General features: G+C 40.1%; 1 protein-coding gene across 1 annotated transcript; it reads right to left on the bottom strand.

Moving 5' to 3' along the window:
- Positions 1-26837: 26837 nt before the first annotated feature.
- LOC144250718 (uncharacterized) lies at positions 26838-47781 on the bottom strand. Its single transcript, XM_077793669.1, has 7 exons — positions 47715-47781; positions 47483-47626; positions 39217-39275; positions 35445-35530; positions 33878-33916; positions 30951-31002; positions 26838-27059 (listed from the first exon to the last, which is right to left on the bottom strand). The coding sequence occupies exons 1-6, from the start codon at positions 47779-47781 to the stop codon at positions 30984-30986; spliced, it is 414 nt and encodes a 137-aa protein (XP_077649795.1). The 3' UTR covers positions 26838-27059; positions 30951-30983.
- Positions 47782-55472: the final 7691 nt, after the last annotated feature.

Raw genomic sequence — 55472 nt, 5'->3', positions numbered from 1 at the left:
TTCTGCAGCCGCCTGGTTAAGTGCACAGTGGAAGGAAGGGAGTCCTCAATGGAGGTTTTCCTTGGCATGAACTTTCCACCTTGTCAGGGCTAAACTACCTGGTTCACAGATAGGCTCTTTGAATTTGGGAAGCAAATATCACTCCTTTCTATCTCTGGGGAACAAAGGATGCACTTCCCTGAGTGTCCTCTTCTGACTCTTACCTTGGCAGGTAAACATCCCAGGACAGCTTCCTGGGATGGTTTTGTTTGGCCCTAGGGTTTGGCCATTATTGAAAATCCAAGTTAGTGATATGGAGCGGTGCTGCCCAATGGACCATTCTGCTTCTTTGTTTTGTTTCTGTGACACTGGAGATGGAACCCAGGCTTTCCACATGCTAGCTAAGCGCTCTACCACTGAGCTGCATCCTAGCCCTAAATGAAATACCATTTGATGATGGAAATGCGCTGTGCTTGTGCTACCCAGTATGTAGCCCCTGGACATAGGTGGCTGTAGAGCAGTTGAAATGGGGCTGGTGCTGCTGAGAAGCTGAACTTTTTGTTTAGTAGCATTTAATATAGTTTAGCCACAGTAGCTAGTGACTGCATTGGTCACAGCTACACAACTGTGACCTACAGCTACCTACCATGAACTAGGCTCACTGGATTATTCTGCTAAGCCTCAAAACAACACCTCAGTTATTATAATCACCTGACCTGTGAGAGAACCAAGGATCTGGTGTCCAAATTGGCAGCAATGCCTTGAGTGGAACAGGTTTAGTGCCTAGGCTGACTACAATGGAACCCAGGTCCACCACACAGAGTGTCTCGTCCCCATAAATCCAAACGGAAATTGCAACAAAACCTCATTGGAATTTTACTGAACCATGAAGAATGAAATTATAGCATTCGCTGGTAAACTGATGGAACTAGAGAACATCACGCTAAGTGAAATAAGCCAGACTTAGAAAGCAAGGGTCAAATGTTTTCTCTCATATGCAGAAGGTAGACCAAAATAAGATAAGTGGGGGGGGGGGGAGTGAGGGAAATTCTATGAAAATAGAAGGGAGATCAGTGGAGCAAAGAGGACTGAGGGGGAAGCAAAAGGGATGGGAAAGGAGAACTGTGGGAAGAAACTGGCCAAACTATGCTATGTACATACAGAAAGTTAATTTCACCTTTATGTATATCTATAACACACGAATTAAAAACTTTTGAAAATTCCTTAGGCATCTTACTGACACCAATAGAAGTCCCCAGGCCCATGTCAGAGCTTTCCTCTCCCAAGTTGCCTCTTCATGAATTCAGTCCCCAGATTCCACCTCTTTCCTCAAAAATCATGAATGGAAAGTTTAGATTGGGTGCCCTTATGTTAAAGAGGAAATCAAGATTTTAAAAGCAACAATGAGGAAAAGATCAAAAATGGCACTTCTGCAGCATTTTAGAGACACATTGTTTCCCTTTCCTAGGAGGGGTGAAATTTTGTTGGAGATGACTCCTTTCTCTTAGTGTAATTCACCTGAAGGAGCTCTTTCTCACCCCCTTTGCTTTGGCTGCAAGGACAGAGTCAGAAAAGCTGTACCACAGGGAGGGGCTGCCCAGAGTTGGCCCAGCCAGTGTGGCAATTTCACTGTGACCTGTAGTGGAAATTTCCTAGAAGAGCTCACTTAACTATTCCCGGGGGAAAAAAAGGCAGAATAAATGAAGTTATCTGGGGGAGGAAAAGTCAATACACATAGAGTTAGAGATTATAACAAAGTATTTTATTTGTAGAGTGCTTGCCTACCATGGGTGGGGTAGGTCTTTAGTTCCACCCCAATTCTGGAAAAAAGGAAAGAAAAAACAAGATATATCATGTAATAAAGGTATCCTTTTATTTATAATTATCAAAAATTATTTTAATCAGTTATTTATATTCCATTTATCAATTAGCTTTTCATTATCTATAATTATTTTTGTAGTGTTTTTGCCATTTGTACATTATATTGATACATTTCTTTACATTTATTCAATTTATTTTTAGCATGTTGGTCAAATTAATTGATAGATTTCCCCTTACAATTTAAAACCTTGGGCTGGGGGTAGCACTCAGTTGGTAGAGTGCTTACCTCAGACACACAGGCCCTGGTTCAATTCCTAGCACCACCACCAAAAAAAAAAAAAAAAAAAAAAAAAAAAAACACTTTTAAACTTATTTTCTTAAGAGAATATCATGTAGCTTCAAGTGCTGATTTTTGAAGTGCTCCCCCTTCTAGGTCCTTACACTATCTCCTTGAAAATGAAGTAGAAATATTTCTAATATTGTCCATTTTTAGAAATATTTACAATGTATAAGAATGAAGAATTTGGACCATGCATATTATAGAAGAAGAGTTCTTTAAAATTTTTCATTTCTTACATGATAATTTATTTCAGCGATTTTTGGTTTGGTTTTGTTTTCTTCCTGGAGGTGCTAGAGATTATATCTAAGGCCTCATGCTTGCTAGGCAAACACTCTACCACTGAGCTACATTCCTTAGCCCTGGCTGTTTACAATTTCTAAGAAATTATTTATTTTCATATAAGGTATTCCAATATTCTCATGGACTTTCTGAAATATTTCCTATAAAATGTGTACATTTGTTGCTATGTTCTCTTTGTTTTCTAGTGTATATATTAATTTTTCTCATTTTCCATTAAACTTGCCAGAGGTTTATCTATGTTGCAATTTAATCAAAGAACAATATTATGGATCTAATTTTCAATTCTTTTCTGTTTTCTAATTCATCATCTTATACAAATTTCTTAAGTCCTTCTGTGGTCATTTCATTTCTTATTTTTCTAACTCTTGAGTTAGTAGGTTCATTTATCTTTCACTCCTTCTCAGTTAATAATTGCAATATGTAAGATTATAAATTTTCTTTGGTCTACTATTCTGGCCATATGACATAAGGCACATAGATGTAAAGTGATCTCATTCTTATTTTCTAAATAGTTTATAGTTACAAGTTTGATTTTTTTTCTATATCTCAGTAATTTCCTAGAAAAGTGTTTCCTACTGGAAAAAAAAAAAAAAAACTAGCAACAACAAAAATCCCTGCAGCCCATTCATAATATAGACTTTTGTAGGTCCTGCCACATGAATGGAAAGACAAAAGCTCAAATGACAAATATGTGCTACCAATTACCTAATTTTGAATATGAAGATGCCATAAGTTACTTGTGACATGGAAAGAAGTAAAAATAAATTCATTGTTAAGTAACTTAAGGAGATTTCAATAAATAGATGGAAAACAGAACTTCCATCGGTGTTTTCTTGCTTCTCAACACACTATCTTAATTCTCTTTCTTTTTACAAAGCCCACATTTAGTGTCTGTTTTGATGTAGAATTTGTTTTTTCAGTACTGGGGACTGAACTCTGGGCCTCATGAATGCTAGGTAGGGGGGCTCTACCACTGAGCTACATCCCCAGACCTTTTTAATTTTTAAAAAATATTTTTTGTAGTTGTAGATGGATACAATACTTTTATTTTATTTATTTATCTTTATGTGGTGCTGAAGATCAAACCCTGGGCCTCACATGTGCTAGGCTAGGGCTCTACCACTGAGCTATAACCCCAGCCCCAGTCCTTTTGAATTTTGAGACAGGGTTTCACTGAATTGCCCAGGCTGACCTTGAACTTGTGATCCTTCTGTCTCAGCCTCCAGAGTTGCTGGGATTACAAGAATGCACCTGGGGTGAAGTACAAATTTTAAGTAGTAAATTTCCAGAGGATTTATATTTGTATAATTCACTTCATAAACTGTTTGTTTCAGCAATTTCACATGAGAGCCTAATAACTTATTAGTAACCATGGCAATCTTGACAAATGAGGCAGTTTCATTCTGAATATGCTATATTTACTTCTAAATGTTCTAGACAGCAGAAATTAAAAGTTTAGATTATCGTTGCCATGAACAACACAAAAGGTAACCCAGTATCCAGAGACAGGAAAAAGAAATTGATTTCTTTGTTTTTTATACTCCACAACACTATTGCAAAGCAGTTTCTAGGTACATAACTATTGATCTACAGCTCTGGGGTAAATAAAATATGAGATCACATGAAATAAGAACATTTGTGCTATTCTTTTGACTCACCTTTTAAAGTTCACCAGAGTTAAAAGCATGTGGGGATATGTAGGCTCCATTTACCTGTAATAAAACAAGAGGCAGGGAGGGCCAATGTTGCTTTTAAAGTTGACCCAAATTACTGTGTTTCTTCATCACAAACAGCAATGATTTTAAGCTCTTTAGATCTCCAATTAGTAGTCAGATGCATGGGCTATGAGAAACACACAAATGAACCAAATACAGTCTCTGCCATCTAGACACAATTTTGTAGGAGAAAAAATTAAATCATGTTGACATTAGATGTATGTACAAATATGAAAAAGATATTTTTTGTCTATTGTGTGAAAATATTCTATATAAATGTAGTATTTTTTCAGTCAGGGTGATTTTGTCCTCTGGAAGGCACTGGCAATGCCCAGAGACATTTCTGTCCATCACAAATAGCACTGAAGAGAGAACCAATGGGCATCAGATGAATGGAGACCAGGGATGCTGCTAAATTAACTTCAGAAACATCATTCAAGCCTGTATCTGCTAACTTTTTTTTTCTTGTTATAATTGGGTTAATGGAAATAACACATACAGGAAGGACAGAATATAAAAGAGAACCAAATTTGTGTGTGTGTGTATATGTGTGTGTGTGTGTGTGTGTGTGTGTGTGTAAAATTAAGCATACTATAAGAATGCAACATTATTTGTTATATATGATATAATTAAAAATGAACTCAATTATCTGTTTATTAAGAAGGCTAACAAGAAAGAATGATTTCCTGGTTATTGGAGCCCTGGACACATATGAACTGAGTAAATGCCAGCAAATTGGAAACCCACCATCATAGAAAGAACTTCCTACCTTCCTACATTTCATTGTCCTTCTCCTGGTCATTTACACTGCTACTATTTCCACATTAAAATCTTCATTAGCACTCCAGTGTCAATGTAAGAGAATTCAAACTCCATGCTCTTAAGTTCTGAACCAACTTGGCTTTTCAGGTGCATGAACACTTAAGTACCCTCCCTCATACCCCTGAGCTGTTCTCCCAGCTAGTCACTGCAGGTTGATCATGTTCTACTTCTGTCTTTGCTTGTGTTTGTTTCACAGGATTGATTTCTTCAGTTTGAATCCTGTGAGTTTCATTTATCTTTAAGCATATTATCCATTATTTCAAGTCTATCTTATTATCATCTCCTTTGAGAAGCTTTTCTTTTGCCTTTCTTGTACAGTTTTATAACTGACTTGTCCAATCCACAAAATTTTTATTCTTCCAAATTCCCAGAGCATTTTGTTCACATTTGTATATGCATCTGTTGCCAATATGATTTACTTTTGTGTCCTACAAAAATTTAAGTTTCTAGATGGCAGAGATATTTAGTTCATTTTTGCATTTCTCATAGCCCATGAATGTTTCACAGACTAAGGAAACTGAATTGACTAATATGAACCATAAAGTGGAATTCTAATAAACTTGAGTCTATGAGAGTAAAATACAGTACCTTGAAATACTTTGGCCTTTATTTTTTTTCATTCCTAGCCAGAGAAAAACAGTTTCTAGTATTTTTGATCTAAATAAGGAGTCCTGGGCTTTGGAATATTTTCATCTCTATCCCCCTACCTCATGCCATTTTTAAGATGAGAAAATCAGCTACGATATTTGAAAAGCTCATCAAATTTTGTAGGTTAATCAACAGCCATATCCATTATGAACTTTGTCTTATTTTCCACAGGTTAACATTTTGTTTGTCAGAGAAAGTTAATCACTACTGCCTGCAAATAAAAATTAATTCAGACAAACTAGGTGAATGTAATTCTGCAAACTTCATATACCTAAAATAGTAACTTAAAGGACAGTTGTTTAAACTGAATGTGTGAGTGTCTGTGTGACTAATCTTGACATGGAGACCAATATTTTATAATGAATCTCATGTAGTAAAAGCAAAATTTCACGAGCATTTTTCCTATGTTTCTGTTTCCACTGTTGCTCAGGTATGTTAAACAAAAATTATGTGACCTATTCTTTTGACTCAGCTCCTGCACTAGTCCCAAGAGCCCACAGCAAACCAAAATGGAGTCAGTCATGTTAAATGCTGCATGATCAAACTGAGACTTTAAGGAGGAAGATACATTGCCAAAACAGACCAGTTTTTCTTGAAAACAGGAAACCCCATCTACTTAGGTCAACATATGTAAGAAGGAAGTCCTTCTGCTTTAACCTTATAAAAAAGTAAGCCAAAGGAATTTAATATTAATCAATCAGTATTTCTTCTCTTGTTATGTTTCCTTGTTTCTGACTTACAAAACATACTGTTCTCCTAATGCACACTGGGAGCTTTCATGATATTTTCTAGAAAAGAGGATGCCATGATTCATGAATCACTAATAAATGCAAATTAGATCTGTAACTAAATCTGTAGTAATTTTGTCTTGGGACAGTTCTGAGTTTTCTCCTGGTTTGGGCAAGTCATAATTTCTTTCTAGGCTAAAATTATTGCAGACATGCTCTATGGTATAGTAAAATCCATCCTTAATATTCTTTTTTACTGCCACCTGGAGGTCACGCAGTCACATTTAATACTGTCTACATGTACTTCCCTTGCCAATCTCTACAGAGGTGGAGGAAGGTCATCTGGCCATGTAACTTTTAGGCTGTATGTTCTTATTTTCATAACAGAATTTTAAACTGCTCTAATTCTGGGGCTGGGGCTGTAGCTCAGTGGCAGAGTGCTTGCCTAGCATGCGTGAGGCACTGGGTTCCATCCTCAGCACCAAATAAAAATAAATAAATAAAATAAAGGCATTCTGTCCATCTAAACTACAAAAAAAAAAAAATTAAACTGCTCTAATTCTGATTGATACAAAAGATACAGGAATTAATCTCTCAGAGTTTCCACTCCAGGGTTTTAGTGAGCAAAAATGACCTGATTTTCATTAAAAGCCTCATCATGAGAAATGTAGACTGCATAAAAGATGTGCACACAAAAACGCCATTACTGAAATCAGAGATGCTAGATATGCTGTTGCTTACAGACACTTACCCATCCTGTGCCCACAAAGACCTTATTAATCTGTTACAAGACTTTATCCTTCTGAGCATGGACTCAGCTACAAAACTTCCCAACTCACTTATTCAGCCAGCCAATATGAATGGAAAAGATTTGACATGTGAGTGGAACCTGATTTGCCATCCAAAGGAAAAATGATCTAAATATCATCTAAATATCACCCTGAATTAAACCAGAACATTGAGGATTTGAGTACTTAGTTAAACTGGAAAGTTTACATGTTCATAAAATTAATTTAATGTACTATGTTTTGTGATCGTGACAACAGTTTACATACAGAGGATCTTTGGGTAACTCCATAGGATACATATTTCTCACTTAACTAACAGCATGATAATAGTGAGGAATTGGCATGTCCCTCAGGACTAAAAAGCTTAAGAAAAATTGTGTTTCTCAAAAACAAAATCCCAACTGTTTTTTATGAACACCATAAAACCTTAAAATTTTTATTGTACCCACCTTCTGTATCCGAGTGTATGTAATTGACTGCTTTATTTATTCTTCCTCAATGAGTTACCCCTCTGGTTCTTTGAACTATTTCTCTATACAATGTTGTTTAAATTTTGGTAAATTGCTTCAAATAATTTGTAGTAAAAGGTGAATATAACTATGTTATAAAAATCAAGGCAGTAACAGAGTGTACTTGGTCCTATTTCATGTGAGTTTATTTTTTCAGGCAATAAATGATTGGCATTTGAAACATTTTCTATAAATGGGAGTTCTCAGGGTCAAGGTATACACAAGAAAAATATTTTGTTGAAAACTGCTGTTTACTCTGGGCTACTTTTAGCTCAGCATTGTTAATCCCCTCCCTACTATCTTCACAGCAGAAGTGGAAGGAAGGTGAACAGAGAAAGGAACTCATACTTCATATCTGATCATAAAATGTTGACTGCTCGATGTCAAAATAGGAAACAAGATCTTGACTGCTGCCATATGTTGAATTATATGTAGCCAATCTTACTATGACAGAGGGAAAAACTACAGCCCTCTACACAAGTTAAAAAGGGCACATTTTCAGTGAGGATTTATTGAGAAGTTGTGTAAGGGGTTGTCATAAGTACTTTGAAAGTGGTTTCCTTTGTTTTCTGCCCCCAAATACTGCTGCTAGTTCAATCAACAGACCAGCACTTACCAGATCCTTTACTACCAATCAATCCCCTTACTACACCATTTTTAACTTTCTCCTTATTTCCTGCCCTATCCAAATCCAAGTTGGGGGAACTTTTGCCTGTAAGCTCCTTGGGATATATCTTATTTGTACTGGAATATAATACTGGATGAATCTTCTTGAATGAATGCATGAAAGGTGAATAGAAAATGTCCTTCCTGCAGGAACTTCTTCAGAAATTTCTGGGCAGGAAAAAAAAAATTAAAGCTGATAGTGACCTCCTCGCTTTTTTCTTGTAGACCCCAGAATAGTAAACAGAGGAAATACAAGAGTAATCTCTGAGAGGACAGCAAGCAGAACTTTAAGTGTGGTGGTGTCTCAACAAGCCCTAAACACCATGAAGGAACAAGGAGCAGAGGGAGTGTGTGCTCATGCCACACACACACACACACACATCTGCCTAGTATTTCAAGGGTGCTCAGGGGTGGAAAGGACACAGTTTCAGATGGCTCCCTAGGGGGGGCTAGAGGACATGAAACCTAGTTGGAAGGAACAGGGTTTTACCACTGGTTTAACAGTTCTGCTTCCTACCTGGTTTCTGTTCATTAAGAGGTGGTATTTAAAATGCTGAGAGAAACGTGAACAAAGTCGATTTTTAGAGGAAGATCAGAGAATCGTGGGCTCATTTCACGCTATAAATGCCACCGGTGTCCAACCCTGGGCAGGACAATTTTCTAAGGAGACCTGCCTTCCTTCTTGTAGCGGGACCTAGTCCTGGCGGGAGAGGTGTCACCACAATGGAACTGAAAGTGAGTGGCCTGGGAACACAGTGACAAGCGAGAATTAAGGCATGCAAATGCGCATGCGCGGGATGGGAGCGACTACTGTGAGTCCAAGATTGTGGCGAGTAGCCTGGGAAGACTGCTAGGATTGGCCAGGACGGAGGAGTGTAGCAAGAGGGAAGGGATAAGACAGGAAACCGGGGCCCTAGCCTGGTCAACGACGAAGGTAGGGGCCTGGGCACTGAGGAGCACAGGCCCCAATGCCCAGCGGAAGAGCCGAAGCCCGGGCGAATCGCCGCGGCGAGACCTGAACGAGAATATGGCCTGTGGGGGCAAGGGAGGGGCTTCGGGTGGGCAAGATGGACGTGACGGGCGGTCAGGAGGATGTAAAAGGCCTTATGCTCAGTGACGTGGGCTGGACGGAGCGTGGGGGCGTGGCCACGGATGGAGGTGGGCTATGGAGTAGCGCGAGGGAGGGTCGGGCACAGGGCCGGAAGGAGGGGCCTGAGTAGGGGCCTGAAGTAGGCGGGGCGCACGTAGGTGCCCTGAGCTTGGGCAGAGTCTGGCCGTGGCCTTCCTGCTCTTGCACGTAATAAGAACAGTGACACCTGTGGAAGACGGTGGCGTGGTCGCGGCGAGAGTCCGGTGGTTGGTATAGACGGGACCCACCCGTCTACACTAACAAGGAAAGGAGTCTAGAGCGGAGAGCATAGTATTCATAGAGGCGGTGGTTGGAAGGACCGGGGCGTGGCTTGGCGAATGTCGTTTCCGGCGTGAGGGGCGTGGTGAGGTGCGAGAGAGCGTTGCCAAGATGGCGGCGCCCATGAGCCTCGGCCTCTTAGTGCGAACGACAAAGTTCCGGTCCTTTAGGGTACTGTGACAGTTCGTAGCGTGACCCACAGTGGGGGCAAGGTATGCCACAGAGTACAGGGAATACACGGTGTCTCCACATTCATTATCACCCTCCACGAATGGGCCCGGAGCCTAGGAACATGTTGGTCCAACGTGTACAGGTTCTTGGAGGGGCTTCTCTTAAGAAGGGCGGGAGAGTGGCAGCGGGGATAGCTCCCTTTCCGTGTTAGCTCAGTTTCTCCATTGTGAGGATCACAGACACTCTTTCAGGAAGCCGCTCATTTAAACGTAGAGAAGTTGTTCCCAGAGACTGGCAAATAAAGAAATTGCAGTTCCAGAAACCGCGGTACACGAGTTGGGACTCTCTTGGATCTGCATTATTGAGTTTGTCCCCGATTGTGCCAGGGGCAAAGGACAGACTCACAGCTATCGCCAGTGTAGAGGATCACCAGCACAGTTGTGTCTTGTGGATAAATCTGAGCTTTCTGCACTCTTCAGTTCCTCCTCCTGCCCTTTTTCTCTCGAGTGGTACCCCAGAGCTGGAGGAGAATAATCTCCAAAATACAAATATTGGTGTCTGGGATTCTCCTTCAGCGTTAAGTGCTCCTATCTGAGGCTGCTGCTAACTGGTTAGTGTCAATATCAGTGTAATTACCCCCCATTTATTTTTGCTGGAAAAGCTTGAGAAATAGGTGAAGTTAATAAAGATGTGTAAATCTTACTTTGGATAGCATTTGGTGTCAGGCACCAAAAATCATTGTTCTCTGCCTTTTCTGATTCCTTTACAGGAATTCTGCCCATTTCCACTCTGCTTTTTAAAATCTTGCTATCTATAGTTTGGAGAACAGTCAGGAATCTCTGCTGAGAAAAGCACTCTTATCCATCTCTTAGAGAAGTTATATTGCAGCATATATGGGAAATTCATAGGGCTGGAGTTCACCAAAAGGCCAAAAGCAACAAGGGTACACAGTTCTCTGTACCAATACACACCTTTATCTTCCCTGAATTCAGGCAGAAGGCTACTGCTGTTTACAGTTGGAATGCAGTGAAGACTGAGTAAATTGTGAGTGAAAATGAATATTAGGGAAATGATGAAGAGAGGGAAGTGGTGCATTGCATTGACAACACTAGAACAATTACTTTCAACACACAAATTAAATATAATAAATGTATTTTGAAACCTTTGGCAACTCCAGATTGAGTTTTGCCCTCAGGGAAGAAGTGGGCAAAAGGAAGAAGTTAAGCTTTCTTCAGTGACAACAAAATCTTTAAGTTAGGTTTGGGGGAATTGCAAAAGATGGCTTCCTTCCAAAATCAGGAGGTGAGAAAATAAAGGGTCAGTTTGATGACAAGGAATTTTTTGATGTAACTGTAACCATTAACCAGTACTTTTTTGCATGAGTGTAAATGGTTTAATCAGACAGTTCAGTCTGTGTGGCAGTTAATCAATACCCAATTTATGAATGGTTTTAAATACTTAGAATATTTTTTCCACATGTTTCAAAATCTGCGAAACAATCAGTAAGGAGTGTGTTAGAAAAATACAAGGCATGCATAAACACTGGTAGCAAATGACATGTAGCACATTAAGGCTAGCTCCCATAAGGCTCATCAAGCCAAAGTCAATCACTTTTGAAATAGAGCATTGGATATATAAGTAATTTATTACATTATTTCCACTGTATTTGTATAATTTGACATTACTCTTACAAAGTTGGGAAAAGGCAGAAACGAATTCTATATTCAGATAATTTTTGGCCTATTGCTTTTTAAATCTGCTCAATGAATTCAGGTGATGAACACACTCAAATACCCAGTTCTTGCTATGCATAGTGGCACACACCTATAATCCCGGCAACCTGGGAGGCAGAGGCAGGAGGATTGCAAGTTGAAGCCAGCCTCAACAACTTATTGAGGCCCTAAGCAATTTATTGAGACCCTTAGAGACTCTGTCTCAAAATTTAAAAAGTGCTGGGGATGTGATTCAGTGGCGAAGCAGTTCTGGGTTCAATCTCCAGTACCAAAAAAAGTAAAATAAATAAAGGTGCTCTTACCTGGTTTAAGGTATTGCCATGATAATGTATTGAAAGTTTATATACAGTCTGTTTTTTAAATCCTAAGCCATACTTGTGTGTGTGTGTGTGTGTGTGTGTGTGTGTGTGTGGCAAGCACTCTACCAACTGAGGTATACCCCAGCCCCCTATACTTTTTTTTATTGGTACGTTGTAATCACATATAATAGTGGGATTCATTATACCATATTTCTACATGCACATAATAATTTGATCCATTGCATTTCCCAATGCCTTCCCATCCCCTCTCATCTTTGTTCCCCAAATCCACTTGCTCTTCTCCCTTCTTTTAATTTTTTTGTGCAGTATAATTATATACATATAGAATTCATTATGATTTGTTTTTGCATTGACAAGCCTGATGCAACTTTTACATGGCTTAAATAAGGTGAGTTATATCTCAGCCATTTTGACAATTCTCACTCTTAAAACTATGTATGCAAACACACATGCAAAACTCAACAAAAGTGAATAAAGCCATCTAGTTAAATTGAGCCTAATTGTTCCCTTAAAAAAATGTAGACGTGAGATCCTAACCATAGGGAATAAATTTAATAATGCTCATTCTTTTTCCTGGGGTAGGGGCCAGGGATTGAACCTAGTGGCACTTAATCAGTGAGCCACATCCCAAGCCCTTTTTATATTTTATTTTGCAAAAGTGTCTCAATGAGTTCCTTAGGGCCTTGCTAAATTGCTGAGATTGGCTTTGAACTTCCCATACTCCTGCCTCAGCCTCTCCAGCTGCTGGGATTACAGGCATCTGCCATTAAGCCTGGCATTTACTTTACTTTTTTAGATTAACTAAGGCAACTGCAGAGACACAGTGTAAATTAATCCAAGTGAGAGATGGTAAGATCCTAAATGAAGGCTCTGGCAGTAAAATCAGAAAGTTTTACAATAAATGCAATAGGATTTGGGAGTGGGGTTCTTTTCAAAAAAGCAGAAGGTAAAATTAGTCATGACCTTGAGGTGTCTAACTGAGATAGTTCAGGATAGTGAAGCCAGAAAGGAAGTTAACAAGTGATGGACAAGGAATAATTTACCAAGGATTAGTGAGTGCATAAAGAAATAGATATTCTTACAACTTTTTCTGTAATTTAGTTTTAACTGTTACATCCAAAAGAGAATATTTTATGGGATCATCCCTAAAAAAAGAATTGTGTCTTCATGTCTTCACTTCCTGTCTAATTCTTACAGGGAGAATGTATTTCTCTGAAGCATCTTCTGTGCTTTAGATGCAAATAGATTGGGGCTATTAGTATATCATGCCCATCAGGGGGTGGGAATGAACAAATGCTGATCCCTCACTGATACTCATTATATGAATTTTATTTTTTCCCAAAATATCGATTGTTGTTTTTGCCCAAAATTTCCCTGTTTTTATAATCTCATTTTATACCTGTCATGCTTTTCTCATTAGCTTTATTTGGGATTAAGAAATATCCAGAGTATACAAAGAACTCAAAAAATTAGACAATAAGAAAACAAATAACCCAATCAACAAATGGGCCAAGGACCTGAACAGACACTTCTCAGAGGAGGACATACAATCAATCAACAAGTACATGAAAAAATGCTCAACATCGCTAGCAGTCAGAGAAATGCAAATCAAAACCACCCTAAGATACCATCTCACTCCAGTAAGATTGGCAGCCATTAGGAAGTCAAACAACAATAAGTGTTGGTGAGGATGCGGGGAAAAGAGTACACTTGTACATTGTTGGTGGGACTGCAAATTGGTGCAGCCAATTTGGAAAGCAGTATGGAGATTTCTTGGAAAGCTGGGAATGGAACCACCATTTGACCCAGCTATTCCCCTTCTCGGTCTATTCCCTAAAGACCTAAAAAGAGCATGCTACAGGGACACTGCTACATCGATGTTCATAGCAGCACAATTCACAATAGCAAGACTGTGGAACCAACCTAGATGCCCTTCAATAGATGAATGGATAAAAAAAATGTGGCATTTATACACAGTGGAGTATTACTCTGCATTAAAAAATGACAAAATCATAGAATTTGGAGGGAAATGGATGGCATTAGAGCAGATTATGCTAAGTGAAGCCAGCCAATCCCTAAAAAACAAATGCCAAATGTCTTCTTTGATATAAGGAGAGTAACTAAGAACAGGGTAGGGACGAAGTGTCGGAGACCAGCTCCAACAGGGGGTCTCAGGAGACGAACGGATGGTGAGGAGTCGGCGAAAGAGGGGGTGGAGAAACAACACAGACACCAAAGTGAAGGTGTTGATCCCAATCTTTACTTGTGAAGTTGATCATATATACTTTTCATTTTGGCAGGCTTACAGTACTTTGTGGTTACAAAACAGTAATCATTATTCAAAGAAACAAAATATTACGTAGTTACAATTAGAATAGAAGAATGTATTTTGGCTTATGCATAAGCAAGCATTTGTACTTTCAGTTCGAGTTTTGTTTTGAGCTATTTCTGCTTAGTTAACTTTTAATAATAGTTACAAATGTCCCAAAGTATTGGCCTATACCTTGACTATTGTTTCTTGACTTACTGACTGGAACCGGTGCCATGGTTACGGCAAGTGGTTGATTTGTTATTACTTTTAATCAAACAAAAGTAAGAGCACAAACCATTGTGCACAGGAACAAGAACAAGTTGCCCAGTACTAAGCACTAATCTATCTTCTTAACATTAATTTTTCTTCTCTAGATTTTAATTTAATTTCTCAAAAACTTCCTTGACAGGAATACAGGGAGTTTTTCATTAGACATTAACAATTTACACTCCACAGCTGAATCATTGCATTTAGAGCAAACAGATCTGTGCTTTAGAAGTAGTTGCATTAATTGGGAAAGTCATGATTTTTCCTTCATACTTAATGGTCATATGAGAAATCACAACTATACTTATTAAAGGAATACAAAAACAAATCAGCCCATTCCCAGAAACATACTGTGCTCCTCCAGAGGATGAACGCCTTGCGCCATCCACCTCAGTAGGGCCTTGCCATTACCTGAGTCAGGGGAGGGGCGCAGCAACGAAGAGCATGAGAAGAAGATTAACATTAAACGGGGATGAGAGCTGGGAGGGAAAGCGAGAGAGAAGGGAAATTGCATGGAAATGGAAGGAGACCCTCAGGGTTATACAAAATTACATACAAGAGGAAGTGAGGGGAAAGGGAAAAATAATACAAGGGGAAGAAATAAATTACAGTAGAGGGGGTAGAGAGAGAAGAGGGGAGGGGAGGGGATGGGAGGGGGGATAGTAGAGGATAGGAAAGGCAGTAGATTACAACAGACACTAGTATGGCAATATGTAAATCAATGGAAGTGTAACTGATGTGATGCTGCAATTTGTATACCGGGTAAAAATGGGAGTTCATAACCCACTTGAATCAAAGTGTGAAATATGATATGTCAAGAACTATGTAATGTTTTGAACAACCAACAATAAAAAAAAAAAGAAAAAAAAGAAATACCATTAAATGTAACATATTGACTGAGGTTGTTAGTTTATTTGGAAGCAAACTTGTAGGGTCATGTGTTAAACCCACTTTTAACCCCGTGTCAGCTGCACTGGGTATGTTGGAGTGAAGTCAAATTTGAAAGCTGCGAAGATGCAGTATTGGAAGAAAATGGCCAAGCCATTTTTAAAACTTTTTAAAAAAACAACCTTCATCAACTTTAAATGAAGAGTTGTAACAGAGTGAACAGATAATGTTGCAATATTGTCATTTACTTCAGGAACACTGGGATCAGTTAATTGGTATTATAGATAATGCTTGATATACGACATTGTAAATACATTTTAAATAGCATAAAACTGCTGTGACTACTATACTGGGCATTTGAAATGTGGTTAGTGAGACTGAGGAGATGAAGTTTTAATTTCATTTAATTTTAATTCATTTACTTTTCAATCTAAGAACTAATATTCAACTCAGTTATTAGAAAAGTTTTAAGAGTTTGCAACCAGTTCCAGTGTGTTTATGCATGTTTTTAAAAAATATTTTTTAGTTGTAGTTAGACACAATAACTTTATTTTATTTATATGTGGTGCTGATGATTGAACCCTGGGCCCAGCATGTGCTAGGCAAGCACTCTACTGCTGAGCAACAATCCCAACCCTGTATGCATGTTTTTAGATATGAATTTTTTGAAATCTAAACACAGATCAAGTATTTTTATAAACATTTTTTTAAGTTATAGATGGACACATCTTTCTTTTATCTTTTTTTATAGGTGCTAAGGATTGAACCCAGTGCCTCACGCATGTGAGGCAAGCTCTCAACTACTGAGCTACAGCCCTAGCTCCAGATCAAGTATTTGTGATAAAAATGTAGCAAATTGAGATGTGGTATAGTGTAAGAGATATATAACAGGACAGAGAACATGCAAATTGCCACATTAATAATTGTTCATAGTGATTACATGTTGAAGTGATAATACTTTGAGTATATTTGGTAAAATAAAATACTTTATTCAAATGAATTGCACCCGCTTCATTTTACTTTTTGAACGAGCCTACTAGAAATGTGAAATTACCTGTGTCTTGCATCATATTTCTGTGTTTAAGCACTGGAAGAAGAGGATAAAAGCAAATAACTAAGTAAATAATGGCTAAAATGTGCCATGCCTTAAGAGTATATTTATTTATTTATTTATTTAATTTTTTTTATTGGTTGTTCAAAACATTACAAAGCTCATGACATATCATCTTTCATACATTAGATTCAAGTGGGTTATGAACTCCCATTTTTACCCCAAATACAAATTGCAGAATCACAAAACATGGATATGTAAGAGTATATTTTAAACAGAATAAAAGCAAACAGCCATGGGAAATGATCACCAAAGGAGCTAATATTTATGAGTGCTGTGTGACTCCATATTTGCCAAGTGCTTAGTGTATCTTCCCAAGAGCTTTCTGTTGACACTAATATTGTCTTCATTTTTCAGATGAAGATAGTGAAGCTCCACAAGGTTAAATGCTGTCCTGCCAGGTCACACAGCTAGCTAATGGAGAAATAAATTGCAGATTCCCAGACCACACTTGGTTTGGGGGGAAGGAGGACTCTGAGCTCCGCAGGCTTCCCATGAGCTCCCTGCTTTGGTCCTACCCTGGAGGCCTAGTGTTTTAAGGGTACCCAGGGTTTGTTGTAATCAGGCCTGGAAAATGTGCAGAATGGAAATGAACTTCATGAAGGAAGAAGATCCCTCCAGGTAGGAGGCCAGGCACACCATGCAGGGCCACATGGAGGAGCAGCAGGGTCAGTCAGGAAGCACCAGGGCAAGGGCAATATGTGGGCAAGAGCTTTATTGGGGTCTCTGTGGCAAGGAACAGGCAAGGCAGGGTAACCTGGATTTAGTACTTGGCTACTTGAATAATTTCAGCTACTGGGGCCCAGGGCCCTTCCCTAGTTTCTGATACCTGACTACTTGGAACAGAGAAATAATCACTTCAGTGTAACAACCTGAAAAGGGGATGGTTGGGGCTAAGTTTGCATGTGAAAGGTGCACTCCCAGTTGTTCTCTCTAGGAATCAGCAACCTTGGGAGAGACAGACCCCTGGTGTCACCAAGGTCCCACAAGTCCAAGCATGAAAGAAGAACTCAAAAACATGGTTATTAGGCCCCTGGAATGGGCCCTTGAGGCCTTGGGGATCTGCACTAAAAGCCCAACTTTCCCATCTTTCCAGAGCCCCTGTGGCCCAAGGCCTGGTGAGGCAAGGGGAAGATAAACAGAGGTGGGGGCACCTTTCGCTGCAAACTGCAGACATGTCTGCAAGTAGGTTGCTCATCTGTTTTGTGTCTAAGCAAATTCAGTGATGCTTGTAGCCTTCTAAATTGCCAGTTTAAGTGTACATTCAGATTATGATTTGATTTGAGATAATCACCAGGTGGTTGATTTCAATTCATGTTCCATTTCAGTCCTACCATGGGATGCCAATTGTTTTTGATATTTTCTCTTTTCTTGTTCCTTAGCTACACAAACATCAAAAAGAGAGGAATTAGTAGATACCTTCATATCAATTAAGCATAAGGTAATTTTTTTTTCTGGCGCACTTGAAATATACTTTATTTTCCAATTTCAGACATTAATAGGCCCTTTGTACCAGGAAGTGTAATTAGGTGACCTGTGTTCAGGTTCTTCTTCAACACTGCCGAGGCAGGGAACTTGACATTTATGATGCTTGTGTTAAGAGCCCCCGGCCCTGGGTCCCACTGCAGGGCACAGACGTGACTACATTGATGAGCACTGAGCTTTCTACTTTTGCTGCCATGCCACTGGGACTCCAGACTCAGGAACATACTACTTTCCCCTCCTTTGTTCCTGACACCAGCTCCTTGCAAGTCCTTGTGAAAACACCCTGAGGAGCAGTCTTCTTTTCTATAGTCACCTCCACAGGGAAGGAGCAAGAAAAGTCCTTTAGAGACTTGATTTGTCTGGCTGTAAAGAACAATGACCCATGTCCCTGTCCAGTCCCCAAGATGAAGGCCTCCACATTTAGATGTTTCTCATGACCAAAGCAGAAAAAATGAGTGGAGGAGACCAAGGAGAAGTAGATGTGGAACCAAAAAAAAAAGGACAGTAGCAAGAGATCAGAAGATCTGTTTAAAGCTTGGTATTGACCCTGTGTTAATTTCTTAGTTAGATGGATGCATCACGGATATATAAGATACCACTGGGGGAAGCTGTGGGAAGGGTATTAACCTCAGCATCACTGATATTTGGGACCAAATCATTCTTTGCTGTGGGAACCATCCTGTGCAGTGCAGGATGTTTAAGAGCATGGCAGGCCTCCACTGGATGCCTGTAGAAACTTACCATCCCCTACCCCCACCCCCACTGCATACTAACAACCAAAATGTCTCTGGATCTCCTTTAATATCTACTGAAAATTCACCCCTGGCTGAACACAACTGATATACACTATTCTCTATCATCCACTAACCAGTGAAATCTTTTCTCTCTTGTTGCATGAGAAGAAGGGTCAGGAGTTTGCAGTGTCTGTGAGAATGTCTCTAATCAACACTGGTTTGTTTACCAGTAGAGAGCACATTTAGGGTGGTTCACATACTACTGTATGTAGTTCACCAGGAGAAGGCTGGGGTTTGTCAAGGCTCTTTACAAGCCAGAATAACACCCACTGGGTTATATTACAAAAAGGATGTGGAGCCCCATGTGCTGGTGCACACCTGTAATCCCAGTGACTCAAGAGGCTGAGGCAAAAGGCTCACAAGTTCTCAGAAAATTAGAGAGACCCGGTCTCGAAAAATAAAAAGGGCTGGGATGTGGTTCAGTGGTTAAGCACCCCTGGGTTAAATCCTCAGTACCAATAAAAAAGATGTGGAAAATTCTAGAGACATGGGAAAGATATACTATAAGAAGCCAAGGCCCCAAAGCATCAGAGTGTCCACTTTGATGCCATTTACTCTCTTAACAGATATATACCTATGAAGTCATTCTGTCATGAAAACTAGCTTCAGAAAAAAAATGATACCATGGGACTCTCTTTTCTAAATCACATAGATGGAGATCACTTCTTAAATAAGGAATTGGCCCCAAAGTGACCTCATAAGGAATCGAGAGTGTTAGGGATCTCGTTCCCTTGCACCCACTGGCTCATCCCACCCTAAGTCCCCTTAGTCCCCTCCACACTCAAAACTTTGGCACTTCCTCATTAAGCCTATTCAGTGTCTTTACCGTTCAGTCTTCCACTTCAAATCTGGACTACATGAATGCCCTAAGTAGAATTTGTTGCCTAATTGCTTGTATTTTTGGCCCCTCCCCCTTCCTTTTTGGCATTTGGGAATTCCCAGTTACACACATGCTTTTGAGGGAAATGTTCTCAAAAAATACTGCTTAACAGACTTCCAAATATAAGTACTATAACCAATTAGTAGCCCTTGAACAATTAAAAGTAAATCTTTGAATTGGTGTGAATATACTGTATATACAACCAGAGATATGAAAAATTGTGCTCTATATGAGTAATAAGAATTATATGCAATCCACTGTCATATATAACTAAAAGATAAATAATAAATAAATAAATAAATAAAAGTAAATTCTCTTAGTTGTACATGGACTCCATACCTTTATTTATTTATTTTTATTTGATGTTCAAAATGGAACCTAGTGAGTCAGGCATGTGAGGCAAATACTCCACCAGCTATAACTACAGCCCTGGAGAAATTTTTGTATTCTCTCCCTGGCGATGTCAGAAATGTAGACACAGATGCGAGGCCCCTCTGCCCAGGGCTGTGTCTGAGAGCACCAATGGGGAGGAGAGAGGCTTGAGCTTTCCTTGCGCTCCAGATAGCATGGGGCGCCCCACGTGCCACTCTGCCTCATGCTGTCCTCGTGTCCGAGGGGCAGGAGCCTGGCAGGTGCCAGATCCCTGCAAACGGCGCCCCACGCGCTTTGTCTGCCCCAACTGTCACTTGTTTCGTGTCTGGCTGCGACCACACACACGTTGCGAAACGATCCCTACTCGAAGACACTGATCTTGCTCCACCGCTCTCATGGGACTCTACCTGAGCAGGTGCCTGCACAGGTACCTGGGCACACGCAAGCCCGCCCTAGCAGCACGGCCTTTGAGGCCCAGGAGAATCACCCAGGAGCACCGACCTCTGAGGCCCAGGCCTGCCCCCCGCCCCCAGGACCCTGGCATCTGTAAACCTGCCCCGGGACACCCAGAGCCCCAGGATCGCTCCCAAGCCCCCCACAAGGTTCTGCACAGTGGGGACCACACCAGGGGCAGGAGGGCGGTGGGCACCCCGCCTGCGAGGTACAATCCGCACAGGCTGCCCCTCTGGCTACTCCTGACACCCCAACTTACCGAGGTCCGCTACGAAGGCATGAAGCGCAGACTTCGCCACGCCCCAGACCCAGGTTGGCCCCACAGCCCTTTCAAAGTCCACAAGAATCCCGAGGGTCCAGGGAGCCTCTACAGGTGCCCACCTTCCCAGCCGGCCCCGGACCCCTGTGCCAAGGAGACAGTGCTAAAGAACCTCAGCCAGTGCAACAAAGGGAAAAGGAAGTTTGATGGAGCCCTGTGGTTTGAGGAACCTGAGCCCAAGAGGAAGCAGCAGAGCCCACAGCGCAGACCATCTGCCTTCAGGCCCGTCATCAGAAACGGAGTGGAGCCATCCTTCCTGCCCAGGCCTGGGCCTCTGAAGAGAAGCATCCGCTCCAGGGCATCTGCCTCTGTGAGGAAGAGACTGAGCTATGGCCTGCCCTCCAGCCTTCCTGGGGCCTCCCCTGGCCCCTGCCCCACCGGCCCCAGCTCCCAGGCCAGCCCAGGACATGGTCTCACAGCCCCTGCTGCAGGCCTGGGAGCAGATGTCCCACTGTCCCAGGAGCCTAGGCCTTCCTCCCCTTCCCAGGGGCCACACCAGGAGGGCCCTGCTGAGCCCCAGCACACTCAGCCCGCTCACCTCCTGGCTCCTAAGAGTCAGAGCCCTGCCACCCTCCTCTGAGACTCAAAGCCACAGTCCCTTTATCCTACAGGCCCCTTTACGTGACAGGAGTCACTGAGCCAACAGCTCACTTCCTACTGCTTCTGCCTGACAGGTCTGCCACCCCCAGACCTCCTCTCTCTACCCTGAGGAGCCCAAACTCTAAAGAGACTACTCAGATCACAACCCTGGACTTTCCCCTGCCAGCCCTCTCCTGCCTTCTCCCTGGGAGGAGGCTCACCAGGAAGGTGGCCTTCTTCCCATGCTCAGTTAGCTTAGTTAAGTGTTTGTTTTCATTTTATATAGTAGTAATAACAAGAGTTTTGTTTTACTAGTGATTATCATAAGCTTTCTTTCAAAATTAAGTGTTTGTTGGTATTTTATATAGTAGAAATAATAATAGTTTTGTTTTAGTAGTGATTGTCCTATGCTTTCTTTCAAAGTTAAATGTTTGTTGGTATTTTATATAGTAGAAATAATAATAGTTTTGTTTTACTAAAATAAAATGGTTTTGTTTTGTGTTTGTGACTGGGCCTGTCCTATGCATTTTGGAGGGTCTGATCAGTATCCTTGGCACACCTACAGCTATGGCTACCTACAGTGTGTCCCAGTAATTTCCAAAGAACCAAATCGCCCTTAGTGGAAGCCACCAATCCGGAGCTAAATTTAAAAAAAAAACGAAAAGGTTAAGTCTCAATAACATGCTTCCAAATGAAAAAGCATAGTGTATATATATATATATATATATATATATATATATATCAATCATAATGTCATTTACACACATTACATGTTACATAATTATTATTCAATGTAATCATGATGTAATTTAATTCATATTCATGCATATATCTCTACTTTTATATAGTATAGGTATATCAGTTAAATATGAATTAAATTAATTACACTGACTAAAATATTTTAATATATCATTAATAAATATAGTGTAGTATTAAATTTAATACAATTAATATTATTCCATTATACGAATTATAGAAAAAGAAATACAAAATTGTATTTCTGACATAATAAAGAAGGCCAGAAACTAGGCACAGGGTCATATGTCACCGATGCTGTTCTCTCCATCTAAAGTCTCTTGATACATTGTTCAAACATGAATTTCAGCTTGTTTTCCGTTGGAGGGCCAGGGAATACAGCTATGAACACAGCAAAGTGCCTTTGCCTGCGGAGCTTGCTTTCTAAGGGTACAGAGGCAGAAGATAAACAAGTAAATACATAAAAACACTTTGGGGTGGGGATAGGAGGGGTGGTGAGCACTCTAAAAACAGCAGGGCTGTAGTAAAACCACAAATCAAGGTTTTTGCTTGAAATTTTCCACTCTCTCATCTGTGGGGTTGACAGGGCACTACATGTAAATGACATAGAAGTAGGGGCTTGGACTCTGATTGCATTAACTGAGATGCTTTTGGCATTTGGGTGTGGGATGTCCCCTCTTGAGTGGGACTGCCCTGAGCCTTGGGCTACATTATTTATCTCCAGTCTCACTTCTAATTGCTACAGTACTCTCCAGTCATGGATGTAGGTCTAATCCCTGACACCCACTCTACCCTGTCCCTGTGACTGCACACACGCAATTTCCTGGGTGGAGTCAATACCATCCATACCCAGGTAAAGACTTTATATTACTTCCTTCTCGTTATTTCACGTTTAGATGTTTTATTCTTTTTTAATTTTTTTTTTAGTTTTATGTGGACACAATAACTTTATTTTTTAATTTTTACGTGGTGCTGAGGATCGAACCCAGGCCCTCACATATGTTAGAGGAGCCTCCACCACTGAGCTACAGCCCCAGCCCAGAAGTTTTATTCGTTAGATAGCTTTAGAGTTTACCAAACAGTGAGTTATTTGAAATGCTGCCCTGATTTATGATGTAGGTTTTTGTAGACATTAATCCCAAGGCTCCTTTCCACAAAACTTCTATTTCAGCTGTCAGTTAAGATCATCCAGTGGTATTAAACTCTAATACTACAGTAACACATATCCACAAATTCCTTCCACTTGTCCCTTCCAGGGTGAGGCCCAATTCCTCTTCCCTGAGTGAGAGATTCCCTTCTAACTGATACAGGTTTGGAAAGGGAAACTTGCAGATGCCACCTAGTCCAAGGGATGAAGGTGAACATAAAGCGAGGTCCTGTGGACATGATTTACCTGACACTGTATGCTCTCTCATTTCCTTCTTCAAAATCCCAATGTCTTGGATAAATGATGAGGAAACAGCGGCCAATATCCAATTGGGGACTTTTACATAATATCTGAGCAGCCCTCTTTAGAAGCATCAAGGTCATGAGAAACAATGAAAGACTAAGACATTGTCACAGAGCGGGGGAGGAAAGTAAATCCCAAGATGAAAGAGGACATTAACAGAAAATCTGGGGAAATACAAATAAAGTACTGAATTTACTTAATATTAATCTGGCAATAATTTCTTTAATTTTGATGACTATGCACTGGTTAGGTGAGATAAGAGCCTTAGGGGGAGCTGGGTGAGGGGTAAAAGAGCAGGCTTTTCTATATGGGTACGACTGACCCTTGGAGGTAACTTATTGCTTTGGGGACTGCCCAGAGCTTGTGGGAAGTTTAGCAGCCTTCCTGGCCTCAACTAACTACGTGTCAGCAGCACTTCTCTTTCACAGTACCCTGCCCAACCAGCCATTACTGAAAGCTAGCAATGTTTCCATGTAGTTCCAAAGTCCTGGGGCAGCACTGAGACACACAACCACCCCAGGAATGAGAACCCTTGTTACACAGGAACTCTGTATCTCTGCAACTCTTTTTTTTTTAATCTAAAATTACTTCAGGGGCTGAAGATGTAGCTCAGTAGTAGATCATGTGCATAGCAAGTGCAAGGTCCTGGGTGCCATCCCCAGCACCACCAAAACATTCTTTTAATCATTTCAAATTGAAACGTGTGTGTGTGTGTGCACGCGTGCACACACGCAACTGCGCAAGTAGATATACAAATGTATTTTAACAAGAGCTAAGCAATTATTCATAAAGTTGCCTGGACATTGTAAAGTGAACTACAGTTATGACAGAAGCCATGAATAAGTAACAATTTCTAATTAGCATCATTGAAAATGATATAACAGATAGAAATGTGCTTTGAATAGAGCAAGATGTATTCAATACCAAGATATAAACACCCTGACCTTATAAGAAAGGTCAAAATAATTAGCCTAAATTTTCAAATACAGGCAAGGGCGAGCTACATCTATGACCCCTGCAGGCCATATCCACCCTCCCACAATATGAAGGTGCAAGAAGAGGAAGAAATGGCTGAGCAGGGACTGTGTTCTTGTATCCTCTGTACCTGTAGTCTTTTCATCCTACAGGACCCTCTACCCCTAAAGGAGTCACTGAGCCAACAGCTCACTTCGCATTCCTTCTGCCAGACAGGTCGGCCACCCCCAGACTTTCTCTCTCTACCCTGAGGAGCACACATTCTAAGGGTAGACTGTTCAGATCACAACCCTAGACTTTCCCTTGCCAGTCCTCTCCTGCCTTCTCCCTGGAAAGATGCTCACCAGGAAGGCTGCCTTGTCCCCATGGTCCCAGTTTGCATAGTTAAATGTCCTCTACTGACAAGAAACAGTCAATCTTGTTTTCTGAAAAAGTGTGATTCTATAATATGTATCAGAGATACATATGTGAACAAAACAAAGTGGTGCATGCTGGACAAAAAATTATTCCACCTTTGGAGGATTTGGAGTGGGAACCAATATCTTCATCAATGTTTTGTAGAATACTTGGGCTACGAATAATTCCTGATATTTAGCCTTACATTTGCAGGAAATGCAAAATTGTTTTTGAAAATGAACTACTTTAAAATTTTCAAACTGGTTAAAATTTAAAAGTCAAATGACACTAAGTTCTGGTACAGATTCATGGAATTGGAATCTCAGGGGGTGCCGTGGGAGCCATTGGTTCCTGCCCCTCTGGAGTGGCATTTGGAAGTGTCTTCTAGAGTAGAGGGTATAGCTACCAGAAACTCTTGCAGACACTAATGAGAATGTTCTCTGCAGCACTTTTCATCATGGCAAAGAACCAGAATGACTAAATAGCCATCAACAGGGGGATGGATAATGTAAATATGGTATATGGTATCCAGGGAACATTATTCCACAGATCACAGGAAGAAGTAGACCAGAGTTTCTCAAGCTCAGCACAATTAGGCCAGATAATTCTAAGTTGTGGGGATGACCTGTGCGCTGTGGGATGTTCAGCAACAAATTCAGCCTCTACTCGCTAGAAATCAGTAGTACTATTGCCAGTTGTGACAATCAAAAATACTTGTCTGTGTTGATCTTTCCATCTACATATTATAACATGAGTTTCATGGTATTCCCTATTGGGGAGAGAATACAGCTGTAAACAAAGCCCCTTTTCCTGTGCACCTTGCTTTCTAAGGGAGGAGAACCAGAAGACCAACCAGTAAACACATGCATTCACTTAGGGGAAGCACAAGAGCTAAAAAGGAAAATTCAGCAGTAGAAGGATATAGACAATTCCATCAATGCACCTCTGACCCCAAATACTCTCCTCTGTCCCCATTACTACACCATCCCACACCATGAATTCAAGTTATTTAAATTTATTCATTGTTCCCACTGGGTGGCAACTCATAGAGTATTATAGTACCTCAGCAAACACAATGAAAATGTTTTATCTATTTAGTCATAAAGATTTCCAAAAGATTTAAATTGTTGCTGAAAACATTAAACCCTCAATTTTCAAGTGAGATAGTAATTGTTAGGTACAAAAAATTCCTGGACTAAAACTCTAAAAATCAAGCATTCATTTTGAAATTTACTACTTAACGATTGCTAGATTTGAGACAAGTCATTTCATTATACATGAAGTATAAGAAGGGCTTAATCTCTTAGTGTGCCAGTGGGGGTGTGCTATTAGGATTTTAGTTGTGAAACTCCTTGTTATGTGGAATTGTCCCAAGTTTTGCATCATGCTGGTCGTTTCTCACCCTGACCATGTAAAAACCACAGTACTCTCCAGCCATAGATATAATCCCTAACATACCCCATGTCCATATGCTCCATGTGTAGAATCACTACCATACCCAAGTAAAAAACACTTCTTGTTTTTAATTCTTTTTTAAAAAATTTATTTATTCCATTTTGTTATACATGACAGCAGAATGTATTACAATTCATATTACACATATAGAACACAAATTTTCATATCTCTGGCTGTATATAAAGTATATTCACACAATTTGTGTGTTCATACATGTACTTAGGGTAATGATGTCCATCTCATTCCACCATCTTTCCTACCCCCATACCCCTCCCTTCCCCTCCCTCCCCTTTACCCTATCTAAAGTTCCTCCATTCCTCCCTGCTCCTCCCCACCATCCCCATTATGGATCAGTATCCTAATATCACAGAAAACATTCAGCATTTGGTTTTGGCTTACTTCACTTAATATTCTTCAACTCCATCCATTTACCTGCAAATGCCATGATTTTATTTGCTTTTATTCTTTATCCATTCATCTACTGAAGGGCATCTTGTTTGGTTCCACAATTTAGCTATAGTGAACTATGCTGCTATAAATATTGATAGGCTGCATCCCTGGAGTATGCTGTTTTTAAGTCCTTTGGGTATAAACCAAGGAGTGGGATAGCTGAGTCTTAACTTCAAAAGTTTCAAGATCATGAAAAGCAAAGGAAAACAGAAACTGTCACAAAGTGGATCAGAATCAGGAGAAGAAGATTTTGTAATTTTTTTAAAAAAAGGACTTAGAAAAATGGAGAAATACTAATAGTGTCCATAGTTGAGTAATAATACTGAAACAATATTAATTTCTCTTTTGATCAATCTACCGTGGTCATTTAAAATACTATTAGGGAAACAGGGTGAGGTCCAGAGAAGGATTTCTCAACCCCAACACTATTAACAATGTGGCTTGGACACTTCCTGGATGTCAGGGACTGTATAGTACAAAGCAATATATACACTAAATACACATTCAATTGTGAAAACCAATAATATCTCCAGACATTTCCAAATATCTTTGGGAGCAGTGGTGGGTTGGAGACAAAATTTCCCAAAACAGACAACACAGGCTTATCTGTATGATCTTTGTGACCTTTTAGAAAATCTAAAAGTTTCCAAATTAAATACACATGGACATGCACAAACACAAATATTAGCAATACGCAGTTATTTAAAAGTTGCCTGGGTCGAAGGAAATTGTTTACAAGAAAACTTGGCCATGCTTTAATAAAAAAGTTCTTGATAGCTTAATAGATCACATACATATGTAGAAAATAACAAAGAGCTTTATTCAAATGCAAGATATTGACACCCATCAGAATAAGGATGCCCTTAATAACGATCTAGTTTTTTAAAGTTAGCTCTGCTATATACTCAAATGTATGAAATATTTATTAGAATGCTTCCTGCTGTCCTAACATCTTAAGAAACAGCATACCTATCCTTCTCCATGATTGACATTAGGAAAATAGGTTGCTATGGTTTAAATATGTTTTGTCCAGTCTAAAACTCACACTGAAGTTTAATCCCCACTTAAGATATTAAGAGGATGGACTCTTAACCAATACTATGGTATTTACAGGTGGGCATTTGGGAGGTGGTTAAGATTATATAAATCATCAGGGTGGAGCTCCGGTCATTGAATACTGATGCCTCTATAAGGACAGGTAGAGAGACCAGAGGCAACACACACACACACACACACACACACACACACACACACAAATGAACAATCTCCATCTCCCTTAGGACACTGCCAGCAAGAAGGCTATCACCAGACATGGGTCCTTGACCTTACACCTTCAGAAATATTAGCCAAAATAAACGGCTTTTCTTTTAAAAAGTAGCCTGCCTTGGGTATTTCATTATAGTAACACAAAACAGACTAATACAAAGTATATAGTTTTAGCCATTTGAAATCTTCTTCAACACAAGGATACTAAGTATCCTCCCAATAAAATTGTTCTGTCCAAAGGTATGATTCTTCTAATGTCTTAATAAATAGAAAACTAACCCAGTGATCAACAAATGTCAACCACAGAAATAAAGTCTAACAGATATGTTTGTATTTTGATTAAACATAAGCAGTTGAACTAGGAATTAATAAGCCTATCTCCTAAAGTTGCAAGGTTGTGGGAAAGGGGCCAGGGAAAGCACCACTCTGAAGACAGAAAGCAAAGGTTGTGTATGAAAATGGAGACACCTTTATCAGCTGGGGCTTCCAACTTGCTGGGATGATACTTTGCAAAACAAACTGATGTCTTGGCTCCCCCAGGATAAGAAATTGAGACCCACTAAGAGGGGAAACCCAGCATACAGAGCTACTTCTACTATGGCCATTGAATGCCATATCAACCATGGACACATTCTCCCAGGGTACTAGGGAAAAAGAAGAAGAAATGAGTGGGTGGGGCACTGTTTTCTTGTGTCTACTCTACACAGGCCCCTGGTTTAGGAGCACAACATAAATAAAGCATGCTTCATTCAATCACCATATTTACTAAGAGCTAACCTGATTAGCCAACATAGAGAGAGTGAACCTTCCCATAGTTTCAGGTACAAGAGTTGACAGATGCATATACCCTTGAATACCAAGGCCAATGTCTTGAGCCCACCAGAACATTAAGAAACAAGGTGAAAGCCAGTAACTCCTAAGATGCCAGAATCTGCACATAACTCCATGCCTTATCTGAGAATGGACCCAGGATATGAGGAAGTCAAAGGGCTTCTAGATTTCATGTGGCCTGAAAAGTCTTTGTCAGGAGGTTAGAATCTCTGCCCTGCTTTGAACTTCACAGTGTTTAAGCAAAGAAAACACTTTTAAATTCTATGAGCTAGAAGATAGCAAAGGAGATTCTCAAATAAATAGTTTGTTGACCTGAAACAAAACAGATTTATCTGGGTCCTGGAACATGAGGACAAAGTCCAAGTGTATCTTGTGCTGTAAGCTCCTCTACTCCTGAAGGGTGGGCCATGTGGAACTTAGTGGTTATAAAAGGAATGGATGGATGAAATAAGGATAACATCTCATTATTTCTGGAAATTTCCCCTGTAAGACCTTGAGAAAGGGCTGGGGTTGTTGGTCAGTGGTTATAAAATGAATGGATGGATGAAATAAGGATAACATCTCATTATTTCTGGAAATTTCCCCTGTAAGACCTTGAGAAAGGGCTGGGGTTGTTGGTCAGTGGCAGAGTGCTTGCCCAGCATGTGTGAAACACTGAATTTGAGGCTCAGCACCAAATTAAAATAAATAAACAAAATAAAGTTATTGTATCCATCTACAAACTATATATATATATATATATATATATATATATATATATATATATATATATAAAACCTTGTGAAAAAATATGTTTAACAGGGGCTGCAGTAAGAAAGGGAGGAAATGAAGGCAAAACTCCCCTACCCAGACTCAAAAATTCAGACACAATGTAACACAAAACTTCAGTAAAAGAAGCATCCTGGATATACTATAGATGCGGTGATCCAAAAGGAAGTGTAAATGTTGGACAGGAATGGTGCTAAAAGGTAGTAACATGAAGAACAATGGTAGAGAGTTCAGTAGTTAATTTATTAAGGAGTAAAATGATACCAGTTCCTTCCCATTATAGATTATGTTCATCTTGTGTGACTTCTCCATGGTCTTTCTTCCAAATGTGAGTACAATGAATGTCCTTCAAGATTTGTACAGAAAGGAAAACCAATCAATCAACAAATACATCTTGAATTAAACACCTTTTTTTTTGTAGTTGTAGATGGACAGAATGCCTTTATTTATTTTCATGCGGTACTGAGGATCAAATCCAGTGCCTCATACATATTATGCAAGTGCTCTGCCACTGAGCTACAGCCCCAGCCCAAATTAAATACCTTTTAAAAGTGTTTTTTGGGACTAGGGAGGTGACTTTGTTATAGAGCACCCACGTAGATTGCACAAACATCTGTGTTCAATCTCCACCAAAAACATAAAATGAAAAGTATGTTTTCATGTATTAAATAAACTGAAATGCCACTAGCACCACTGAATACATATCCTACATTTTCAAGTTTTTAAATATAGAGTTGATGGAATTGAGTTCACTAATATACTCATTTTGATCAACAGTTTTTAATTAATTTATTTTTATATTTTTATTGGTGGTGAGGGTCTAACCCAGTGCCTCCCACGTACAAGGCAAATGCTCTACCACTGAGCTACTTTAGGCCCTGACCAATGGTTTTTTGGTTTTTTGTTTGTTTGTTTTCTTTTTACGAATAAATTATACTAACATACACAAGCAGTTCCTTTAACTAAATCCGTAAAGAGAAAAAAAAATGCTTCCTCCCTCCCCCGAAGTGGGAGAAGCCCTGGTCTGAAGCAATTCTTTAAGAATTGGCTCTGCTGCCATTTCTCATCAATGGGGCCAGACAAAGCCAACGGTATCCAAGGGGTGGTAAGAATCAGGTTCTTGTTTCTGGAAATTAGAAGGACTAAATGGGAGCTGGGCTGCTGTTTTACAAGCACAAGACCGTTAATCCCCTTACCTTAGAGTGGATACAAGAGCATGTTGTTCCTTTTCAGATCACAAGACTTATCCTTGAATAATTAAGCAGAGGAAGAAATCCATTACATACCCTAAACCATTTAACTCAGAGAGAGAAAGCCATGCCTGAGTTACGCTTCTACCTCTATTGCTAAAAGTGATAAATTCCCTAAATGTCAAATTTTGCATAAACTAGAGAAATAAATTTCCCTGTTTACCTGGAAAATAGACCACAAACTTTAAATGTAGACCATAGTTTTCTTGGAAACTCCTTAGAACATTAAAAAATTCCTGTGAAACTGCTTTAGTAAATCTGGCCTAAATCATGTCATAAATGGTGGAAAAAAAAAAAAAAACTGGTTGCCATCATCAACCTACCTCCCAAGCAAAACTCAACCTAATCTAATGAAACATAGACATTACTCTTAAATTCATTTTTTCATCCATCTTCCATTCTGGTTTTCTAAGAAATCCCAGCAAATATCAAGAAACCCATTTGTTAAGAACTGTAAATAATAATGGTTGAAGGAATTGATTGGTTTCTTTCTTTCTTTCTTTCTTTCTTTTTTCTTTTAGTTGCAGTTGGATACAATACCTTTATTTTATTTATTTTTTTTATGTGGTGCTAAGGATGGAACCAAGGGCCTCGCATGTGCTAGTTGAGTGCTCCACAGCTGAGCCACAACCCCAAACCCTTGTTTCTTTCATATTTAATCTATCTTCCTATCTCTACCACAGCCAGGTTCATGGGCACAGGCTGGGGCAGAACAGGAATTGGTATACGCATGCTTTTACCCTCATGTCCAGCACACAGCAGGACTTCAGTGTAGGTTACTCAATTCCACACATCTGACTTCCTAGATGGCAATGAAGGAAGGAATAGACTTCTCACACCACTGCCTTTGGCCCCTCTGTCAGTGCTTTCTTTCTCACCAGATGGCATCTGCAGCAGATGGTGTAGCCTTCCTGTCACTTCCGGCTCCTAATCAAAACTGCACTCCTGCCAGCAACCTGCAGGTGCTCTCCTTCCAGCAGGTCTGGCCCAACCAGGGGCACTGAGTGTGGGCCCAGTCCTTCACCCTCTGGGCTCTACTTCTTCCCTACACACACTCCCCACCCCCAGCTTCATCCTGGCTCATTTAGAAGTAGGGGCAAGAGAGATGAGATCAGACAAGACAAGCAAAGAAAGGCAAAGTGCATTCTCACTGCCCAGGGCCCTCTCTGGCTCCCTCTTGCTGTTGGTGGTCCTTGGTCGTGGTAGGCATCCACAAGCTCTCTATTCAGAGGGCTCCTATGGGGTCTTTGGGGAGCCCTCTGAGATCTTCTGCACTGATGGTGTCCCAGAAAATGATGCTGCACTCTGACTTCTTCCAGTCCCCCCTCCCAACCATGACTTGGCCTCCAGTGGTGCACCTGTGTCCTCACTCCACCATCTTGCCTTGCCCTGCAGTTGATGTTCTGCTCAACAGGCAGTGACTCCATCCAATTCTTCTTGGAAGCTTCCTCCTAGGCACAGGAATGTATTTAGGTACTGACTGTTGAGAGAGCTGCCCTCTCTCACCCCATCTCCAGATGGGTCAAGCCAGCCCTATAACTCTGGACTTCTCCAGCTGAGAGGCTAGTGGTCTTTTCTGTCCCACTGCACACCCAGTGACTTGGGATGCCATCCTATCTCTAGAACCCTAGTTGCTGCTATTCTGGTGGCACCTGGACAGAGTCCTGAGAATGTCTTTGATTGGGGAGCAGCCAACCAGGAGATAATATGCCATCTCCCCTCTCACAGACACCTCCACCCTCTGATTCTATCAGTTCTCTACCTGGCTGGAGGTGGCAGGCAAAAGAGAAGAGACCTCACCCCATACACATGACCTCTGGTGTGCAATGGGCACCATCTAATCCTCATGGACCCAACTGTCCACACCCTGACTGGCTGCATTGGTGTCTGCACAGGAACCCATTCTGCCCTAAGTTCCCTGGGGAAGGGAGTGGCACTCTCACAGCCCTCTCTGCAGGCCCACACCTGCTGGCCCTCTGATCCTCTTAGGGAATCCCAGGATTGTGTTCTACCATCCACCTGCTCCCGGTGCCCTGACCAGATCGGCTCTCCAGCAAGTTCTGATGGATGCAGCCAGGACCTCTTTTCAGAAATCACATTCTGTTTCTGAGTCCACCAAATACTCATGTCTTAAGTATATACCAATTCTAGATCTCGACATATGAACTGGCTTCCTCAGGAGAGAATGAGCTCTGTATCACTGATGGTAATTAAACCTAATGAGAGTTACCATAGTAAGGAGGGGGTCAGAGATGGATGAAAACGAGAGAGGATTCAGCATTCTCTGAGTTACATGAATCTCTACCTTCAGTTCGTCAAATGTGTTTTATTTTCTGTACTGAACAGCATCTTCACCGTCTTTTCCAATATTTATGGATAATCAGAGAGGCAGAAGAGTGAGTTTCAACTCTATCATGCACTATGTACCCCCCTTTCCACAGGAGAAGCCTGGGCATTCAGAATGCAGCTTTCTTTGTGGCAGGGCATGTAGAATACAGTCCAGCACATGGATTACATCTCAAACACATCCTGCTCATCACTCACTTCTCTGTCAACAGTACTGCCAGGACTCCCACTGCCTGAGCCTTCACAGAAAAACTTTTACTGATCCCTGTTCTAGTTCTGTACTTTTTGATATTTACAACTGGCAACACAAGAGTATAGATACCCTAGGTGTAAAAGTCCAAGCAAAACACATTTCGTGCAAACTGATCACATATTCTTAGACTCCTACAATGTCTCAGCTTCTGAAGGAAAATATTCCAAAGGTGAATTCTTCAATACTAATTCGAAATGTCACATATTTAGTTGATTTTTACCAGGAAAGGGAACATTTTGCATAGCCATGCATCAGGTAATTTGAAGGTACTTACAGGAAGTAATAGTGCCATGAACACAGCAATGTATAAAACCTGCAAACAAGAAGGAGTAATAGAGAACACACAGACACCATACGGGTTAGCACTACCAGATAACCAGTGGCTTTGTTTCCTTTTCAATTTCTTATAATATAATCACCTTGTTTTTACTGAAAAAGTTTTGTATAGTTGTGAAAAGAATGCTGCAGTTTTTTTTTATTTTGTAGCCAATTTATTTATAGTATTCTCTTTTTTTTTATTTTATTCATTTAATTTTTTTTTACCAGATTTTTAATTTATTTTTTTAATGTTGGTTGTTCAAAACATTACATAGTTCTTGATATATCATATTTCACATTTATACCATAACAGTAAATACTTTTTCTGTGAAACAAGAAGAGAATTTATCTCAGGGAAAACTTTCTTTTACTATATATATATATATATATATATATATATATATATATATATATATCTCCTTGCAATGTTTTGACTCATGTGGAATATTTTGGTGGCTCAGAGGGACAGCGCTCACCTAGCATGCGTGAGGCACTGGGTTTGATCCTCAACTCCATTTAAAATAGAATGAAGATATTTTGCCACCTATTACTCAAATTATAATATTAAAAAATATATACATGAGATTATTACATCAAATTAAATCCCATATTATATATAACTATAATGCATTAATAAAAACACTAACAAGCCTTATATACCCGTACTGTCTCAGATAGAGCTGAGCTGAGGCTGAAGGATGCACTGAAGGAATATGGAAGATATTTAACACTCCATATGTGACACCTACCAATCTAAATGCTCTTCAGCTGTCAACAAGTATACCCTTACAGGTGTGTATGTCTCCCAATACCAGTGGCGACTGGTTCTGTCCTCAGCTAGCAAGTGACACTAAGAATGACTGGTGGGGGCGCTGGCTGGACAAGCTGGCTCCCAAAGAGAAAGGAACCCACACCCAGGTTCTCCATCCAGCTTAACAATCAGATAAGACATTTCACCTCTCAAAGGGAGGCACCAGAGAGGGAGTAGAGAGAAACCAGGAGTGTTACTCTCATCACAAATAGTGAAGGAAGGAAACATCATGAAGAGAAGATTCCTCCAGAGTAACAGAAAAAAAATGAGAGACTATTCAAAGTTGTACTATGTGCTTTTAAAGAAAACTTCCAAGTTGCTATGACAGATACTAGTTAGGGGAAGAACCTATACATATTTCTGTTATTTTTCAAGGTGAGAATAGAGTTCCTTACTACCTGCCTATTAATCCATCTGTCCACCCTTCTTCAAGAAAAGTTATATGTATACAATAGAAACACAGAAAGCTTAGGAAATATAACTGCAATTTTGGAAGTTAGTTATCTTCATATTGCCTGCTGAATGAAGAGCACCATTGAAACATGATATAAGAATTAAGCTAAGCTACATTACAAAGGTCTTTTAATGTTTAATAAAAATGGAGGACCCTTCCAACTGGCTAAAATTTATGTTCAAGATCAAGGATTAAAATAATCCACTGTCTTACATATTATTGCAAATAATCACTTAAGATTTTGTACTGTTTGCTTACTCCGTTGTTTCTCTGTTGGGAACTTTTCTCATGGAGAAAGCCACCATCGCTCTGAAGAGATATTCTTCATTTGTATCCCAGACATACTGAAAGAGAAGGAAAGAGAGGTATGGGGTTAAAAACGGTCCATTATGGGGCTGAGGCTGTAACTCAGTGGTAAGCACTTGCTTCGCATGTCTGAGGCACTGGGTTCCATCCTCAGCACCACATAAAAATAAGTAAAGATAATATGTGTTTATCTATAACTAAAAAATATTTTAAAAAAACACTCCATTAGATGCTACACTCATTCTCATAGTCTCCACACTCCCATCCCATCTTCTTTGTACACAGAAAACTGGAGAACATGATAAATCATGTACCATAGCATCTGGAGAAGGGCTTTTGAGACATTCCATAATTCCAAGTTTGATGTGTTTCCTGTTGTGCTCTTTCTTAAAAACTGCCATATTAGTAGCCAGTCAGTCAATAAGGCATTTGGACAAATCATCCTGGCCATATACTATAAGAGTTTAAAAATAGTCAAATGGTTCATAGCATAGCCCCTAGCTTTTAATAATGTATTTGGTTCCAAAATTAGTTTTACTCAGAGTAACTATAGTCCAATCTAATAAGATCAAGACATAAAGAAGAAACTAGTCTAGTTATAGACAGCACACAAACACTATTCAAAAAGGGATGCACTGTTTTCAGATTGGGGAGATGGGGAATAAGTCTGTTCAACTATAGGAGAATGATAATCCAGTATAGCAAATAACAATGAAAGATGCTAATCAGACCTTGCCAGGGCATGAATTTAAATTGCTTTTCAGATCTAGGAGATGATCTGACTTGATCTCCAGTCCTTTCATTGGTTCCCCTTAAAAACAAGAATATGATTTGCCTCAGTAGGAGTCCCGTTGGGGTCACAGAGCAAAGCCCCAAATTACATGGAACAGTACAGGATTGACCAGATCCACATCAAGGTGGATATCCTGCAACCCTCACCTGTTGATCTTGAGTAAGGGTGGAAGGATTGAAAGCGAGTGCACTGGAGGTTACATATTTCCACAAAGGCATTCAAAATGTTTCACTGAGTCTCTACATAGAAAAGGAATCAAGCACATGTACCACATAAGAAGAAAATGGACAACTTAAGAGAGGATAAGAAAAGAGGTGCCAATTTAAAGACAGGAATAATTTCTAACCCAAAGTTCTACTCCTGGCTAAACAGTCTTGCAAAAAGAAAGCTTGTGGAAAAGATATATACAAAAATGTTCACAGCAGCTTAAGTACCTGTTGCACATACTACTTGATGCATAACAGGTGCTCAAAAAGTGTGTGAAACTGAAAACATCTTTACATACCACATGTGACTCCAAGACCACATGGAGCATATGAGATGTATTTATTCATCCATCAGTTCAGATTCCTTGGTTCCTCACTTCAATAACATTTATGCCAAGGCCCTAATGTCCCAGCTCACCTTGCTTTCTGCATACATCTCAGGACCCTCAAACCCAGGCCAACCCCAAATTTTAGGTGAGTAATACAACATAATTGGAGAAAATCACAAAACAGGGACTATTGGCTTAACTCTAAATTCATAATGACCTACCCCCAAATTGCCTGGGAATCCCTTAGGTTTCCTCTCTCTCTCTCTCTGATGGCTCACAGGACTATTTTAACCTCCTATAGGTCTGCTGACTTATTATGCTTTCCTTCACACCTCACTTTCACTAGACACTGTTGCTTTATAATTTACAGATACATCTCAAGTCATCAACTTGAACTCCCTCATCCTCTTGACACCAAGATACAAAACTTCGTCCATAGAAGCACACCCTGTCCATCTTCTCTCTTGAAGGGCCAGACATGCGGTGCCTCTCCTATCAATGGCTATTCCCCCTACCTCTTTTAGGAATGGCTTTCCTGGCCCTTCTGATCATATAAACAATATCAGTTTTCCTCCCTCTTCTGTGTATTCAAATCTACCTGCAGCCTGTCCACTGCTCAAACTTTTCCCTTTGAGACAACAGTACAAATAAATCACTTCACTCACTCTTCCTTTCATTCATGCACCATCTCTCTCCTACTCTTCATAGTCAAAAGGCTCAAAGCAGTTGTCCATACTTCTGTTTACACATGTTCACCACCCATTTATATTTCATTCCACCTACTGCACTCCCTCTAATATCTGCCTTCTGGCTGTCAATCCACAAAAGAAGCTCTCTCTAAAGTGACCACTGACCTCCACATTGCTTAACACAACAAGCGTGTGTCAGCGTTCATGTTGCTTAGCCTCCCAACAGTATTTGAGGCTCTCAAGCACTTCTTTCATGTTCAAGCAAAACTCTTTCATGCAGCAGCCTGCATACTCCTGGGCCCAGTCCCTTTCTGAAACTAGAAACGTGATGACATGCCCCTTTGCTTTTTACTGCCCCACTTCCAGACACCTTAGCCTTCCTTCTATCCCCCATGCTTAGCAAGCTCCTTCACATATGCTGTTCCCTGTGTCATTCCTTCTTTTATCCATGGTTCACTTCAACTCATGGACCTTATAGAAGGGCCAGATACTAAGGATCCTGATGAGGCCAAAGCTAGTAATATTGTCAAGATTGCACATTTGCTTTTCTTTACTACATCTTTAATGGATGACTGATTCTCCCACTACCATAATCCCCATAGGGCAGGGACAAGTCTGATTTTAGGGTCAATGCATCTCCACCACCCAGCATGGCACCCACTCTAAGGATCTTAGGATGAGAAATCCTATACACTGGGTTAGGGGAAAGGGTATAGAGTGGATTCTGCTGTCAGTCTGCCTGGATACAGATCTGAACTCTTATCACTTGGTGGCTTAAGGTCCTGAAAGGGTCACTTCATTTCCTTGCATCTCAGTTTTCTTACCCATCCAATGAAAATAAGAGTACCTATACCACTTTCCTTAAAAGGTTGTTGTTAAGGGCTATATGAGCTGATAGCAGTCAAGTGCTTAGAAGGCTCCCTGCTAAAAAGTAAATTAAGTTCGCAGTCAATTCTGGGTGTTATTTGCAATTATAATTCACAAAGTAAATAATACAATGATATGTTGGTGGACTGTCCTGTAATAGAATTCCTGAAAATTCTTTTAGCACATTTTTTTGGGGGGGTTTCTAGTTGGAGGCCTCTTAATGACACCTGTGGGGGGAGTAATTTGCACATCACTCTGGGAAGCTGACACTGAAATTTGATAATAACTGACTTATTAATTCAAGTCTCTTTACTGTTTCTATATCCACAGAGGCCCTATGAGTATTTCTAAGCTTTGGTTTCAAAAGTATATGACATAGTGTCACTTTGGTGGTTCTAAAGAATTTAAACTTTACATTAGAATTTGAATTCTTGTGCTATGAAAGGCTTTCTGTATTTAGTAGCATTCCTTCTTTTCCATGACTAGAAAACAAGCTGCCCAGATTCCAAGGACTACAACAATGAGGGGCAGATCCAACCCAGACCCTCAGTCTCCTTTGCTCCACAATGCTGGATTAAGCGGTTCAAGTTCTCTAAATTGGTGTCATACAAAACTTCAATGTCTTCCTGCATACACTACAGATAAAGAACCTCAGGCAAGCCTATTGTAAACAATTTCTATTTTAGGATACTCTACCTTTATATTTAGAAAAGATCAGACTTCAAGTCTTTAGAAATGATATATTATCATTACTATGTAGACAGAGGCCCATCATCAGAGAAAGCAAGCACAGTTCTTAGGTAACAAAATTCAAAATGAACATGCAGGTGTTCCACTTACTGCTTTATCACCAAGAGCTCTTCTGATACTAAGTCTCACTTTAAAGGCGTTTTCTGCATCTGCCAGAAAAGAAAAAGAAACAACAGTATATGATAATAAAATCTGCCCAAACATAGCCTAATTAATCCTAATATTTAATGAACTAAAAGCAACAGAAAACAGAACTACAAGGAAACTGTCCCTAAACATCCCTGAAAGTTGGATGGCAAGGACCTTAGGTGGTTTACATTTTCTTTCAAACTCATAAAACAGTCACAGGCTAAACTTAAAAGCCACAATATGCCTGCAGATTTAGAAAAATAAAGATTTCTTTCAGTCAATGACTTGGTAAGCTATTGTTAAGTTTCAAGGCTACATACCTGGTGACAGAGTTCAGCATGAATAACAGTCACTAGAAAAAAGAGGAGCCACAACATTCTTCTGGAGTGGAAAACACAAGGCAAACTGAGAAAAAAAAATCCACCCTCCACTTAAAGCTGCCTTAGCCATTCTGTGACCGGATTAGAATATCAGAGAAATCAGTGAGCCACCATCTAAAAGGTTTAATAATTAACACCCATACACTTGGGTTAATACTGCAATAGAAGTGGCCCATCTCCTGTCAGTTATTTACAAAAATCTGTTTGAAAAACAGATTAGTTGTTTTTCCCAAACTCTACCTCAGAAGAATGTTTCCTCTGCTGACAGAATGGGGATCCGCCCCCCACCCCACCCCTTCTGCAGCCGCCTGGTTAAGTGCACAGTGGAAGGAAGGGAGTCCTCAATGGAGGTTTTCCTTGGCATGAACTTTCCACCTTGTCAGGGCTAAACTACCTGGTTCACAGATAGGCTCTTTGAATTTGGGAAGCAAATATCACTCCTTTCTATCTCTGGGGAACAAAGGATGCACTTCCCTGAGTGTCCTCTTCTGACTCTTACCTTGGCAGGTAAACATCCCAGGACAGCTTCCTGGGATGGTTTTGTTTGGCCCTAGGGTTTGGCCATTATTGAAAATCCAAGTTAGTGATATGGAGCGGTGCTGCCCAATGGACCATTCTGCTTCTTTGTTTTGTTTCTGTGACACTGGAGATGGAACCCAGGCTTTCCACATGCTAGCTAAGCGCTCTACCACTGAGCTGCATCCTAGCCCTAAATGAAATACCATTTGATGATGGAAATGTGCTGTGCTTGTGCTACCCAGTATGTAGCCCCTAGACATAGGTGGCTGTAGAGTAGTCGAAATGGGGCTGGTGCTGCTGAGAAACTGAACTTTTTGTTTAGTAGCATTTAATATAGTTTAGCCACAGTAGCTAGTGACTGCATTGGTCACAGCTACACAACTGTGACCTACAGCTACCTACCATGAACTAGACTCACTGGATTATTCTGCTAAGCCTCAAAACACCACCTCAGTTATTATAATCACCTGACCTGTGAGAGAACCAAGGATCTGGTGTCCAAATTGGCAGCAATGCCTTGAGTGGAACAGGTTTAGTGCCTAGGCTGACTACAATGGAACCCAGGTCCACCACACAGAGTGTCTCGTCCCCATAAATCCAAACGGAAATTGCAACAAAACCTCAATGGAATTTTACTGAACCATGAAGAATGAAATTATAGCATTCGCTGGTAAACTGATGGAACTAGAGAACATCACGCTAAGTGAAATAAGCCAGACTTAGAAAGCAAGGGTCAAATGTTTTCTCTCAGATGCAGAAGGTAGACCAAAATAAGATAAGGGGGGGGGGGGGAGTGAGGGAAATTCTATGAAAATAGAAGGGAGATCAGTGGAGCAAAGAGGACTGAGGGGGAAGCAAAAGGGATGGGAAAGGAGAACTGTGGGAAGAAACTGGCCAAACTATGCTATGTACATATAGAAAGTTAATTTCACCTTTATGTATATCTATAACACACTAATTAAAAACTTTTGAAAATTCCTTAGGCATCTTACTGACACCAATAGAAGTCCCCAGGCCCATGTCAGAGCTTTCCTCTCCCAAGTTGCCTCTTCATGAATTCAGTCCCCAGATTCCACCTCTTTCCTCAAAAATCATGAATGGAAAGTTTAGATTGGGTGCCCTTATGTTAAAGAGGAAATCAAGATTTTAAAAGCAACAATGAGGAAAAGATCAAAAATGGCACTTCTGCAGCATTTTAGAGACACATTGTTTCCCTTTCCTAGGAGGGGTGAAATTTTGTTGGAGATGACTCCTTTCTCTTAGTGTAATTCACCTGAAGGAGCTCTTTCTCACCCCCTTTGCTTTGGCTGCAAGGACAGAGTCAGAAAAGCTGTACCACAGGGAGGGGCTGCCCAGAGTTGGCCCAGCCAGTGTGGCAATTTCACTGTGACCTGTAGTGGAAATTTCCTAGAAGAGCTCACTTAACTATTCCCGGGGGAAAAAAAGGCAGAATAAATGAAGTTATCTGGGGGAGGAAAAGTCAATACACATAGAGTTAGAGATTACAACAAAGTATTTTATTTGTAGAGTGCTTGCCTACCATGGGTGGGGTAGGTCTTTAGTTCCACCCCAATTCTGGAAAAAAGGAAAGAAAAACCAAGATATATCATGTAATAAAGGTATCCTTTTATTTCTAATTATCAAAAATTATTTTAATCAGTTATTTATATTCCATTTATCAACTAGCTTTTTATTATCTATAATTACTATCATAGTGTTTTTCCCATTTGGTGCATTATATTGATAAACTTCTTTATATTTATTCAACATTTAAATTGGATTTTAAAATTTATTTTTAGCATGCTGTTGGGATTGTTTGCTGGATTTTCCGTTAAGATTTTAAAATACGTATTTAGACGAATATCATGTGGGTTCAAGTACTGATTGTTAAGTGTTCCCCTTTCCAGGTCCTCACACTATCACCTTGAAAATGATGTAGAAAGATTTCTAAAACTGTCCATGTTTAGAAATATTTACAATGCATAAAAATGAAGAATTTTGGACCATGCACATTATAGAGGAAGTCTTCTTAGAAATTTTTAATTTCTTACATGATCATTTATTTCAGGAATTTTTGGTTTGGTTTGGTTTTCTTCCTGGAGGTGCTAGGGATTAAACCCAAGGCCTCATGCTTGCTAGGCAAACACTCTACCACTGAGCTACATTCCCTAGCCCTGAGTATTTACAATTTCTAAGAAATTATTCATTTTGTTAAGGTATTACAGTATTCTCATGGACTTCCTGAAATATTTCCCATGAAATACCTACATTTGTTGCTATGGTCAGTTTATGTTTTCTAGTGTGTATATTAATATTTCACATTTTCCATTAAACTTGCTAGAGGTTTATATATCTATGTTGCAGTTTATTCAAAGAACAAGATTATGGATCTAGTTTTCAATTCTGTTCTGGTTTTCTGACTCATCATCTTGTGTACATTTCTTAAGTTCTTCCTTCTGTGGTCATTTCACTTCTTATTTTTCTAACGTTTGAATTAGTAGGCACATTTATCTTTTACTCCTCAGTTAACAATTGCAATATCCAAGGTTTTGAATTTTCTTTGGTCTCCTATTCTGGCCATATGACAAGGCACACAGATGTAAAGTGATCTCATTCTTATTTTCTAAATAGTTTACAATTACAATTTCCATTTTTTTTCTGTATCATAGTAATTGCCAAGAAAAGTGTTTCCTACCAGGAAAAAAAATAACAACAACAAAAAAACCCCTGTAGACCAAAATGGAACCATTCATAATATAGGCTTTTATAGGTCCTGCCACATGAATGGAAAGACAAAAGCTCAAATGACAAACATATGCTACCAATTACTTAACTTTAAATATGAAAATGCCACACAGTTACTTGTGACATGGAAGTAAGTAAAAGTAAATTCATTGTTATGTAACTTGAGGAGATTTCAATAAAATAGATGGAAAACAGAGCTAGATATCAGGACTTTTGCTTCTCAACATACTATCTTAATTTTCTTTTTCACAAAGCACACATTTAGTGTCTGTTTTGATGTAGAATTTGTTTTTTCAGTACTGGGGAGTGAACTCTGGGCCTCATGAATGCTAGGTAGGGGGCTCTACCACTGAGGTACACCTCCCAATCCTTTTGAATTTTGAGACAGCCGTCTCACTAAATTGCCCAGGCTGACCTTGAACTTGTGATCCTACTGTCTGAGCCTCTGGAGTCACTGGGATTACAAGCATCACCTGAAGTGAAGCATAAATTTTAAATAGCAAATTTCCTGAGTATTTTTATTTGTGTAACTCAGTTTATAAACTGTTCCTTTCAGCAATCTCACATGAGAGCCTAATAACTTATTAGCAACCATGGCAATCTTGACAAATGAGGCAGTTTCATTCTGAATATGTTACTATTTATTTCTAAATGTTTTAGACAGTAGAGATTAAGAGTTTAGATTACCATTGCCATGAACAACACAAAAGGCCACCCAGTCTCCTGAGACAGGAAAAAGAAATTAATTTCTCTGTTTTTTATACTCCACAACACCACTGCAAAGAAGTTTCTAGGTACATAAGTATTGATCTACTGTACATAACTATTGATCTACAACCTCTACAGACTTTTGACTCATGTAAGATGCATTATTGGTGTCATGGTTCCTGTACCCATTGTCCCCTCATTGCAGCCCCTCAACATGGCTCTGAACTTATGACTCACCTTACCCACTTTTCCCTGATGAGGACCCTGAAGCTCAGAGTACTTTTAAAAAATATTTTTCTTTCATATTTCCTTGTTTCTTCTTACAAAACATACTGTTCTGCTACTGTCCCCTGGGAACTTTCATGGTATTTTATAGAATGGATGCTGCCATTATTCACTAATAAATGCAAATTAGATCTATAACTAAATTTGTGATAATTTTGTTCTAGATAGTTCTGAGTTTTCTCATGGTTTGGGCAAGTCATGGTGTCTTTCCAGGCTAAAATTATAACAGACATGCTCTCTGGTGTAGTATAATCCATCCTTAATATTCTATTTTGCTGCCAGCTGGAGGTCACCCAGTCACGTTTAATACTGTCTACAGGTACTTCCCTTGCCAACCTCTACAGAGGTAGAGGAAGGTCACCTGGCCATGTAACTTTTAGGCTGTATGTTCTTATTTTCATAACAGAATTTTAAACTGCTCTAATTCTGGTTGATATATAAGACATAGGAATCAATCTCTCAAAGTTTCCACTCCAGGGTTTTAGTGAGCAAAAATGACCTGATTTTCATTAAAAGCCTCATCATGAAAAATGTTTTGTGGACTGCATAAAAGATGTGCACACAAAACCCTTATTACTGAAATCAGAGATTCTAGAAATGCTGTTGTTTGCAGACACTTACCCATCCTGTGCCCACAAAGATCTTTTTAATCTATTATAAGACTTTGTCCTTCTGAGTACAGACTCAGCTACAAAACTTCCCAACTTACTTATTCAGCCAGCCAATATGAATGGAGAAGACTTGATATGTGAGCAGAACCTGATTTGCCATCCAAGGGAAAGATGAGCTAAATATTACCCTGAATTAAACCAGAATATTGAGGATCTGAGTATTTAGTTAAACTGGAAAGTTTGCATGTTCATAAAATTGATTTAATGTACTATGTTTTGTGATTGTGATAACAGTTTACATACAGTAACTCCATATATATATATTTCTCACTTAACTAACAGTATGATCAGTGAGGAATTGAAATGTCCCTCAGGACTACAAAAGCTTAAGAAAAACTGTGTTTCTCAAAAACAAAATCCCAATCGGTTTTTATAAACAATGTAAAACCTTCAAGTAATTGTTATCTGCTCTCTTCCTTTATATATATATATATATATATATATATATATAGTTATACATGGACACAATATCTTTGTTTTATTTATATTTATGTGGTGCTGAGGATCAAACCCAGTGCCTCACACATGCAAGGCAATCACTCTATCACTAAGCTACAAACCCAGCCCATTATTTGCTCTTTTCTACGGCTATTTGGAAGCTTATAGTCAAACCTATTGCCCACCTTCAACTACTCTTCCGGATCCAGCTTTATTTATTCTTCCTCAATGAATTTCCCCTATGATTCTTTCAACTATTTCTTTTATATACTGTTGTTTATATTTGGTGAGCTGCTTCAAATCATTTGTAGAGAAAGTAAATATAACTAATACTATAAAAATGAAGGCAGGCCTGGCACAGTAGCCCAGCCCTTTAATCCCAGCCAGCAGGGAGGCTGAGGCAGGTGGATGGTGAGTTCAAAGCCAGCCTCAGCAAAACTGAGGTATTAAGCAGCTCAGTGAGACCCTGTCTTTAAATAAAATTAAAAAACTGGGCTGAGGATGTGACTCAATGTTGGAACCAAAAAAAGAAAAAAAAAAATCAAGGCACTAACAGGTATACTTGGTCCCATTTCATGTTAGTTTATTTTTTCAGGCAATAAATGATTGGCATTTGAAACATTTTCTATAAATGGGAGTTCTCAGGGTCAAGGTGTACATAAGAAAAATATTTTGTTGAAAACTGCTGTTTACTCTGGGCTACTTTTAGCTCAGCATTGTTAATCCCCTCCCTACTATCTTCACAGCAGAAGTGGAAGGAAGGTGAACAGAGAAAGGAACTCATACTTCATATCTGATCATAAAATGTTGACTGCTCGATGTCAAAATAGGAAACAAGATCTTGACTGCTGCCATATGTTGAATTATATGTAGCCAATCTTACTACGACAGAGGGAAAAACTACAGCCCTCTACACAAGTTAAAAAGGGCACATTTTCAGTGAGGATTTATTGAGAAGTTGTATAAGGGGTTGTCATAAGTACTTTGAAAGTGGTTTCCTTTGTTTTCTGCCCCCAAATACTGCTGCTAGTTCAATCAACAGACCAGCACTTACCAGATCCTTTACTACCAATCAATCCCCTTACTACACCATTTTTAACTTTCTCCTTATTTCCTGCCCTATCCAAATCCAAGTTGGGGGAACTTTTGCCTGTAAGCTCCTTGGGATATATCTTATTTGTACTGGAATATAATACTGGATGAATCCTCTTGAATGAATGCATGAAAGGTGAATAGAAAATGTCCTTCCTGCAGGAATGCTCCTTCGAAATTTCTGGGCAGAAAAAAATATATTAAAGCTGATAGTGACCTCCTCACTTTTTTCTTGTAGACCCCAGAATAGTAAACAGAGGAAATACAAGAGTAATCTCTGAGAGGACAGCAAGCAGAACTTTAAGTGTGGTGGTGTCTCAACAAGCCCTAAACACCATGAAGGAACAAGGAGCAGAGGGAGTGTGTGCTCATGCCACACACACACACACACATCTGCCTAGTATTTCAAGGGTGCTGAGGGGTGGAAAGGACACAGTTTCAGATGGCTCCCTAGGGGGGGCTAGAGGACATGAAACCTAGTTGGAAGGAACAGGGTTTTACCACTGGTTTAACAGTTCTGCTTCCTACCTGGTTTCTGTTCATTAAGAGGTGGTATTTAAAATGCTGAGAGAAACGTGAACAAAGTCGATTTTTAGAGGAAGATCAGAGAATCGTGGGCTCATTTCACGCTATAAATGCCACTGGTGTCTAACCCTCAGCTGGACAATTTTCTAAGGAGACCTGCCTTCCTTCTTGTAGCGGGACCTAGTCCTGGCGGGAGAGGTGTCACCACAATGGAACTGAAAGTGAGTGGCCTGGGAACACAGTGACAAGCGAGAATTAAGGCATGCAAATACGCATGCGCGGGATGGGAGCGACTACTGTGAGTCCAAGATTGTGGCGAGTAGCCTGGGAAGACTGCTAGGATTGGCCAGGACGGAGGAGTGTAGCAAGAGGGAAGGGATATGACAGGAAACCGGGGCCCTAGCCTGGTCAACGACGAAGGTAGGGGCCTGGGCACTGAGGAGCACAGGTCCCAATGCCCAGCGGAAGAGCCGAAGCCCGGGCGAATAGCCGCGGCGAGACCTGAACGAGAATATGGCCTGTGGGGGCAAGGGAGGGGCTTCGGGTGGGCAAGATGGACGTGACGGGCGGTCAGGAGGATGTAAAAGGCCTTATGCTCAGTGACGTGGACTGGACGGAGCGTGGGGGCGTGGCCACGGATGGAGGTGGGCTATGGAGTAGCGCGAGGGAGGGTCGGGCACAGGGCCGGAAGGAGGGGCCTGAGTAGGGGCCTGAAGTAGGCGGGACGCACGTAGGTGCCCTGAGCTTGGGCAGAGTCCGGCCGTGGCCTTCCTGCTCTTGCACGTAATAAGAACATTGGCCCCTACGGAAGACAGTGGCGTAGTCGCGGCGAGAGTCCGGTGTTTTTTTATAGATCGTACTCACCCGTATACACGTACTGGGGCAGGGAGCTGGGAGTGGAGAGCGTGGCCGGGGCGGGACTTCCGGCTTCATTGGTGCGGCCGGAAATACAGGGGCGTGGCCTGGTGTAGCGAATGACGTTTCCTGGCGTGTGAGGCGTGGCGAAGTCTGTGAGAGTAATCTAGATGGTCGCGCGCCAGAATTTTGACTGTCTAGCGGTAGCGACAAGGTTTCCGGTCTTTCAGTGTCGTTTGACAGTGTGCAGCGCTAGCCACAGGGGAGCGTAGTTTGACAGTGGGAGTACACCATGTCTCCACACTCATGATCACGCTCCACAAATGCACCCTGGAGCTGAAGAAGCTGTAGGTCCTGTCTGGCCGAGGTCCTGACAGGGCTTCTCTTATGAAGGGCGGGAGAGTGGCGGCGGGGATAGCTTCCTTTCCGTGTTAGCTCAGTTTCTCCATTGTAAGGATCACCAGACACTCTTTCAGGAAGCCGCTCATTTAAACGTAGAGAAGTTGTTCCCAGAGACTGGCAAATAAAGAAATTGCAGTTCCAGAAACCGCGGCACACGAGTTGGGACTCTCTTGGATCTGCATGATTGAGTTTGTCCCCGATTGTGCCAGGGGCAAAGGACAGACTCACAGCTATCGCCAGTGTAGAGGATCACCAGCACAGTTGTGTCTTGTGGATAAATCTGAGCTTTCTGCACTCTTCAGTTCCTCCTCCTGCCCTTTTTCTCTCGAGTGGTACCCCAGAGCTGGAGGAGAATAATCTCCAAAATACAAATATTGGTATCTGGGATTCTCCTTCAGCGTTAAGTGCTACTGTCTGAGGCTGCTGCTAACTGGTTAGTGTCAATATCATTGTAATTACCCCCCATTTATTTTTGCTGGAAAAGCTTGAGAAATAGGTGAAGTTAATAAAGATGTGTAAACCTTACTTTGGATAGAATTTGTTTGGTGTCAGCCACTGAAAATCAGTGTTATCTGGTTTTCCTACGTGCTTTACAGGAATTCTGCCCGTCTCCACTCTGCTCTTTAAAATCTTGCTAGAGTTTGGAGGACAGTCAGAAATCTCTGTTGAGAAATGCAGCCTTATCCACCTCTCAGAGAAGTCATGTTGCAGCATGTATGGGAATTCACAGTGAACCAAGTACCTGGGCTGGAGTTCACCAAAAGGACAAAAGGAACAAGTGTACAGTTCTCTGTGCCAGTACGCCCCTCTGTGTTCACCCTGAAGTCAGGCAAAAGACTGCTGTTGTTTACAGTGGAAATGAAGTAAGACTGAGATAATTGAAGTGAAAGTGAATATTAGGGAAATGATGGATAGAGGGAAGTGCATTCCATTTCATTAGCAGTGCCAGGACAGTTAGTTGCAACATACAAATCAAGTGTAAAGACTGTATTTTGAAACCTTTAGCAACTCTAGATTGGGATCTTGCCCTCAGCGAAGAAGTGGGTAGGAGGCAGAAGGTAAGCTTTCTTGAATAACAACGAAATCTCTTAAGTTATGTTTGGAGGAATTGCAAAAGGCTGGCTTCCTTCCAAAATCATTTTGATGACAAGGAATTGTTCAATATAATCATAATCATTTACCAGTACTTTTGCTGTCCTTTCCATAATTATAAATGGTTTAATCAGACAGTTCAATCTCTGTGTGGCACTTATTCAATACACAATTTATGATTGCTTTTAAAGACTTAGAATATTTTTTTACACATTTCTAAATCTGCAAAACAGCTGGTAAGGAGTGTGTTAGAAGAATCCAAGGCATGCATAATCAGTGGTAGCAAAGGACATGTGGCACAGAAAGGCTAGCTCTCATGAGGCTCATCCAGCCAAAATTGATCACTTTTCAAATAGATCATTGGATATATAAGTAATTTATTATATTATTCCCACTATATTTATGTACATTTGATGTTTTTCCTAATAAGGGGGGGTAATAGGCACAATTGGATTCAATATTCAGATCATTTGTGGCCTATTGCTTTTTATATCTGCTCAGTGAATTCAGGTGATGAACACACTCAAAAACCCAGTTCTTTCTGGGCACAGTGGCACACACCTGTAATCCCAGCAATTTGGGAGGCTGAGGCAGGAGAGTTGCAAGTTCAAGCCAGCCTCAGCAACTTATGGAGGGCCTTAGAGACCCTGCCTCAAAATTTTAAAAAGTGCTGGGGATATGGCTCAATGGTTAAACACCCCTGGGTCAATCTCCAGTACCAAAAAAAAAAAAAAATGTTCTTACCTGATTTAAGGTACTACCGTGATGGTGTATTGAAATTTTATTCCTAAGCCATACTTTTTATATTAGTGCATTGTAATTACACATATTAGTAGGATTCATTATACTGTATTTGTACATATACATAATAATTTGATCTATCACATTCCCCAGTGCCTTCCCATCCCCTCTCTTCCTCCCCAGATCCACTTGCTCTACTGATCTCCCTTCTATTATAGTTATTTTTAGTGCAGTATAATTATGTATATATAGAATTCATTGTGATTTGTTTTTGCATGGACAAGCCTGACTCAGTTTTATATGGCTTAAACAAGGTAAGTTCTATCTTAGCCTTTTTGACATACTCACTGTAAAAACGGTATGTATTCAAATACACATGCAAAAGTCAACAAAAGTGATTTTAACTTTCTAAAACCTTTTGGGTTACAAATGCAGGCATACTTTTTGTGTCACTAATGGGTATGAGTTGAATTGAGGCCCCCCCCCACACACACACAGAGTCATATTTAAGTGTTAAACCATGGTATCTTAGAATGCGACCTTAGAAGGAGATTGAGGTCATTAGGTTATTCCTTAGTACATTAGGACTGGTGTCCTAATTAAAGGGGAAATTTGGATACAAACACAGTGAGAAGGCCCAGTGAAGACTGGAGTTAACACTGCCACAAGTCAAGGAATTACCAAAGGTGAGGTGTAGTAGGATTCTCCAGACAAACAAAATCACTAGGGAGTGGAGATTTTTATTTTAAGGAATTTACTCACATGAGTGGGGGACTCAAGCAAATCTGAAATCTGCAGTGCAGGCCTATAGGCTGGAAACCCAGGGAAAAGTTGATGTTGCAGCTCAATTCCAAAGGCAATCTAGAGGTAGAATTTCCTCTTCATCAGGAATCTCAGTCTTGTCTCTAAAAGCTTTTGCTCGATTGGATGAGACCCATCCACATGAAGGGTAATCTGCTTTTCTCAGAGTTTGATGATTTACATGTTAATGTCATCTGAAAAATATCTTCTCAGTGAACTTTAGACTGGTATTTGATCAAATATCTGGGTCCCATGGCCTAGCCAGTTAACACATAAAATAAATCATCCAAACAGAAATGCCTGGACAGATCTTTCCCAGCACTCAGAAGGAACCAACCTGGCTGATGACTGACTTGTGTGTCAGACTTCTAGCCTCCAGACTGCAAGACAATAAATTTCTGTTGTTTAAACCAACCAGTCTATAGCACCATATTACAAATTAATGCACTAGTCTAAAGACCCCAGGTGTGGGGGGTTGGGCCTGGAGGTGAGGAGTCTCATGGGATTCACTATTTACCCTCTAGTCCCCTTTAACACAATAGCCACACATTCCTGCCTCTCTGCTTCCCAGTATACATTAGCAAAATGATGCCTACACAAAGCACCATATTGTGCTTCATTTTACAAATGATTTTCTCTTCTTACGCTTAGATGTAGCCTTCTTCCCTCTACCTAAGAGGGAACATGATCAAGTAGTACTGAGAAGAGCCAGTTTATAGCCAACTGATAGGGTTGTGTATTGAAAGGGAAGGTGAAATAATGTTTGTTTCCTTATTGAATATCACTGGGGACTGTGATGGGTTTTTAAAATATATGTTTATACTTTTGGGAAAGTTATGTGAAGAAATAAAGCTCAAATCTAAGTAAAATGTGTTAGTGACCCTCAACTTTTCTTTGTATTTTGCCACCCACTCCCTGCATGGCCATATTCCTTTAGTATAAGACAAAACCTGAGGAGGCATGAACACTGTTATGAACTATTTTGCTGTTTCCCTTCCTGTACTATGTGCATTTCAGGAGACTCCTAAAAGAAGAAATTTCACACCTGGAAGGTAGACATCAAACCTGGTTGATCTTTCCATCTCAGCACCTGATATGGTGCCTGGAACAAAGGAAATGACAATAAATGTTGAACTGAAAATGTGTATTGATTGAGTTCCCATCTCAGAGCTTTGTCAGGTTCATATTTGGGTAGGTTCCTCTTTTGGATCAGGCAGGACTCTGTGGGTCCATCAGATCTTATAAGGAGAAAGATGAGACCCTGCTCTTAAAGGATAAGCATCCACATCAGGGTGTAAACTACTAGTCTGAATATTATGGTCCTACTTCAGGGTTTCTATGTGATTTTCAATCTGTTTACACTTTTTGCTCCTCTGCCCTCTAGGTTTTTAAGTTCCTACAAGTTATTTGGCAAATGATAGAAATTTTACACTAAAGATAGTGGTGGTGAATAGCCTGAGGGTCATTTGCTGTAGAGAAGGTTTTTGGTCCCCCCGCCTCTCCTTCAATCAAAGCTCTACAGTCTATACCTAAACTGAGCCTTTGAGTACCACACTTTCTTAAAGAGCAAAGAAGCTTGTTGGGCTGAACATTTAAAGACAAGATGTCACCGGCAGTCCAGTGTGGGATTGTATGCCTTAAGAACTGTGAGCATGACAGTTTTCATAGTGATCCATTAAAATAAATGTAGAGAGTGCTGTCTTGACCAGTTTTAGAATGGTAAAATGATTTCATGCAGAAACTGGGCAAGAAGTTTGTCCACTTTCAAACATTTTGGAACCTGATATTTTTATTGTCTCTTTTTAGCAATGGTCTTTTTACAAAGGCTGAGCCACAGACTGCAGATTATTTCTGTGAATCTTAACTTTTCTGAAGTTGCATATTAATGTTTCTAAGCAGTCCAGTAACTTCATGTTCCATAATATTCTGTCCTGATTTACAAATGCCATAGTTAATTCTAGCTGACCAGCTTGCAACTGTGTGCTCTGCTATAAACACTGGAGATCAAGTAAAGCAGCAGATGGTCTTCTCAAACTTCCTGTTTTTCCCCTGGAAGTATAAGTTAAGTGTCCCTGTCAGGTTGTCTCAGAGATTGTTTACCACAGGACACTGACATAGGAGGTGGATCAGTCTTATTGTTGGGAACTCTACTAGCACTGTAGGTGCTTTAGGTGTTGAGTGACATCCCTGATCTCTACCAGTAGCATCCTCCCATAGATGATCTTGTTTGAAAAAGTCTCAAGACATTTCCACATCTCCCCTGCAAAAGGGGGATAGCAATATAACACTAATAGAGAACCACTGGGATGATAGAATATGTTATGTTAGTGAATTGGCTAAGTTTATCTTTTAAGTAGTTATTTTGTATATTTTCCATTATTCACAGTGAATTAACACAGTTTTCAAATATTGCCCTTCAAGGTTCAAAGTCTTTCAGCTTTTTTTCCATTTCACCATTACTCTCTTTGAACTGATATGCACATAAGAAAAGGAATTTCTTAGCATTGCTAATCTGGCTAAACCTGCTACCTTGAAAGGGCTCCATGAATATATTTTTATTGTGTTGTTTTTTTTTTCCTCCAACACTCACTGAATTCTCATTGAAACGAACTGGCCAGGATTATCGTAAATTTCTAGTGGCTTTGTGTGTCCACATCCCACCTACACTGACACTTTGTGGTCTAAAACTTAGAATGGAAAAAAATTAGTAATACTTAACTAGTTCTTAATGTTTTGTGAGTATAGGGTTTTTTTCCCCTTTACTTCTTTTTTGTTTGTTTTTATTTGGAGAAGTTGAAAATTAAAGGTCCAAAATCAGTGTATTTATGTCCTTAGGATACTTTGTTGCTTTTAGTGCTAAGAAAAAATAAAGATAGTAACCTGAAGAGATGGGACTTCAGTTGCTTAGTTTCTCACATCATAGGACACATTCTTATTTCCAAGTTGGTAGGCAATGGCACAGTCACCATTTATTTGGCTGTTGGCATACTGCACTGTGCTGACCTATTTTCACCCAGAATTTTTTGGTCTTTGCTTTGTCACTGAGCATTTCCTCTTCTGATATCCCGACCCGACCCCTCACCTTCTTAGCTATGTAGACAGCCTTTATTGTTTTTGGCAGCCCAGTATCCCAGTGTACTGCCAGGAGACCAAGAATGACCCAAGATTATTGAGGGATAGAAAAGATAACATGCAAAATCCTTTGCTGGCGCCTGCGTCACAGTGAGGACTCGGTGTTGGCTGCCACTTCGGTAAAACAGTTGTCATCATCATCATCATTGTTACCCTCAGTGCCTTCCTCAGATACTTAAACCCAACCATTTTTAAGATGCTTAAATCCAATCATTTTAAGATGAGGTGAAGCAGTGTAAGGAATGAATGAAAGCTGGAGATTACAACATATTCCTTAAGCAAAATTCATGTCATCCCTGTGAGCTCTGCTTGTATCTTTGCTTCCTGTGGTTCATCTTTGGCTGTCAACTCAGATTGCTGTTTGCCATTATCTCAGTTAATAGACTGTTAACTATTGAGGGTCTTAACTGTGGGGAATTGTAACATAATAATGAAAAAAGCCTACACCTATTAGTCAAGATGAAAATAAAATCAGTTTCACTTAGTGTGCCATCTAGTGAAATTGAGCCTAATTTTTGCCTAAAATTTAGATATGATATTCTAACCATAAGAAATTAAATTTGATTATCCTCATTTGGGGTGGGGTGGGGGTAACCAGGGATTTAACCCAGGGGCAGTTAACAACTGAGCCAAACGTGCAGCCCTTTTTATGTTTGTTTTTTTTTTAATTTGAGTTGGGGTCTCACTAAGTTTCTTAGAGCTTCACTGAGTTTCTTTTTTGTTTATTTTAGTTGTAGTTGGACACAATACCTTTACTTTTTTTATGGGGTACTGAGGACCGAACCCAGCACCCTGCACATGCTAGGTGAGTGCTCTACTGCTGAGCCATGTCCCCAGCCCCCTCACTGAGTTTCTTAGGGCCTTGCTAAGTTGCTGAGGCTGGCTTTAAAACAGCAATCCTTCTGCTTCTGCCTCCTGAGCTGCTGGGATTATAGGAATGAGCCACTACATCCAGCTAATAATGCTCATTCTCAAATTAATAAGATAAAAAGAATATCAGAATAGAAATGGTACAAATTTGATATTATATAGTGATTGTTAATGATCATGATCTCCCTACTTTTAAAAAGAAGAATATATCTTTTTAAATAACATGACTTGAATAGCACTGACTAAAATGTAGCCACAAACCACTTATGGTTTTTTACATATAAATTCAAATTTATCCACATTTCATAGCCACATATCCTACCCCTTACAATTTTGTACATTTCCATCTCTAGAGAAAGTTGTATATAATAGCATTGATCTATATTATAACTGTTACCAAATTGTTCTCCTATTTTTCCAATCAATTTTGAAGATCACCAAACCTAAAGGGCTATAAGTATTAAGAGGTACCCTTTGCAGTATCTTCACAAAGAACTCTCATATAGTCTAGGATGCCCCAAACTGTTGTCATTCACTAGCTTTCCAATAACCTTGAGAAACAATGAGCTGATTAAGAGCTCCTTGGAATTGCACAGTGGCCTTGGATTTTCTTCAGCTCCCTGCAGATTGCCCTGGACTGATCACAAAAAGTATAGGTTTTAGTCTCCTGTGCTGATAATGGCCATGTATCTGGTGGTAAATGAACTCAGCCTCAAAATGCCTCTTAGAGTACTAGAGTTCCAAGAAGACAATTTGTGATTTTGTGATCATCCTCAACAAAGTCATACAGAGGGTCCCTGTGTATCCCATTACTGCCCTAACGGCAGGGCCTACAAAGATGACTTTCAGTTCCGTGAAGAAAAAGTACATCCCTCACAAAAGGGCAGAACATAGCAAGGGACACAATAAATAGCAAATGAGGATAGAAGGTGATACTATCCAATAGATACATAATACCAGC

Source organism: Urocitellus parryii, chromosome X (assembly GCF_045843805.1).
Source record: "Urocitellus parryii isolate mUroPar1 chromosome X, mUroPar1.hap1, whole genome shotgun sequence".
Taxonomy (NCBI): domain Eukaryota; kingdom Metazoa; phylum Chordata; class Mammalia; order Rodentia; family Sciuridae; genus Urocitellus; species Urocitellus parryii.
Note: the sequence above shows the minus strand (reverse complement) of the source record. Positions and strands in the feature narration are given on the sequence as shown.

Bases quoted from the DNA above. Each gene is read 5' to 3' on its own strand.
- LOC144250718 (XM_077793669.1), bottom strand. From the start codon at position 47,781: ATGAGTGTGGAGACATGGTGTACTCCCACTGTCAAACTACGCTCCCCT. The intron at 47,627-47,714 runs GTCAAACGACAC...TTACTCTCACAG, and splicing joins TGTGGCTAGCGCTGCACACT to ACTTCGCCACGCCTCACACG. The intron at 33,917-35,444 runs GTAAGCAAACAG...TCTTGTTTGCAG, and splicing joins CCCAACAGAGAAACAACGGA to GTTTTATACATTGCTGTGTT.